This window comes from Pimephales promelas, chromosome 8 (genome assembly GCF_988280905.1).
Source record: "Pimephales promelas chromosome 8, fPimPro1.hap1.1, whole genome shotgun sequence".
Taxonomy (NCBI): domain Eukaryota; kingdom Metazoa; phylum Chordata; class Actinopteri; order Cypriniformes; family Leuciscidae; genus Pimephales; species Pimephales promelas.
Genome location: NC_142776.1, coordinates 1,193,944 through 1,262,508, shown reverse-complemented (window position 1 = coordinate 1,262,508; position 68,565 = coordinate 1,193,944). Strand labels below are relative to the sequence as shown.

Here is a 68,565-nt window from a genome sequence, read left to right as displayed (position 1 = left end):
ATTAACAAGCAATAATGTAAAACATAATTAATATCAATCATTTAAACAAAAACCATTAACAGACACCCACAAAACTAAGTAAAAATAAAGAAATAAACATAATAATATACACATATAGAAAAGGAGCTACATCGAGTGGATCGTTTCTGTGACCATTTGAGTAAATATTTTCCTGCATGGCCATATAATTTCAATTTATTACAAATTGCAGAAAAAAAAAACTGAAATTTCCTACACTTACAATATTTTATATGTATTTTCCCATAAAGCAGGTTCTTAAAAAGATGTGTTTGGCAATGAAGCAGGTGTCAACAGAATGACTTGTGTATTAATTTATGTATTTATATCTGTGTATGCTTTCAGATTATCAGCTGAGGACAAACAACTAATGGGCACTGCAGAAACATGAGAGTTTGTTGTTGTTTTTTTAAGAAAAAGACGTTTATGTAAAGTTTTAGTCGATTTTATCCTGTCAGAATTTCATTAGAAGCTGAATGTAAACATACCAAGCATTTCAGGCACACGAATGTATTTTCTCAAGTGCTTTTGGCACCAAATCATGGAATATGTTGTCTTTTTGCAATAAATTAAATATATTTGTCTTGCAATTATTGATATACTGTGTTAACTGTTGTGTTGTTCCTCATGACACATTACTGGGTCTTGTGTAGACTCTGCCACGAAGGCCCGCTCTTTTTTACAAACACACACACACACACAGACACTCAGCGAATGAACGCAAGTTTACAAACAATTCTTCTCAAATTGCCCGCCTTCTGCGCTCTTGATTTTCATTGGCCGCTGGCGCAGTTACCACGGCGATACTGTAGCAACGCCTATCGGCACTCCTCCCTTTTGTCCAATTATGGCAGCCGCGTTGGCGTGTGTGGTTTCTGATTGGTCAAGGTGTGCTTGACGTCATGCAGCTCTGTTGTCTATGAAGCGCGCAATGTAAAGGCGCAACCGCGAACAGACCATATATATATATATGATTGTTTTGACGTATTTGTGTAAACACAGATAAACAGCCAACGGTCACTAATCCACAAACAGCAACGAAGAGGTAAGCGCCTTTAAAAGGTTCTCATACGTTCATTTTGACGTTTCTTGATACCATTTAATCAATTCTTCAGAGAGATTCGCGTTAATGTTCCGCATTACGGAATTATTTTCTCGCGTTTGTCTCAGATCTGCTCTTATGTTACCGGTTCGTGTCCGCGCAGGTGTGTCAGATGATGGTTCTGGACGGGTTAGGGATCTGCGGGAAGAGTCTCAGCACGGCTGCGGCTCAGGGGAATGTGGACTCGGTTCGGCGGATTCTCCAGGATCACCGGGTCGAACCGGACACGCTCAATGAGTTCGGGAAAACCGCACTACAGGTGATTTACTCATTTAAAACACATTATTATTACACACAGAGCTACGTTAACGTTATTTGTTTCGCTTTCCTTTCCGCCTCTACCATCTGACTGCGATGATGTCATAAAGACCGCTGTCAATCATCTGTTATTTACTTTTCTGCTGAGCAATATGATCGAAATAATGCGGAAAGTACATCCAAAAATTAAAACTAAAGAATACAAACAGGAACTGAATAGCTAATCATTAAACAGAGGAATTGTAAAGCTGGCTTATAGGTTTTTGTCCTTGCTTTTATCCAAAAATGAAAATGATCCTATAATTTGACCTGTAAAGCCATACTTGGTGTATATGATTTTCTATCAGCCGAACACAATTTGAATTATATAAGATAATATCCTGGCTCTTTCAAGCTTTATAATGTGGATGTTGTATTTTGAGATGTAAATTATATCTCACATAATGAGATGTGTGTTTTGCTGTAGGTGATGATGATGGGCTGCACCAGTGTGGCATGTGTGTTACTGGACCATGGTGCTGACCCAAACGTCCAGGACCGCTGCGGCGTGACTCCGGCGCACGATGCGGCCCGCACGGGGTTCCTGGACACAGTGCGAGTTCTGGTGGACTACGGCGCCTCAGTCAATGTTCCCGACCACAGCGGTGCGTTACCCATCCACATCGCCATCCGCGAGAGCAACTGGGACGTGGTGGAGTTTCTGGCCCCGCTGTCGAACCTGGGCCACCAGGACAACACAGGGTCCAAACCGCTGGACGTGGCCCGGGATGCCTGCGCTCCGGAGATCGTGGAGCTGTTAGAGCACCTGATGGCGAGCAGTTCGAATTGAAGAACTATACATTACCATTTTGTAATTTATAGTAATATGTTGGATGTTGATATATATTTCCATAGTTGGTAGTTGAACTCGTAATATTAGCTGGAATGTGTAGCGCCAGTTTTGCACAGAGCAAATCCCTGCACTGAATTCAAGGAGAGCCACTCTCCTTCAGTCATGTCTGGGTTTGCCAGGCACACATGTAAATAACTTCATTTTGGTATTTTGCTAAATATTTCTGTGCAGAAACTTGAATTGTTAATATTTTTATTCCTGTAAATTCATTCCCTGCCATCCGTGCACTGATGAATTCACGTTTTGTGTGCAAGTTTGGTTGGAGTGTTAACATCATCTGTAAATAACATTGTATGAAATGATTTTACTTATTTATTGAAGAGTTGTATATTAACGTTATGTTTACTGTGGTATTTCAAATGTTATTTATTAAGGTGTTTAATAAACTGAAAACTCACTTTGAACTTGTCTGAATTGTTAGTCATGTCTATAGCTACTGAGATGATCATATTTTTCCTAATCAAGAACATTCACACAAAAAACAAACGTAAGTAGATTAAAGTCACCCTGTGGTGAAAATCGCGTTCTGACGTCACAAACCACCTCGTAACCAATCAGATCAAGGTGTGATCGTCAAGCAGTGGATCGCTGAGTGAGTGAGTGGAGGTGGGGCTCATTTGCATATTCATAGAACTATGAGGCAAGGGTGTCGAGTTACATTCAAGATATTGTCATTTTTTCAAGGACATTTTTTGTCATTTTGGTGATCAAAGATGAGTTTTAACGGAAAAAATTGACTAAGGGGATTTTAAAACAACATTGTCATGTTGTTCGGTCATGTTACGTGACTTTATTTTAGGACTCATTAGAGCAGTTCTGAAACAATCATTTGTATATTATCACTAAATATACAATACAATCATATGACGAGTTTCTATTGAGTGTCGCCTTTCATATCACATGTGAAGGTGCGTCTAGTGTCTGTATGTGCTCAAGGTGACCCTGTGCGGACACAGTTACCCAACGCAGGAATGTGTGCGACTGTACAAGGCAAACATTGTGCTTTCACAGAGCTTTGCTTTCAACAGACAGTCTGTTTCTCTAGGGGGTTTACAACTCGGAGAGGAGGACACAAACACAATGGCGGTTTTGTTTGCTCACTGGAATCGAGCCAAAATCTCAGGAAACTTCTAACATTCAGCAGCAAAGCTTTCACTGTATCTGACGCACAATATTTGTCATTTTAATGAGCAATTCTCTCTTATGCATCAATTACCGCTTGACATCTGATACGGAAAAGACCAGTAGATGATTAAACAAATTGTTATATGCTTGACTTCATCAATCGTGCCAACAATCAGAGCTGTCACTCATAAAACAAGATTGTTTGAGAACACAGAACAAAGTCCACATACTAGCGTATGTGAGTAAATCACCCTCTGAAATAACTAACTTTAAAAACCAACTTAACACTTGGAGGCCTGATGACCTGAACTTAATTTTCTTGTAGACTGAAATGACTTTAGTTCATTAGTTCACATGCAGAGTCAATGAACATTAACCAGACATTTGACCTGCTACACAGTGAATATTACAGTTCCTCAGCCTGTACACAAAACCTACTTTTCTCGATACTAAGTGCACTTAATCCAAACTCTGTGCAGTTCATCTTCTAAAATACACTACAATCACTTCTTCATTTCTCAAATCAACACTTTCTACAACCAAAACATTCATCACACACAACAAAAGACTTTATTACTTGTACACAATGACCTTCAAGACACCAAAGTCGGACTGATTGTGTTTTTTAATTATATTTTGAATTGTTTGCCAAAGAAATTCTTTGCATAACAAGAATGACTTATCTTTATTGTAAAGGAGGAAGTCCAGTGTGCACAAAAATAAAACCTTACAAACTAATTCTGTATAATAAAAAACAAGTGTCTACACATCCATAGAACAAATTCATCTGTACATATACTGAAGAGATATACATCTCCATCACACCGCACGCCCATTTCAGCAGAGACGTCGGCCCAGACATCCACCATTTTGCTACCAAGAAAAGTAATGCAGTCTGTTATAGTGAGATTGTTTTGCTGATTTTATGAATGTTGCTGAATATGCTCATCGAATGAATCTGCATCAAAGAAAAGACTAAATGATCCCCTGAAAACATGTAAAAGAGTATAGAGACTTCTTTTGATTCTCTCCATTCCTCTAAAGACATGAGGATATTTCTTCAAGTTTCTTTAATATTTCTGCCAGTAGAGGGATTCACTGAAGCTTCTGCTGATTGGCTAAAGGTTAGTCTAAAAGAATTTGCATATTCTATCAATTAATTTTTGTGCAAGTAACATTAATTTACGACTATGTCATGATATTGCTTTGGAGGCTCTCGAATGAGCTGACATTGACATCAAAGCTCAGGATAGTCATTAGTCAAGGGATTGGGACTCTTGTGATGTCATAACATCCTTTCATGACATCATTTCCTGTGCTCATGAGTCAGTAGTCACATGACTTTAATAGCTCAGGTGGTTGGCTGAACTGAATGTGAATTCGCAAAGTTTCAAATAGTGTACTTAATGATAAAAGGAGTGTTAGCAGCTTTGACATTACAAACACACACACACACACACACACACACACACCTGTGGAAATTTCCACTTGCTCAGCCACACCTAACATTGAGACACAACACAAAAGAAGGTTTCATTGTTAAGAATTTCATTCCAGTGTGTGTGTGTCTGTTGTTATAAAGAAAAGCTGCATTCATTTCTAATCAGATCTATTCAGGTGTTAACGTTTAAACGCCTGAGTAAACTTAGTTCAATAGAACATTTTGAGCTTGAATAGGCTTCTATTGGAAAAAACTAAAACTAGAAATACAGAAACAATTCAGGCTAAAGGGACACAGCTCTGGGATTATGAGTGTCTCAGCATGAACACCTCGTGACCTCGTGTGTGTTCATGGCTCCCTCGGTGGGGAAGAGCCCACAGCTGCTCAAAACATCAGGAGAAATCCACTAGCACTAATCTCACTTACCTCTCATCTATTCTTATGGCCAGTGCACCATATTATATACCATATTTATATACACCATACCATATTTCTGATAGTGTCAATGTTACAGAGTGCAACAGTGCCCATCTACTTTTCAGTGGCATTGAAAATCAAATTTTGATTTGAAGCTAAAGTTAAAAATTGGACAAAAATGTTTTATTTATAGATGTTGATTGTGCATAGAAAAAACATAGGCCCTACTTTGCTTATTGCAAAATATTATTATACATAAAAGTGCAGTCAATAATTGTATCCCTTAATTTGATCATCAAAATGACATTTGACACAAAATTCTTCATGCCTTAAAATAGCTTGAATGTAACTCGACATCCTTGACTCATTTACTATATGTGGTTCGAAGAATATGCAAATGAGCCCCGCCTCCACTCACTCACAGCAGCTCAGAGATCCACTCGCAGACGATCACACGTTGATCTGATTGATTACACGGTAGTTTGAGATTTAGAAATGGTGTTGACATGAATTTGCATAGTTTGTCTTAAGTATAAAACACCACATAGACAAATAACATTAAAAGCTGGATTTTCACCACAGGGACTTCAAGAATAAATTTCCCTTATCCACTAATCACATACTAATCACCAATCAAACATACTAGTCATTTTTGAGAGATTTTCATGTTGAGAGATTTTCCATTCTGGACATCTACTTTCCTGCAAAGTTCAGGTCCAACTAATCAAACACACCAGCTGATTAGCATATTCATAAACACTTGATAATTAATTAAACACAGGTGTGCTGGAAGTCTGAACTCTCCAGGAACAGGACTGGGCTTCTGTGTCTGTATCTCATCATATATATAAGATGAAAAACAGTATCAACACAGTAGGGAAATATGTCTGAATTCACAGCCTTCCAGCGAGATTCTGAAGTGTGAATATGATGGACACTTTTCAATCCCATGAGGCCCCGGGAGAGGATTTATGAATGGCAGTGAAGCGACGGCAACATGACAAATGGTACGTCTGAATTTCATTCATCCCACACACATTCATACTATATAGAATCTATGTTTTAGCAGTCACAACGCAAGTACTTATTCAAAATAGGTGTCAACTCAAGAGAGAATGTGATTTCAGACGTGATCAAGTCTGTCGAGTCTGTCAGGTGAAAGTTCATTGCTTCACGCTACACATGACTGTCACAGGACCCACCTTGTGTGTGTAGCAGAGTTGTGCTTGTGTACTTATTTGCTGTAAACAGTGAATTTCATTGAGTTTTGATCATTGCTCATATCATCAATGTCATCAACATCTGTAAACCCTAATACGTTGGCAAAACGCCACAAATTTGAAGCAATGAGGCAATCAAAATTAAGTTAGCAGAGCATGTACAACACAAACATGTTAATTGCAATTTAATAAAATGTTAACTCAAACTAGATCCTAATTCAATTTTGTTAACATTTTTACTCTTTTTTTTTTCAACAAGCTGTTAGCTAAACACAATTGCATGTGCTAATATAACTAGCAAATAGATTATCAACAATATTTGCATGTACAAAACAAGTCTTAAACGGCAGTATCCTCGCTCATTGTTTACCTCAATAACCCAACAAGTCCCAACATAAATATAGAGGATTAAACACCAACACATCTCGCATTATATTAATGCAAAACACACAAAATAACACTTTATTTCAACATTTATTCTCCTTATGCAGTCTGACGCAATCCATGCTGGGAACTAAAAACTCTGGTTTCAGTTGAGGTTTGCGAGTATGACAGCGGAAAATACGTTACTGTTTGAAAAGGCGGCAGATTTGAGTTAGTTGTGTAAATATCAGAAATCCCAAGTCTCCCGGAAGTTCCGGGAGTCTCCCGCAGGGCTCCCTGATGACCGCAAATCAGTTCTTCCGGAATCTAGAGCGAGCAGTAGCGCGCGCACAAGAGACAGCGAGAGAACCCTTGCGCATGCGCAGTAATAGTATAACCTGTGGTGGAAAAACGGCTTTAAACCTAATTTTGGGGCAAAGTCATCACACTTTTTCAGTGTTTTTTTTTCATCATATTTTATTAGTTTCTATACAAGCAGGTTTTATGCCCCAGTGAAAGTGCAGTTCTGACTCTCTGCCCATTCATTTAGATAGGAGCCTGGTCTTGTTAGTCTGAAATAGCTGCCCGGCGGAGACGTTAGCCAAGATGGCGGCTGAGTAGCATAAGGACTTTGGTGACACTGAGTAACACTGGGTTTTTGAGTGTCATTGTGTACATAATTACTATTGTGTACTTTATGTTAATTTTTTGGTGCTTCCTTGTCATTTTTGTGCTTTTATTTTTTGTGGAGCATTTTTTATTGTTGCACTTCTGCCATGTCAAGTCATTTTTATTTATATAGCGCTTTTTACAATACAGATTGTATCAAAGCAGCCTCACCGTGATAACATGAAAATAAATCCAAGAAGTTTGTTTCTAGAATAAAATTGCCTCATCGTCCACCTGAAGTAAGGTGAGAGTTGCGCTGACAACTGTGAGTTAATGTACGTTCACACCGCCGCCAACTTGAGCGTCAAAGAAGCTCTGGCCGCCCTGTCAAAGACGCTTGTCAAAAAGTATGGGGAAGCTTGTTGATGCTTTGGACGCTTTGAATACTCTAACGTTCAAAGTGTCATAACATGAAATGTAATAAACAGAAAACAACTTTAGTCTAAGTCCTGTCTATGAAACTGGGCCATTGAGTTCACTTTTTTCTATGAAGTACAAAAATCTTTCAGTCATTTTTGAGCGAAATTAACTCATTTAATTTGACTAATTTCACTTCGGGTTCACAGTGTTTGATTTGTTCAAAGCATACTCCCATTAAAACTAAGAATGTGAGCCAGTGTTGTGATTATCTGTGCTTCAGTCTGTCCTTCACGTCCGAAGGCAGCAGGTCCATCAGACTATCTTCCACTATCAGAGCAGGTAGTTTTAGTAGGAGACAGTCTGCGATTTCTACAGGCAAAGACTCGAGCCTGTTTCCCTTCAGCTCGAGCCGAACCAGCAGAGCCAGATTCCCAATTCGTGGGGACAAGGTGGAAATGCTGTTATTTCCCAACGCTAGGACCTTCAGCCTCTTGCAGGAGAAGAGCTCTTCAGGGAGACTCTCCAGAGAGTTGAAGGCCACCGAGAAGAACTGGAGACACTGCAGGACGCCGATCTCCAAGGGAAGCGATGTCAGCTGGTTGTGCGAGAGATCCAGATGTCGAAGTTTAGTGCAGTAACACAACCGAAGTGGAAGCTTGTGGATCTTATTCCAGCTGACGTCTAGCGTCTCCAGCGCGCGGAGTTTGCTAACGTGTTCGGGGATGTAGGAAATGTCATTATGCCAGAGTTTGAGGGTCGTCAAACGTCGGCAGTGCTGCAAACTCAAGATTTCTTCTACAGTGATGAGCCTGTTCTCTTTAAGGTCCAGCTCTTGGAGATGGGAAAGGCTAAACACCGCGCTTGGGATTCGCTCAAGACAGCAGCCTGTTAGCTCCAAAGTGGCTAGGCTAACCAGCTTCTTTAGGCTGTGGAAAACCTGAAGCCTCGTACCTTCATTGTGAACGCACAATCGCAAAAGGTGATTGGAAACATCCACAATACTTGGTGGTATCTTGATTAGTTTGCTACGTAACGTTAGCACGCGCAGGTTTTTGAGCTCGCGTAAAGTGTCGAGGGAAGGACTACGAGAGAGTTCGCTGCTTAAAGGGCCGCTTAAGTGAAGCTCTTCCAGGTTTTGTAAGGTGTACATCCACGGGGGAACTTGATCCGGGCCTTCAAAGGTCAGACGCAGAACCTTTAGGTGCTCGCGCAGGTGATTAAGCGCCGCTAGCTGAAGCTTAGCCGGACTGTTGATCAACGAGATCTCCTGTAAGGCCGCGAGCTGCGTTACGCTTCCAGGCACCGTGATGTTGCTTATCATTTCCAGTTTGAGCGACTCTACTTCCGAAACCTCGAAGACGGTGTCCGGTAGACCTGGAAGCATGAACAAGTGTAGCTCCAACCTCTCGCTCGCGTTGCGCGACATACGAGCACGGAGTTTACCAGCCGTCCACTCGTTGTTGAGGTTCATCTGCCTTAAACGGCATTCGCTCACCTCAGAGAGGAAGACGGCAAAGCGTTTGGAGTATAATCCGTCGTACTGGTCACTAAGGTGCAGGAGAAACGCAAAGTCATTCTTAACATCCGGGATGTCGTTAATTCCCGTCTCCAAGCGGACCGCCTCAAAGGAATACTCTTTGAGTGGTCGATGAAACAGCCAGTAAAGCGAATAAATGCACAGCAGTCCATAAACCCCGACTAAGCATATGTAGCAATATGCTAATTTGGAAAACAAATGTGCTTTGTTGTAGTTGCAGCAGAACGCCTCAAACCCGGTCAGATCTGGAGGCACCGAACACATCACCACAATCTGGATGTTCGGGACCAAAACGATACTATAAATAGTGATTAAAGCAAATTTAAAGACTTTGAGCACCGTTTGAAGAACGTACATGAGGTAAAGAAGATCCGCTTCTTCAACATGTGTCCGAAACTTCTTGACTCTTTCGAACAAGGCCTTTGCTTGCTCGCCCTCTTTTTTATCCAAGAGCGACGCGGCGGTTTCTGGCGATTTCTGATCCTTCACGGAAGATCGGATTAGAGACACCATGTCGTCGTCGTTTCCCGTGTCTGATTTGGTCATTGTATTCTTTCTCCATACGACCATTCTCTCTTCCCGCCTTTCTTCGGACACTTCGCTGATGGCTCTTGTGGTCCAGGGAGAGTCGAAGCATTTCCCCAGTATGATCACAAACATCTCGATTTTAGACGACGTCCCTGGGAACTTGAACCAGAAGCTGCTGGCCACCATAAAGATCATACTGTGGATGACGACAAGGTAAGGGAAGTATTTGCCATACCAGTGCACGGCACGTTCATAGCAGAAGTGGTTGACGAATTCGTACTGGTGGATATCGAGGCCGTTCTTCCTCCCGAACACCTCCACGATGTTTGGGCTGAGATGTTTGGTGATGGCGAATTCCCACAGGCTCTCGTTCTCCTTGTGCTGCCGTATGTGATTGCAATCCCTGTCTCCGTGAGAGAGACCCGTGAGTCGGTTCGGCAGGCAAGATATCTTGTCTTGTGTCAGCTGAGGAGAGATGAAGATTGTCTTAGGATCAATAATGACGACACATGAAACACTGAAATCAAGAACATTTAACCCTCTGGTGCTCTTCGGTTTTACGTTTATTTTTTACTTCATTGCTACGAAACTTGGTAAAGGTTTTGGCACTTGTTTTATGAACACACAAATAAAATCATGGACAGGATTCGAAAAGGTTAAATGGTCCTGTAAAAAATAGTCACACTTGTATTTCTCGCGTCAAAAATGAATTGGAAATGAATGCGAGACGAGTTTCCTCTAGTGGACGCGTTTGGTACTGCAGCCGAACAAAAAAACGGAAAGCTCATTTTTTTAAAATATCAAGCTCAAATTTGGAAAACAACTTGTTTAGATTTATGGCTTTGATTTTCGAGCAGTTTTAGAGTACGTGATTTTGAAATTGAATAGTATTTTTGTTCATTTTTCATAACAATACACGTAAAATTCCGTTACTTTAAGTTTTTTTCACTTCAGCAATAATCTGCCAAGTGTCGTCTTTGTAAAAGAGATCAAACTTCAGCCTGTTGCTCTAAAGCATTCAAGATTTACCACGGTTTAAGTTGGAAATTTAATTTAATTTGCTCAAAAAGTGAATAAATGGATTATAAATAGAGTTTAAATGTAATTAAGTATTAAAAAAATTGACAAAAATATTAAATAAAAAACATTATCAAACTAAAATTTAGTACATTTATTTCATTGCTAAAAAAAAAAAATGTCGGGCCTTTTTGACCGAAACTCGAATAGCACCAGAGGAATGCAGTTGGTGGCAAATGAAAAGAACAATGGAAAGATCAGGAGCTAAACACACCTCACAGGACTTTATCTAATCAGCTAATGCTCGTCTAATCTTCTCTTTATTGCACACACTGCTGATCAGAAGCTTCGTGCACATTCACGTGCCACCTCTGATTCTTTGTGAGAATCATCTTCCCAAAATGCAGAAAAACTAAAGAATTACCTTTGATAATGAAGTTCCACTACTTTTGTAGAGCAAATCTTATCAGCGCTACCGACTCGTTACCCCATTTAGAATCCAAAATAGTGTGTTTACATGTAGAACGGGGAACATGTTGAGTGTGCAACACCCCTGAAGAGGTTCAACATATTAAACATAACAAAAAAAAGGTGTACTTTTGTGAGGAATAGTTCACCCCAAAATAAGCCGTGTGTCTTCATGTAGCATTTGTGAATGTAACTGATTTGAATAATATAAGTTGTTCCTCACACAAAGCATCATATGACTTCCGAATAAAGTGCACGAGTCACACGGACGATTGTTATTATACTTTTATGATGGTGTTTGTTTTAGAGGCGCAGTAAAATTCACAGTCCACTATCAATGAATGAAAAAGGAAGCTCAAGGATTCTTCAAAACAGTTCCTGTTGTGTTTAAGGCAAGGGAGAAAATCCGACAGAAAATGGCATGAGGGTGACTAAATGATGACCGTTTTCATTTTGATGTGAACTTTCTTTTCAGATCGTGAATAATAGCATAGGCACATAGAGAGTTTGAATCATCAAATCTGAATTCTTAGTAAATCTGACGTAACTAGATCACATGAAAGCTTGCTTCTGCTTTTTGTTGCCTATGGCTTTTGGCTTGCTTAGTTTGGGACATTTAATATTCAACAATATTATTATTCTGCCTGCACTGACACCATTATATGAGAACTGAACTGAGCTGGATGATGTATCTGAATAGATTAATTCAATTAATAACTTTTTTGCAACAAAAATGAACCATCACTGGACTGTGACGCTATTTTCTTCTGGAAACGATCTTTGTTGCATTATTTTCCTGTTATCTCTAAAGCTGCTTTGTGTTGTAAAAGCATTGTATAATAAAGGTGATTTGACTTATAGCCTATTTTAATTTAAGATACGGAATAAAAAAGCTAACTGCAACTTTTTATCTCACAATTCAGACTTAATAACTTGCAAGTTGATCTCACGGTTTCAAGTCTAGTCCCAGATATTTCACGTTTATAAAAGCTACTTAAACATTCTAATTAAGGCCTAATGCTGTCTTAATCTAAGCCCTGTCAATGAAACCAGGCCTAAATCTCTCAATCCACAAGCTAGAATTTTGAGAACCTTTTTATTGCAAGAAATAAAGTCAGAATTTATACCGGTTTCACAGACAAGGCTTAAGCTTGTCGCAGACTAAAATGCATTATTGAGCTGCTGAACTGAAAGAAACTTTCACTGACAGATCTTAAAATATATCATTTAAAATATTTTTTTCTTTCCCAATGCATGTTTTTTAAAAGTTGATTTAAAATCTAAGCCCTGTCTGTGAAACCTAGCGATAAAGTTCATATCTCTCAATTTTGTGAATTATTTTCAGAACACCAATTACTTTTTATTTTTTATTGCAAGAAATGAAGTCAGAACTGTGAAATTTAAGGTCATATCTCGCAATTTTGACTTATTATCAGAATTAGTAAAAAATAGTAGAACTCTGAATTGCACGAAAAATGGCAGAATTGTGAGATAAAAAGTTGCAATTACTTTTTATTTTTTATTGCAATAAATAAAGCCAGAACTGTGGAATTTAAAGTTCATATCTCGCAATTTTGACTCGTTTTCAGAAAAAGATTCAGATCTCGGAACTGCAAGATTTCTTTTTTTTTTCTTTTTTAAGGTTGCAAATAGTTTTTAAATGTTTACTCCGTGGCAGAATCGAGCGTCCATGATATCATGTTGTGAGCTGAAGATGTGTACCTGAACCGTGCAGCCAAACACGCCGATCATGAGCATAGCGATGCCCAGATACTCCGACAGGACGTCCCACCAGGGCTTCAGGACCCGGAACTGCGGGTTCTGCTCCGACACGATGTTCCTGAACTCGTTTACAGGGATCATCTTCACAGCTCTGAATGCTAGCAACAGCAACAATAAGGGTTACACTTTACTAAAAATGATCTTAGATCATATTAATTTCAACATTTACTAAAGGTTGTAGGCCTATTTGTTAACATTAGTTAATGCACTGTGAACTAACACAGCTGTATTAACTAATATTAACAAAGATGAATAAATACTGGAACAAATGTTTTGCTCATTTTTAGTTCATGCATCAACTAATAAACCTTACTGTAAGTAAAGTGTTACCAAAATACGACTGATAGGCTACTTCAAATAATGAAGTTCTCAGTCACGTATATACAGTAGGCCTATAATTAATATTTGTTACTGATAGGACCATTTTCAAGCACTATTTCTGTCATCTCAGAATACGAGCATTCTTTTGTCAAATCAACTTAAATAATTTATTTAGTTGAGAACTTATTATTTTGAGTTTCTGATGATTAAATTAATTTCCTTCATTGTATTAACTCACTTTTTCCAGTTCAATCAACTTAAAATTTTAAGGCAACCAGCTTACTTGCATTTTAAGTTAAACCAACAATATTTTCTTTACAGTGCAGGATAAAACAGCTGATGTCCGGAGAGAACTCATGTTCAGCTTCTATTCTGGGTAGTTTCGTTTACAAATTTGTAAATAATAATTAAAAAAACACGATATGGCGTAAGAAAAGCGAAACTCACCTGCGCGTACGAAGCGAAGCGCGTGTGTTTCTCAGCACATGCACGAGCGCGTCTCATCTCTCGGGGTTTGAAACACACTCTCTGTCCTTCATGTAAAGGACTCTCAGCACACACACTTTCTCTTCACACTCCCTGTCCTTCATCTAAGGACTCTCAGCAGCACCGGTTTCTCTTCAGGGTTTGTTTGAGGGCGTTCAAGCGTTTAAGCGCCTCCCAGCACGAGTTTCATCATGAGAACTCAATGAGTCAGAGATGAGACAGCCTGTCAACAGTAACGCTCATTATACACAGCCCTGCAACATAATTCATAATCCAGCATTCATATTTCAGCGTCACTTTTTCGTCTGACTGACGTTCCGTTGTGAAATGTTTACAGCGCGCGCGAACAGTCATCAGATAAACAAGCTATAGTTTTGGCGCCAAATTTCCACTCTAATTAAGTGAAATATCATGACAACCCTCTCGTGAGGACATTTATATAATGTATATGCTACTCTGCGTGCAATAGACATAGATAATATCGTTTTGTTTTTTATTTAGACATTTTAATAACAATAATTTGTCTTTATTACTAATTATTACACTGTTTTTATTTTTGAATTGTCTTTTTTATGCTTTTTATTGACAAAGCTGTTTAGACTTGCACTCTAGTTTCTAATGTTTTAGTAATGTTTTTATCTTGGGTTTTGCTTAGTTTCGATCCTTCATGTAAAAATGTGTATGAAATGACAATAAGATTGGACCTTAAATCATTTTAACATTTTAATCCGAGGATATATCTTCTCCATTCAAAATATTTCAGTTTAAACCTGCTTAAAATTAAGTGTCACTTTTTTTTAAAACCAAAGCATGTAACGCGCGTGCACGTAACTCGGTGTTTTGTCGCCACCGCGCGACTGAAACCAATCAACACAAGCCAGTGCAAGAAACATATGCTTTTATTATACAATGTTTGTACAAGGTATTCGATGAGGTAAAAATTACAAAGCACACTTTAAATAATCTTTTATATTTTATTTTGAGTGATTTAAAGAAACAAAAGCATCCCTTTTAAAACGAAAAGCTTAATTTGTAAAAACAAACCCCAGTTCAGGAGCCAGCATTATCCAATAGCAAAGGGACAATAATTCAAAATAAATAAAATAAAATAAAAAAACAGACTTCATGCAATATACCAATGTACAAAATCCCTGGAAAAGCAGCTTAAGTTGTTTTTTACAAATACATTGTGTCATCAGCCTGTGAAAATCAGCTTTCATTTGAGCAAAAACAACGTTGGCATCTAATGCCTTTGTAGGCTGGAATACAGTTAGATAAATCTGGAAACGTTCCACATCTCATTTTATTAGTAAAAACTTTGTATGCGTGTACATCTCTAAATACAAAATCATCCAGACAGCTTAATCAGTCACGTCACACTGAGTGTCAGGGTGTGTTTTGGCCATCTCCGTTCTCACGGCTCGAACCCCAGACATACTGACGCGGGTCATGGCACTTTATTGGGCTCAGGAGGAGGTAGACGTCCACACGACTGAACGCTTTTACAAAACATCCGCGATAGAAGTGTCTGCTGCGCGATTAACCTCGCAAAAGCAGAACTAATCAGGCAGGAGTCTCGAAGTGTGTGACGTTCAGAGATCTCCTGCTGCACTGAGACTGAAGATCATCCACAACAACAGATTTACTGTGCGCTAATGACATTGGCAGAGAGAGAGAGAGTGTAAAAGAAAGAGAGGGAGAGTGAGTGAGCGAGAGAGCTAGTGTTTCTGACACGGGCTCAGGCCCTTCTGGCACGGCTCCATGGTCACGGCGACTCCGACGCCGCTACGACCTGACGTCATGTTGGTGACCTCAGTCCACGAGTCTGTTTCTGGGTCGAAACTCTCCACGCTGTCCAGGAATGTGTTCCCATCATACCCTCCTAGAGAGAGAGAAACAGGGTTACATGCATTCAGTACTCATCCAAACAGATTAGCATTTATAGTCCTTCACACACACGTAAGTGTAACCAGCTCAAGTGTAACATTAGCCCTTCACACACACCGGTGTGTGATCTGTTGCCGGGAATTCACCGTGTGAACAGGACCTGTTAAAACATCGATTTGGGCCAATCAAACTGTTTACTAACGTCTTAAAGCGGAGTGACACCGAAACTAAAGCGCGTCTCCTTGTCCGGGGCGAATGAAGAGAACAACTAGCGATACTGACATGCGTGATCAAATAACTAGCCTTCAAACTCCCGGTTAATGACATCATCACAGCGCTTACCGGTATTTTGGAGCTGATGAACGGAAAAAAAAAACGGTAAAAAGCCAGATCGCCATTGCGTGTGTAAAACGGCACATCTGTGTATTTACCGGTAAAGTTGTTGATGTAAAAACGTAAATAACTGGTTTTCAACACTGATAATAATGAGATGTGACACTGAAGAATGGAGTAATGATGCTGAAAATACAGGAATAAATTACATTTAACTGTATATTCACATAGAGAACTGAGTAATATTTCCCAAAACTGTTTTTATTGTTGTATTTTTAATCAAATATATGCAGCCTTGCTGAGCAGAATGACTTTTTTTTTTTTAAACAAAAAAAAATCTTATCGATCCAAAGCTTTTGACTGGTAGTGTATATATTGACATATTTATACCAGAGCCCGTCTAACGGAGAGCCTTGGCACTTCCTATTAGTGTATCATCTTGGTTGCAGTTCCATTAGAATTCCACTGGGGGTGATCACGGGCGAGAGCAGAATGAATGGGAGTCTATGGGGCTAAACGGCTAAATGTGTTTCTTTCACCTGCTTGTCGTTAAATTAACATAGATTTTATTGTTGATTCCGCAAGTTCAATATAGATTATAGGCCAAAAGTCGAATGAACGAGTACTTAAGTCCTTTTGATTTCTTACGTTAGGCCGTTGTTGGCCAGAACACGCTAGCATTCTGCTATTGTGTGACGTCATCACAGTTTTGAACGGATTTTAAGAACAGATAAGTGAACTTAAAAATGCAATTTTCAGCTGAGTGTATTATTTTAGCCCTCCCTTTTGAATGCAACTTTCAAATTACTTGACAAAAAATTACATCCTAAAAAAATACGTGGATTTTTTTTGGGTGAAACCCCATTGACTCCCATTCATTCTGCACTCGACCGTGAGCGCCCCCGCATGGACAGAGACGCATTACTGCAGCCAGTCCAGAACCCGTAAGTAACCAGCCAGTGCCAATTCTCTTCAATTAGACATTCTCTGTTTATACCAAGTTTTAGAAATATGGTAAATGTGCTCATATTGGCTTTGACGCGCTCCAGCTGATCGATCTCTCACAATAACCCCAGAAACATGTCTTTAGATTGAGCTACTTCTCTGCGCTTGCTACGCCGAGGTCATGGGTTCGATTCCCAGGGACAGCAAGAACTGATAAGAATTTAAATTACGTCGCTTTGGATAAAAGCATCTGCCGAACGCATTAATGTTCATGTAAGCATGAGCTCGTACCCAGCACGTAAATGCGCCCGTGGTGCGCCGTCACTCCCAGCGCGCTGCGTCTGTGCCTCATGGAGGATGTGAAGCTCCAGCTGTCCGTCTCCACGTCGTAGCGCTCCACCGTGTTCAGCTGATTCGTGCCGTCGTATCCGCCCATCACGTAGATGAAGTTCCCCAGCGCACACACACCTGAACACACCGCACAGCACAGATTTTTTGTTCACGTAGACATGCAGTTTGAACAATCATAAACAGGATTAATGATCCGTGTGTGTGTGATCACTAACGTTTAACAGCATGGTGTCAGCAAAACCAAGAAAACAATTTTAACAATTTCAATTTTGATTCTGTCTTTCGATTCTAAATCATTACATCTTAAAGACATCATCTAAACGTTTATTTGACATCTGACAGGAAATGTCCTATTGACGTATTGCAGATGAGCAAAAACTCTAAAAAATACGTCTTCCAGATGTAAACACACAAATGAAAATAGACGTCTCTGTGACGTACGTGTGCTATCAGGCTTTCAATCATCTTCGGGACACAAATGAAGTGAATTTTAATTAAATTTATGTCCCTCCATTAATAGTCTGTTCACTCAAAATGTTCATAAAATGACTGTAATGGCTCTTGTGGAAGCTCAAAAGTGCAACAATGAACCTTATTGGTTCTTCCTTTTGCGCTACGTGTTTGTACCGACACGAGGGAATGTAAATAATGGCCCTTTAGATTTGTAGGTGAGCATCAGATCAGACTGACGTGGACGTCTGTGTGTGCCTGAGCTCTCACCCGCGCCGCTGCGGACGGTGTTCATGGACGCCACGCTCCTCCACTCGTCTTTCTCGGGGTTGTAGCATTCGGTCGAGCTCAGCCGGTGCGTCCCATCGAAGCCGCCCACCGCGTACAGCAGACGGTTGATCACGGCCACGCCCACACCGATGCGCCGCGTTAGCATGGGCGCTACCAGCTGCCAGCAGTCTCGCTCGGGGTCGTACCTGGAACACCGGAGCAAACATGCATTCATACTAGAGCTGCACAAAATATCAAATTTATATATACGGCGATACGCATATCGCAACGGCTTGCAATAACGAAGTCATGAACTAAAGAGTGAAGTAAATCACTCGCTGACTAAATGACTATTGTAGCTTTAATAAGAATCAGCATTTAAAGCTGCAGTCCGCAACTTTTCCTCTTTGTCGCCATCTCTGTTCGAAATCTGCAATCGCAGTTATTCGTGGAATTATCATCTTTAGGTGGGTTGTAAATCGGCATGAAACCGCACGAATTTCCCGCGTGCGATTAAAATCATTATTACAAGCTAACCGTTTTAAATCCAGCTATGGCAAGCAGATCGTTTTGACCACTGGCAGAATATGCTTTTTTTTTAAATAATTATTTTTGATTATTTTTTAACTTAACTTTCATACAATGAAATCAAGTGATGCTCATTTCGGTTAATTTTCGTTTCCGCTCGTTATCCGAGTATTAACCGTTAACTGATAAGAAAATAGCCTATTGAATTAAATAAAAATAAAATTGAGTGTCTATCTGACCCGTTAAAATACTAAACAATTTTTCAGAGCATGCAAACAGCACAACAGATCAACAACATTATTTTACAGAATAAAATAATATGAATAAAAAAAACATAAAATAGGACTACCCTAAATCATTTTTTTAAACTTAAATTATTAAATTAAGATGACAAAAAGAAAACACTGAATCCGTTTGAAGCTTTGAAAAACCGTCAATATTTTTTACGCCACACTAAGTTTTTTTTCATCAAATAAAAATAGCAGGCCTACAATCCACACATTGTCTAGTTTTACTAGTCTAGTTTGTAAACGCCCCGTGAGTTAACAAATATAGGCTATATTGTTTTTTTTTAACCATGCAGTAAACTAAAAAAAAAACAAAACTTTTTACTGTTAAACCATTTACCAATTTAGTTTTCACTAGGCATGCTCATATAAAATTTTGATTAAGCAAAGTTTTGTTTTTACATTTCTTGTTAAATATCCCTAATGTAGGATAACCTGAACCCAGTGCTTTACACTGATGTTAATAATACTTCTCAAGCTACAGTAAAACACTGCTGAAAAAATAATGTGAAACACGTATATAATTTTAAAGATAATTTCCGTTTATTTTTCTTCATTTTAATCGATTCTCATTTCGATTGAGCCAAGAATCAATCTTTAAGTCTTTGTTTTCAGTTGATTGATGCATGAACTAAACTTGTCTTGTGCTTTGTTACTTTTGATATGAAACCGCCTCAGCCTTCAAATTTGGTGCATTTTATTATAAACTTATTATAAACAATGAATGTGGCTTAGTGTGGTGACCGATCGCCGAAGCGCCTCAGATGAACCGATCACCTCTTTCTCTTCACTGCCAGTCACAGCAGCAAATACACACGAATGAACATCAGAAGCAATCCAGAACAATTTACTGAAATGAATCATGTCTCATGTAATCGCTCAATCAGTGTTTCATCCACGGAAAGACGTCAATAAAACAGCTTGAGAACAATAACATCACATTTACCACAGAAATGACCATAAACTCATCAGTCAGCAAGAAAAATCAACTCTAGAAAGAAGCATTTTGATAAATACATGAGGTATATATTAGATATTCATTATATTTTTACTTAACGAGTTCTTTAATGTTTAACATTTGAATAAATCCATCATAAAAACAAGTTATGACAGCCACCATTTAAATGTTTATATTAAAAATATATATATTTTAATGTTACTATTATGAAAACTTAACAATTATTAGTAATTTAAATTTTTGTATACAAATCGGTAAAATATTACAGATTAAAATGAACTAATGTGCCAACTGACAGGGTTCCCTGGATAGTTTACAGCATTAGTTCAGAGATATTTTTATATTGTGTTCAGATATTATATTTTATTGTTCTGTACCTGATATTTGTCCAAATTAATCGATATTTAAAGGAATTGGCACAATCAACATATTACACACATTATTTATCACTAGAGCGCAATAAAGCTCAAAGCGAGTGTGTTTATTATAATTTGAGCTTTTGGTTATTAATGGCGGTGGATCAGCAAGTCAGATCACAACTTGAGGAAGTAAAACACACCAGATTAACCTGGAACAGACAGACCGAGTGCCTTTCATAACTCCAGTGACTCACTCCAAAGTTCACAGTGTTTAAATATCTATTAATAGTTAGTTCCACTTCCTTTAACTCACAGAATAATGTTTGTCACCTGTTATTCATCACTAATCTCCGTAAACATAGAGGAAGTGTCATAACGGCCCATTGTTATGTGGATGCAGAAGGGTTTCAGGGGTTTTCTTCCTGATTGTTTTTTTTTTTTGCACAGCCCTAGTGTCTAGAGACTTTAGTGTGGAAGAGATTAGGGCTGTCAAATAAAAAAAATAAATCAAATAAAAAAAATTTAAAAAAGTCATAAAAATTAGTATTTCGAATATTCGTCGAATAAAAAAAACATGCATATTTGAATGTAAAAACCGTGCATTTTAATTTTTGATGTGTCAAGAAGACATGATGATGATGTAACTGACACGGTTCAGTACTTATCCAGCGCTGCGTTGTTAATTAGAAAAATGGTGGAAAAAGGCTCCCTCTGACAAACACTCTCAGTTGGTGGACACACTTGACCAAACCTGCACATCGGTCAGAGCTGATTGTGTGTGTGTGTGTGTGTGTGTGTTTATGTTCAGTTAGATCAAGATCAAGCTGAGTGTCTGTGTTTTGGATGCACAATATGTAGAAGTGGATTGTTTCTGAATGGCAGTTTGCATTTGTGTGTATTCATGTAGTAACGTTACATTACGCTGTGTGTAAGTGTGTTTTCTCAGGTTACACGGTTTTATGCACTACTGTAATCTAATATTCCTGGCATGCGCATTAAGGAAATTATTTAACAATTGTTTCAAAAGTTAATGCACTTTAAAAAAAAGTGAACGTCATTTCAATAAAAGATGCGATGTATAATTAGGTTGATATTTGCTTGTTGCGCCCTCTTGTGGACATAGGAGACAATACAGTACTATTACTATTGCCTTCATAATTCGAATTTTATTAGAATTTTGCTAATATTTAAGAAATAAATTCGAATTTAGGAATTCAGACATTTTGACAGCCCAATATTTTGATATTTCTTGGAGTATCCCAATAATATGGTATTGTGAGTTCAGTTTCAATCTGTATTGAATCGTGACACGAGGGTCTCGTTACAGCCAAAGAGATTTTGGTTTAGTGTGGAAGAGATAAAAGATAAAACGCATCAAAAAAATCTCACCTCTCCACGCTGTTGTGATGTAGGCATCCGTGCGAGCCGCCCACCGCGTAGATCATCCCGTCGATCACGCCGACACCGATACGGTTGCGCGGGACGCTCATGGGCGCGCACGGCAGCCAGCAGTTATTCATCGGGTTGTAGCAGTCCAGCGTGTTTGAGTCCATGTTTCCATCCGGAGCGTTATTCCTCCCGCCCACCGCGTACAGGAGACCGCTAATAACACACGCGGCTAGCCCACTGCGCGGCGTCTGCAGGTCCGCTAGCCGCAGCCACGCGCCCGTACAGGTGTTAAACGCCTCCAGGTAGCTGAGCGACTGCCGGAAGTATCCGCCCGCCGTGTAGATGAGCTGCGGGACTTTGGGAGTCCGACAGGGAATGAGTTTGGTGGGTTTGTGCAGCGTGAGATCCTGGAAGATCTGGGACAGGTAGTCTTTGCTCTGCGCGTCCCACTCGAAGTGCTCGAGCTGCCGGCGCAGGAAGTTCGGCGTGAGCGAGTGGCAGCGGACGGCCTGGAGAAGCGCCTGAACGTACGGACGCCGGTTCTCGCGGTCGTACTGAACCCACTCCACGCACGCGTGAAACACCTCGGACTCGCAGCGCACGTTCAGCTCGTCGCGGCTGATTAGCGTCACTAGCTGACAGTGAGTGAGGTTGAAGAACTCCTCCTGCGTCGCCACCTGAGAGAGCGAGAGAGAGAGGCACGTTTAATCTCATCCAGTATCAAATGCCTGTAAAGCACATTCACACCAAGGAGGATAAATATAATTAAGATATAGTTTAAAAAAAAAGAAGAAAGAAACGAGTCGTAGGTTTCAGAATGATTTTTTTTTTTAGTGCTGGGCAACGATTAACCGCAATTAATCACATCCAAAATAAAAATATTTAAGAAATATTTGCATGTATATACTACAGGAATTTATACTATATATATATATATATAAATAACACATTTTTCTTTAATATATACATGCATATATGCGTTTTCTACTGTGTGGGCCTCGAGTGAGTTCACGTAATGTAACAGCACAGCGCTTCTTTGTTGTACGTCAACGCAGGCTCACTATTGGCCAGCATCACACACATGACCAGCGTCGGCCAATAGTGAGCCTGACATAGAACACAAAAGGAAATGAATAGTTGAACAAAGTCGTTATATTGGGGGGGTTTTCGCACAGAAAGTATTCGCATCACTTGATAATCCACTGAGGTCACTCAACAATGTCTTTAATAACTTTCTGGTCCGGCAAGTTTCAATTACAATAGAAGCCTATGGAGGAGTGATTTAATCACAAATATCTTAATTTGTGTTCTGAAGATGAACGAAAGTCTTACAGGGTTGAACAACGTGAAGTTTTAATTTTTGTGTGAACTATCCCTTTAACATGTGCCCTCCCCATCATCACACAGGTTTACTCAGAGGTCACTGACCTGACTGAAGTTCATGTAGATGTACTCTCTGGCCTTCTGATGAAGCTCTGTGCAGCCGATCTGCTCGGCGAAGTTGGCGATGCCGATAGCGTTGCTCGGGTCGAGCTGCGTCACGAGGAAATCACAGCAGGCCTTCACCACGCTGTCGATCTGGTACATGACGGCCCCGTTCATCACGTGAATCACACACTTCTCCCCCACAGAGATGCTCGCCGTGTACGCAAACTCGATGAGCCGGCCCATGACCTGTGTCGGACAAGTGGACAAACGCGTTTCGTCACTATGTTGTTCTTCGTGTAAAGAAGCTGCTTAAGTCAGCGAATAAAACACTGACACAATGATGAACAAGTTACAATAATATTCGCAATAACATATCGTTTTACCGAACAATTAAGTAAACCTAATTTCTTAATTTATCTTTGTAGAGAAACCTCATTGGTTAACTGCCTACTCTGCTGTCTCAGACGTCGACATCACTTCCGGACACTGTGATTTCTGTTGGTTGCAATGCGCAACCTCACCACTAGATGCTGGTCAAATTTACACACTGCACCTTTAATGTCAGAACACAATTCATGATCGCAACATCTTACCTTTGGGTGGATCCCCTCGATGGGCACCACCTCCATCCCACACTCCTTCAGCCCATTGGTGAACATGGCACGAAACACCGGCGACGATGACGCCAACACCACCTTATGAGCCACGAAGTCCACGGCCTGGAGCTCGTTGTACTTGACCCTCAGCGTGACGTCGCACAGCTGGCGCTCCATCCGCAGCTCGTTCATGATGGCGAAGGCGGCCGCCGTGTGGCTCTCCAGCGTGTAGCTAAACACACGGTGGCCGTTTCGCTCCGACGGCGTGACCTCCGCCTTGCACTCCGTCATCCCGGACGCCGCGTACATCGTCACCGGCCGCGGCCCGGCACTAGCATCCTCGCTCGCCAGCGCAGGTTCAGCGGCGGCAGACGGCAGACGGATGAGTTTTACACGCTCTTACGGGTCGCTCAGGTGAAACGTGCTGTTATACAGGCCTATAATCTACTGATGGTTTGGGTCTGTGACACTTCTCCATTTCATACGCAATCTGTTTGATTCGACTGGGGGAATTTGTGAAGCAGGAAAAGCACAAGAAGAATTCAACCGGTTTGTTGCTCACATAGTAGTGTCTCTTCCTCAAGCCGAAGGAGACCTTTTTATTGGATGTGAAGTGAAACTGGTTTTCCGTGCAGGTTCGGGTACAAGGTGAAGAGAAACGAGTCGAAAACTGAACGCCGGACGTTCTTTGACTGAAGGATCTTGCAGACTTTGTGACAGAATGAGTTCTGGGAAAACTGTCACACGCGTGTCATTTCAGGAGTTTTATGGTGTTTTCACTGATGACTGGGAGTCCTGAGATGAAGAAAAAACATAAGAAACACAGCACAATCATAATCACAACTATAGCAGTAAATCAAACTCAACTCAACATATTGAGGAACAAAAGAACAATCTCACTGAGGAGAATGTGTCCTTAAATCAAACAATAATTACTGATTAGTATTCCATTAACGTTAAACATAACATTAAAAAGAAGATTTCACAACCTGTGCATTTTGACATCCATCTAATTTGATCCAACACGCCGCAGTTTTATTGGATGTACAACTTCTGATTTGAACAACTAGAGAAGTAGAGAGGGGTTTCTTCTCCCGTTAAAAAGTTAACAAATCTATTCATATTGCTGTATTACAGACGCACAATTAATTACACTATTTAAATATCAACACGGTTTGTGTCTGCTGTCAGTGACCCATCAGAAGAGACTCAAACAATCAAGACTTAGATAAGATTTGGTTTAGTAGGACTGCATTATATAATGAATGCTCTCACAGATGGTTAAAGAAATGTGTGTGTGATGGCACTGCATAACAGATCTGGTGCATGAATGGGAAACTTTACCAAACAGCAGTGAAGGTTTAAGAAATCAGGACAGATTAAACAAATGTTTATAGTTATGAGTGTTTACAGTGAAAAAGTGTTTAATCATTTAACACGTATTTAATTTAATAATTCTAATATAATCATTTAATATTCCAGTTTTATAAAGGTGAACCTAAAATCATATTTTACTGAAAAGCTATCTTACATACTTTTTAGTAAAAATAAAAATCGCAAAGCGCCACTTTAAGTTTGAAATGTCAACATGTAAACAGTGATGGGCCCGAAATCCCCGGGCTGGATTTCAAATTCTATCCGCCCTCCAGCAGCTCAAGCCCGGTCACACACAGCAGAAGCGCCGAGACTCGACTCGAGAAATTAATTCAAATCTCTGAAATGTACTTAAACATAAGACGCTCTGTGGATGCTTGAACCATTCTGAGCAAAATGTCTTGTATGCTTAAATTATCAATCAAAACACTAGTTTGATAAATATTCGGCGATAAACTATTGTACTGTAACGGTAAATGTTATTATTATAGCTCAAGCTTTATAACATCACACTGCGAACGCCTTATCTCTCAAGATTATTAAACTTCATAATGATTTTATCCTCATATATTACGAAACAAGCTATAATCACCATAATCATAAATACTGTCAATCAGTAAATTGAATAAATAAACACGCAATAGGAGCGTTAATGCTGTTAACATCGACATGAAATAAAATAAAAACAGTACAAATCTCAGCAGAAAACCAAACACAGTAAACAAAGTCTGTCCTTAAAACACTCACAGCTCATCGGAAACGGCTCTCGGTGACAGTGTGTGTTACAGTGTGTTATTTTGTACTTCAGCGCGCGCGTGTGTGTGTGTGTGTGTGTTCCGTACTCTCAGAAAGGGAAACTCAGCGTGACTAAGCACAGCTGAGGAACGCGCGCTCCCGAACCCCCGTTCACGCGCAAACAGACGCCAATCAATCGTGTGATCAATCATATTTACTATACATGATCTTCTGCCCAAGATAATAATGATGTATACGTAAAAATTATGTGACAATTATGAAATTATTAGAATTATGAAAATCTTACCTGTATTACATAAAATGATATTTTATACCCAGATAAAGGCAGCTAAAATGCGTTGTCTGCTCTTGATTTTGAAACATCACACAATCATCATCGTAATCATCATTGTTATTGTGCAATGCAATTCATCGTGCAAAGCCATCAGGTTCATCACATGGGTTCATCAGGTTGTCGTGCGTGATGACGCAGTTCAGAGCGCGAGCACTAGATGTCGCTACACGTCAACAAAAACTGCGCGCGCAGCTCGACTGTGTGATGATTGCAATCAAGACTTTTCTGTTGTATATAAACAGGCCTGATTTCACAGACAGACAGACAGACAGTGATTATATTAATTAGGACATTTAAGTAGCTTTTATAAACGTGCCTTCCAAAAAAGCTACTGATATTTTAAGATAATATACTTTCATCTCAAACATTTAGTCTGTACTTAAGCCTGGTCTGTAAAACCAGGCAAATGATTCTTTATCAACTATGTGTTACAGTGTTGTTATATATGTGTGTTATATTCAGCATGTTATAAACATCCTCTGTGCTTTACCATAGTCTTTTATTCAAGAAACTCTGAGACTGCAGATTTATATAGCCAGATGAAAACATGAAAATAAAAACAGCTTTTTTAAATTTTTACAATCGCTTGAACACATTTTTCAATAGGTAAGTCACTTTTCCACACTCTTCACTCGGTGATCAGCATCTGTCCATGTGGGATAAACTGAGGATCATTTATTATTTGGCACAAAATGCATTTAATGACATCTTTCAAATTACATTAAATAATTTCTCACTTAAACACAAACACGACCAGCAACACTTTATGAATGACAAGAACAGTTTGCACATGTTTGCATTCTCATTTCAAAACTGTTACACTTATGTTTACAATTTAACAAAACACAATATAGTATCATATTGAATTATGGATAAAAAGAAACATCAAATACTGCGAAAGTGATGAGATGAAGCTGAACATCAAGTGTCAGTCTTTTCATCTCATCCGTGCAGAAGAGGAAAATGTAATAATGTTGTACTGTAGACGTGTGACACACACTGCAGTGAATTATACGCAGATTAGAGTCATTCTCGTTTTGTAAAGAAGTTTTGCTAAAGTAGGCTCCTGATGTGTGTGTTGGTCTGTGTTTTATGAGTGATAAAGTGTGTTAGTGTGAAACCTCTGCTGGTGTTCAGGAAGAATGAGTTGATTTGAGACGTAAATGAAGTGTTTTGATAGTTTTAGTGTGTTTGTGTGTGAAATGCCCTGCTGCGTGTCTGAGATTTCAGCAGAACTGAGGGAAGAGTGTAGAAAGGTTTTAAGTTTCAACGACGAAGGGCTTTTGACCCATGGCCATAGTTTCATATCTAAAAATATAATATGTATTAGTTTCAGTTGGTTTATGTGCTTGTTTGCATGTGTATGTGTGTGTGCATACTTGATACCCATGTCGTGGGCTATATGGCTTTGTAAGAGGAGCTCAAGGCTTGTGGTTTTAGTGAGTATGGCTCTGAAGCGCGCGCACGCGCGCGCGTGTGTGTGTGTGTGTGTGTGTGTTTGTGTTTACGGTAAAGAGGGCAAAACTGAGCTCAGTTGTGTTTCCATGTTACTGTGCAAATATACCAGCCCCTCTGCAAACTCCTACAGATCTGAACCCACAGCAAGCCGACATGCATCACCAGCTTCTGTGTGTGTGTGCGTGTGTGTGTGTGTGTGTCATCCAGTGCGGTTTAACATCTCACATGCTGACAGGACGGAAGAGCGCTGGACTCGATAAACGTGTTAATCCATACGAAAGCTGTTGGATGGATGATATATTGTGTAATTTAAAGCATGTAATTTACGTGACTAAAGCATCTTCACTGTGAATCGCTCAATCAGCTGTAACACAGAACAGAGCCGAACAGAAACAGCTCAATCAACTAGAGATTACATCTCTGAAGGTTATCAAGAGTCATTTAATGCAGAATTACCACTGTATGAGTTTTACTGATTAAAGGAAAGGGAAGTGTTGTCAGGCGCTCCACACTGCAGCCTTTAATGGATAATTAATATATAGGCTAGATTTAGTTATAACTTATAGCCTAAGTATATATGAATTATTATAATTATTAGTGAATTATTATAGGCTAATTATTAACATAATTACCCATAATTATTTACAGGGTCTCCATGTAAGAAGTTTGATATGCTTTTTTATAGCCAATAGCCTCGCACACATACAGTCTATACTGGTAAATATGCGATAGAGATCATGTGTGAACTTTTCAAACATTATTAGTAAGTGAAGTTGTAGCATCACTAGTAAATTACTGATATGATGCCGCAACATGTGTGTTAAAGATCACTGCCGATGACTGACATTACAGAGTTTACTAGTGTTTTAGTGCTGATGTGAACGTCTTTTACCGGGAAAAAGCCAGATCGGCGCTGCTTGTGTGAACGGCATATTTGTGTATAAAGTCATAGCAAATTTTACGTTAATTAAACGGAATTACTGTGTGAAAGGGGCTAATGTTAACAGCTGGTCACGAAACTTAAAAAACTAGATTGTTGTCTTTAATAGCCGCGTAGAGTAGACCGATTTTTTTTTAAATTTTTTTTGTGAAGGACTCGGGATGTTTTTCCCGGGAAAATCTAAGTGATGTGACGGTTACGGGAGAGCTTCTCTTGACACATGAAATGAATAAATGATACAATGTTCAGGATGATGCATAATGAGCGATGCAGGTGTCATGCAGAGAATGTGATTTATTAGTCTCACAAAGTCAGATCTATATAGTTTTAAATATAGCTTACTTTATAATCAAACTATCATAACAGTGAAAATCTCAGATCTGCAGCAAACATCCACATCTCTCTATGATCAGATGATTTCTGAACTGCTGTTTCTCACCACTGACATTTTGTTATTGAGAGGAAAGTTTAAGGCACAAATTTACATATTCATCTATCCATCGCTTTCAGCCGTGGACGCCGTCGGGATGTTCGGTAACAGTATATTGCAGGTATAATGTATACTAACTTCTTTTTTACTTCCAAGCAAAGAATGATAAAGAGCTTCGCCATGAGTCAGGTTCAGTCTCAGTCTCAGTCTGTGAGCACGGGCAACAAATTGCTTTCTGTAGTTCACTTGACGGCCATCAGGGTTTTTAAATTTTGCATAGAACCTTAAAAGGGGTGGTGTATTTCCCTTTTCACACGATGTAAAATAAGTCTCTGATCTCCCCAGAGTGTGTGTGAAGTTTTAACTCGAAATCCGTGTTTGCATCTGTCCTGTTAAATGCAAATGAGCTGCTGCTCTCGGCACAGGGGGCGGAGCTTCAAGAGCTTGTGTGGTAGCAGCTCTGATTACCTCACAAACATATGCACACTGAAAATCTCTAAAACTTTTAGGATTTTATGTTCAAACCGGAGCTGCACAAAGATGGAGAGACTCAAGAACTGACAACTTAGCAACAGGATGCTTAGTTGATGCATTTATGTAGCTGATGTGAAGTTAACTATCTTTGATTAACATATTCTGTCACGATAATCTATAAATGTCTGTTCTGTTATGCGCGTTCGTGACTTCACGTAATACGCAATTACATTGAAAAGGTCTCAGAACAGAGCGAGGCGAGCATTTGTGCTTATAAAACTTAAACTTTTGTATGTATTTTTGAAATGAGCGATCGTTTCGCTTGATAAAACCCTTATTCATCGTCTGGAGTCGTTTAAAGCCCTTTGAACAGTTTGCACTGAAACTCTCATTTGGAAATTGAACCGTTTGGACCCCATTGAAGTCCATTATATGGAGAAAATCCTGGAATGTTTTCATCAAAAACCTTCATTTCTTTTCGACTGAAGAAAGAAAGACATGGACATCTTGGATGACATGGGGGCGAGTAAATTATCAGCAAAGTTTTTTTTTTAAGTGAAGTACCTTAGAGTTTTATATCCCCACTGAACCTGATAGCTGTGACTGTTTAGAAAGAAAGTGTTGATCTGAAAGAACAGATGTGTGTTCAGGGTAATGACATATAGATGATTGGCAACCTCACCTTGTTTATACACACACACATGATTTCTCTCTTTAATGTGACCGTCAAACTTCATAATCTGTGAACAGTATGTGAACATGCTACATTGTTTATTTAAAAAAATATTTAATGTAAAATAAGAAAAAAATTTACTTGGTAAAAAAAAGCTTAAAAAACATATATACTGTGCAAAATAATATGTACAAAAAAATCTTAAATGCTTTTGTGTTAAGAGATGCTTACAGTTCAACATTAAATAAGAGCATTTGTGTTGAAGTGGAATATTTACAGTGAGTTTCCTCGTGTTTGTATATTTTACATTATCAGAATCTACAGTATGTGGTTTTATATCACAACAGGCCATTCGCTGTGGAGCGCAGTTTGCAGAAAACATGTGAAGTCTTCGCATGCACTGCAGATCTCGTGATACAGCTCGATGAACTGATAGATATGTCTGTCATAAACACAAAACGCAAAGATTGCTGCTGGGCTATGAAGTCTCGGTGCTCTTTGGATGTGAGCCAAGGCACTCGAGAGTTTAGAAAGAATATAAAAGAGCCATGGCCATGATTAACTAAAGGCTTTTATATTTATTTCTAAACTCTCATATATTTTTTGAAGTATGTCAGCATATTTTTGTAATCGTGACTGCAAATGTCAAAGGCCGTGTGGTCCAATGTTGAAATGCTGGAAAACACCTGAGAGAGACCTCTTTCAGCCCACAACTTCATTTACATAATGCAAGAAAAGGGGAATATTGCCAAAGTCCGATTGTTGTGTTTGAAATGCTCAGTTTCTTTCCAGCTGTGGTTTGTGGCTGTGATTTATTACATGTCTTTAATTCGGTTTGGTTCGTCATGATTCAATCCAGAGCCTGAATGTGCTTGGGTTTGTAACATAGTCCTCATAGTTCTTTTAGCACTGAAGATGTCATGGCCAAGAACACTTTTTACACTGTCCTAACAAGACAAGGAGTGACAAGATTCCAGCCAATCAGAAGAGAGTGTGGGTGGAGTCTCTGCAAATGCACTGTACTCGCAGCCAAATCAACAGCCAATCAGAAGAGAGTGTGGGTGGAGTCTCTGCAAATGCACTGTACTCGCAGCCAAATCAACAGCCAATTAGAAGAGAGTGTGGGCGGAGTCTCTGCAAATGCACTGTACTCGCAACCAAATCAACAGCCAATCAGAAGAGAGTGTGGGCGGAGTCTCTGCAAATGCACTATACTCGCAACCAAACCAACAGCCAATTAGAAGAGAGTGTGGGCGGAGTCTCTGCAGATGCACTGTACTCGCAAACCAAATAAATTCAACATCACAGTCAATCAGAGGAGAGTGTGGGCGGAGTCTCTGGAAATGCGAAATGCATAAGTACATCAAATTCATAAATATTACACAATTTTAACATTAATAAAAATACATACTGAGTGACAAATAATCTTTGCCATAGAATACTCTTATTCGTTCACATTGAGTTCAGTTCGTTCCTTTCATTTTCAAGATCAGAGGTGAGTTATCCGTTGTCGCTCTCAACAGGGCTATAAAGGTCAAGCAAAACGATATTCAAACTCGCATTAGATGCTTTTAACATTACATGAAGCATATAATTACTACCTGAGATCATCATTGTCTTGTTTTTCCAGCCACAAAATCGCCACTTCTAAACTAGAATAGTCACGTATTGTCATTGTGGCTGATTAGGAAAACTCTGATTAGCATGGAAAAGATGTCTTTCGGCTCAGGACACGGCGTTACGCGACGACGGATAACTTGAGCTTCGGGTAGATGGTTTTGACGTTTACGGTTGTGGCATTTCCCGATGAAACGGTCGTCTCCTGCCCGTGACGGTGCGCGTCAGTCTTAGTGAAGCTGATCTTAATGCCGATATTCCTCAATGTCCCGTCTTTGGTGGTCAGACAGCGTTTGAAGAGCAGCTTCAGGATGGCCCGGCGTATGTCTCTGCTAGTCATCGTGTAGATAATCGGGTTGATGAAGGAGTTAATCATGGCCACGCCCAAGAAGTATTCAGCTTTGAGTAGCACCGGACACTCTTTCGCGGGACACACGAAGTCCAGGAGCAGAAGCACGAACAGAGGCATCCAGCACATAATAAACACCCCCACTACAATGGTGACCGTCTTTAGCAACGCCATGTATTTCCGCGAGCGAAGCCCGTAGGCTTTGCGCGGCACGTCGCTCGGGTTGTGCGTGTTGGACTTTACGAAGTGAAAGATCCGTGCGTACAGGGCGACGATGGCCAGAAGGACGGCCATGAACACAAACACACTGAAGAAGATGTAGTTTTTAGCGTAGAGCGGAAGCACGGTTGAGCACGAGGCCAGGTCATCCAAACAGTTCCATCCCATAATGGGAAGGGTGCCTAGCAACACCGACAGCGCCCAGCTAACCGCGATCAGCACGAACATGCGGTTGCGCTTTGCGCGGTAATAAGGCTTCGTGTTTAGCATGGTGAAGTAGCGCTCGATGGCGATAGCTAGCAAGCTGATGACAGACGCCGTTAGCGTGATAAACACAAGGCCTTCTCTTATAAACCAGAGCAGTGGCGTCAGACTCAGCGTGTTCGGCCCAGACAGCAGGATATTTAGCATGTAAGTGAATCCGGCTAGCAGGTCTGAGAGCGTCAGGTTCCCCAGCAGATAATACATGGGCATCTGGAACTTCTTGTTCTTCCAGATGGCCATGAGGACGATGATGTTCTCCACTATGATGAGGAGGCAGATGAAGAGGAAGACGATGGCGTCCGGTTTAAATCTATCTTTGTTGTTTAGTTTTCCCGAGTGGTTATAGTGGCGCCGGAGGACTTCGTTGCTCTGGTAGCTGTGGTAGGCGCTGACGAAAGCGTATGAGGACGAGTTGGACGTCCCTGCGCTGGATGACACATCCATGGGTCACGTCTTCTAGATGCTAGTCTTCCTCAGCTCATCACTTTCATCATTGCAGGGTTAAAACACGTAACGCGAGTCGAGTTTTACTCAGGCGGGCTGTGCTGTTGAACACGGAGTGGCCAGTAGGGGGTGCAGGTGATCAGATCGGCCATCACTGTAGTCCTGAAGAGCATTAAACATCATTAGCTTGAAACAAACCAAACACTGCAATGGCACCATCATCTCACTTTCTTTTTTGTTTTGTCATCCAAACTTTAGAGGTGTCGTTCACTTTTAAAAAAACTTTTGCTGATAGTTTACTCATCCCCATGTCATCCAAGATGTCCACGTCTTTCTTTCTTCAGTCGAAAAGAAATTAAGGTTTTTGATGAAAACATTCCAGGATTTTCTCCATGTAATGGACTTCAATGGGGTCCAAACGGTTCAAGGTCCAAAAGACAGTTTCAGTGCAAACTGTTCAAAGGGCTTTAAACGATTCCAGACGATGAATAAGGGTCTTATCTAGGACTATCATTTTGATGAACGAGTTCGAACAGGAGAGTCACGAACGCTCATCACAGAACAGAGCATTTGTGCTTATAAAACTTAAATTTTTTATTTATTTTTTAAATGGCCGATCGTTTCGCTTGATAAGACCCTTATTCATCGTCTGGAATCGTTTTAAGCCCTTTGAACAGTTTGCACTGAAACTGTCTTTTGGACCTTGAACTGTTTGGTTCCCATTGAAGTCCATTATATGGAGAAAAATCCTGGAATATTTTCATCAAAAGCCTTAATTTCTTTTCGACTGAAGAAAGAAAGGCATGGACATCTTGGATGACATGGGGGAGAGTAAATTATCAGCAAAAATGTTTTAAAAGTGAACTACTCCTTTAAGTCCCGGTTCCACAGATAGGGATTAAATTAAGCCAGGATTAGGCCTTAGTTTAATTAGATAATTTAAAGTGCCTTAGGAAACAACATTACTAGTGCGCATCTTGCTTCCAGTTAAAACAGCTTGATTCCCAACTTAATTTCACTCAACATTTCTTGCTACTAAACCCTTCATCATTTACTGTTTTTCCTAAATAACCCCTTTTTATATCACGATTTGCTTATGACTATTTCCAACACTTAATGTAAAGCTGAATTGACCTGTGTTTGTTTTTCTTTTGTAATTATTTTTATTATGAATACTATGTAAAAGAGATCTAAACTATTTTAAATTATAATATTGCTGTAAAATGTAATATGCTGCCATAATTTGTTACATCTCAATAAATAAATAAAAACACCCCATACAAACATGCATTTTAGTCTGCTTTAACTGGCTTAAGCCTTGTCTGTGAAACTAGGGTTAATATCTTAGTAACTTCCCATTCGGTCAAAAGCTACTAAATATTTAATAGAGATTAGATTCATTCGTGATTCATTTCAATGACCCTAAATCTTTAGTTTGTTATAGTTGTTCAGTCTCAGGGGTGTGTGTGTGAGTAATGTGGAGCCGAGGAACACATGTTAGCGTTTACCTGTATCATGTTACTTTAGAGATGCGTATGTGAAAGATTGATGCTTGTTTGGCAACTCAACTTATCGTATGTTCATTAAAACGACAAGGTCTGTTGATTTACATTTGTATAATGATGCCCATCAGGACGCGTCAAATTAAAGATAATCAGTCCATTGAAATATGCAGATTTGATTCAGTAACATTTTACAATAATGTTAATGAGTTACACTTTGTTTGATGGTCCACTTTACACTGTAAAAAAAGTCCTGCCTTCATTTTTTTTTAAATAAAAAGTACAATCAACTTGCATTTTTCAGTCATTTCAACTTAAATGACATCAAACTGACTTTAAAAAAAAGTAAGTTTAATCTTATAAAAAAGTTGAAAATTGCATATCTTATTTTGATGAGTTTGATGAGCAATTTAAAAACAATTTTTAATAATTTATTGATAATCGTTATAATTTATTGATAATCTTTTTTTTTTTAAAGTGGCATTATAAGTTACTTTGATACATGATAGGGTTCGGGTTATAAGTTGACATATAGTTACTTATGTCTAAAGTGGACCATTGAAATAAAGTGTTACCAGTTTTTAATAGTTAACATCAATACGAGCATGACATTTGTTATGTTATTTATTAATCTTAAATGTTAATAAAAATTCAGCTGTTCATATGTCAGCTCAGGTCCATTAAATAATATAAACTTTTAGCAAAATATTATTAAATGTTGAAAATAGCCTGATCCCAGATAAATATATCCTTTAAAAGTCATTTTAGTTGATGTTAACAAATGTTATCAAATGTATAACTTATTTTTAATTTTTCACTTTCCATGTAAATCTTTCTAAATCTGCTGCAATTGTTTATTTCCTTTGTTATATTACATTTTCTGTACATTGAGTTACCTTGTTTTAAATTTTACATGGATGTCAGATGTTTTTAGTAAAAGCAAAGACACATAGAGACTGATCATATTGATCGTATACTGTATTTCCCCTGTCAAATAAAACAGTAAAATAATACACAAACTGGATTGAATAATTCCAGACAGAAACTTTCTCACGCTCTCACACACATATTGCACTCATTCATCTTCTCTCACGGAGTTCCTGACCCTCATTATTCATAGTACTTAATAGTATTATTTGTCACAAAGGCAAGAAATCGCTTACCGTTTCTAGATGTGTGAACGTGAAGCTTCAGTGGCACGAAGAACTTCAGTGCAAAAAAGAAACACGACTCAACATGAAACTACAGATGAGCTGCACGTTACTGAGACTCTCTCTCTCTCTCTCTCTCTCTCTCTCTCTCTCCTCCCTCAGAGTCAGACCTTCAGTGGTTGATGAGGGTTTCACACTTTTTATGTTTGTTGGTTTCCGTGAGTCATAATATAATTTTGACATGGATCTTTCTGTAAAAGTTACAATAATGTGCAGTGCACTGATAAACGCGAATGCGATTATCCGAGTCAGCGACGCCACCGCTAATGACACTCACAACAAACCGAACGTTCCGTAAAGAACCTTAAATTCCGTTCCACAGAAGGTTCTTTATTAGTGCGAAAAGGTTCTCAAAATGGTTCTTCTATGTCATATTCGTCCGTAAACCCCCTTTAAACCTCAATCTGTGAGATTGTTGATGACTGTAACTTAGCGTGTGGCTGAAAGGACTCGACTGCGCCGATTGAAGGCTCGTCGGAATGAAATGATCGTTGGATCTGACTCGAGTTTGGACTTGTTTTCTCGTGTTCATGCCTCAGGTATCAGAGTACTGTCACTCACTGCATCTCTGCTTCCTGTTCACACACCTGCGCATTTGTGTGTGTGTGTGTTTGAACTGTGTCACAGTGTCGTGAGGGAACCTCCCGTGTCAGCCCTCGTATAAAACAAACACACACACACACACACACACACACACACACACACACACACACACACACACACACACACACACACACACACACACACACACACACACACACACACGAGTATATTTGTGTTTAAACTTTATGGCAGACGTTACAGGGCAAACAGAGATAATCGGATCCGGTTTGAATGTGTTAAGCAATTATTTGTTATTATGTTCATGAAGATAAAGGGATCCTGAACGGCAAATTCTTTATTCATAAATGTCGATTATCCAAATGGAAGTTTCGTTTTTAGTATTTGGTCAGAGTTTTTTTGTTTAAAGTTCATCCATCCACTGATGGTTAGATGCAGCTGATAAAGAGTTCAGAGGTCAGACAGGGCGTCACATTGTGAACATGAAAATAATGCAAAATGAAGAAAGGAAAAAACACAAGATATCTTTCATTAAAAGAAATTACATTTGATTTTAAAGGTCGGACCTAGTACTAGAAAAGACTTCTTCTTCTCGTAAATGCATGGCTCTAATGTGGTTGCAGAACTTCATTAATATATTGTGGTAAACGAGGAGGTTGTTTCCTGTAATTCTGCAGTTGTTGGCATGTGTTTCCAAATAGGTGGTTTTACTAATTCAGATGATATTATTTTGCATTTGTGTATTTATTTGATAGGGCCAATGCATGTTAATGAACTTTAGTATAAAATACAAAATGTAAACAAGCAACATTGCTAATTAACATCCGCAACACAAAGACACATACTCAAACTCTAAAAAATGCTGGGTTGTTTTAATCCAACTTTGGGTCAAACATGAACAAACCCAGACGTTGGGTTAAATTTTTACATTACATTTTTAACCCAACATTTGGGTTTGTCCATATTTGACCCAAAATTGGGTTAAACAACCCACCATTATTTAATACCACCCACCAAATACCCCAGACACATTATTTCAAATTCTAAGTTACTGATTCGTCATAAGACACTTGTATAACACTTTAATTTAGGGTACAATTCTCACTATTAACTAGCTGTTTATTCTCATGCACATTACTAGGATGTTGACTGTTTATAAAGCACATACTAATAATGTCTCATTCTGCATGATCATATTCAAATCCTAAACATACTACCTTACTAACTATTAATAAGCAGTAATTAGGAGTTAATTAAGGCAAAAGTCATTTATAGTGAGAATAAGATAACTAAAGTATGACTGACATTTTTAAAGGTGAAAAGGAGAACATTGTCTTATTGACCACGGTAAACTTTTTTAATATTTACTTCCTATTACAGACAATACTTTCTGTTCAAAAGATGTTGGCCTATATGTAACCTCACAATGATGGGCCTTTAATATGTAAACCAACCTCGGTTTAGCGAACTCATTTACCGGAGGTGGTGCCAGTCCATATCAGACCTTATAAATAAAACAAGCATATTTGACGTTTTTTAACATCAGTTGTGTAACATGAACACTTTTATCGTCTTCTATTAACCTAAAGGTTGTGCCACCTATGAATAACCAACCATTAAAACAATTGTAAAAACGTGAAAAAATAATTGAATGTAAACACAACCTGGCAGCACCGGCTAAAGATAGCATTTTACATGACTTTTAAACGTTAAACTATAATCCAAGGTAACCCCAAGAAATGTAAACTCTTCAACATTTCCAATCTCCTCCCTCTCAGGAATACATTTGACTGTTTCATCTCTACTAATTGTTTTGCAAACATCATACACAGTTTTTTTATTTAGTATTCAATAATAAATCTGATTAAATAAGCCAATCCTGAACATTTAGAACATCATAGTAGAAGCTTCTTTAAAATGATTAGCATGGGTTAAAAATACTAAATCATCTGCATAAATCTGAATATTTACATATTAACCTGCTCCAGGTAAAACATTATATAAAGGGAAAACAAAATTGGTCCCAAGACGGAGCCTTGTGGAACCCCAAGTGTGGTAAAAAGGATTATTACCGCCAAAACACTCATTTTTTCCTATTTAAAAGATGATATTGAATGACTAAAGGTCATGTGCATCACCAACGGTTAGATGCCGTGGGTAAAGGGCATCCCGCTTGACCTTTGAGGTCACATAAGTGCAACTTAAACATTCAGATTTTAAAGAAAGGAGCTTCTAGAAAACACTTGTAAATGCATCGGCTCTGCTGTGGTGTCAGTCGTGGTAAACGTCATTTCCTATGTTTCTTCAGAATCACGTGAGTTTACTTATTCAGACATTTCTGTTTGCTCTTAACAAACCCTTGAATGCTGTGTGTGAGTGGGACGTTGGTTTGTGATGGGTTCGGTGCATGTGTGATATTCTCATGCCAAACACATTTGATGAAACTCACGTTGTTTCTAGGTTCCCTTTATCTTTTTCTCCGTACTATTAACAGCTCATTTCATGGATCGTGTGTTAGTGTGTGTGTGTGACGTATAGCTGTTGTGTCCGTGTGATTGGTTGTTCGTTTTCTGTTCACAGCTAACAAAAATATGTTCCAAGGTTTTGCTAATGTTCACATTATGTTATGAAAATTTTATTTTTGAATGTATTTATTTTTTTTAAAGTTATTCTGTTTTCATCATTTAACATGTTACTTTTCTATGTTCTCTAAATGCTCCGAAACAAGTAGCAACGTTTAGAAAACTTCCAAGCAATCCGTTTCATAAGCGATGCATAAATAAGGTTTTGTGATAACTGAATGAATGTTCATTAATGTCACTGGAAGAAGTGTTCATAGCTTTGAGAAAACTGGTCAGACGCTCCGCTAACTTCGCTGTTCGCTTTGACCTTTAGCTCAGAAGAGTTTCATTCGTCTGTGAATCTGTGTGTCTAAACCAACGCAACGCTTCTGCGTGTGTGTCTGTATAAAACCTCAACACAAGAAACCTGAAAACATGAAAGTCATGTGAGCAGAGACACACACTCGCCTGCTTATCTGTCTGTCTGTCTGATTGTTGTAGTATCTGAACATCTCTTGTTTTTCTTTCTGTTTAGGTCGTTTTAAGGTTTATGAGACTAAACAAACCCACCGTGTTCCTCTGCCTGAACACAAGCAAAACAAACACACACACACAGAAAATAACACGTCAAACAATTACTGAATGAATGTATGAAAGCTCTAGGGTTTGTGAAGGTCATCATTATGAAGAGCCTCATGTAAAGCAGTGTGTGATATCTGTGTTTTCAGTTAGCTCAGTGTGTGTGTGTGTGTGTGTGTGTGTGTGTGTTATCAGATAACCGAGCGCCCGTGAGGATTCGTTCAACGGCCCGTGTGCGGTGAGAGACTCGGCTGATATCTGAATCTGACACACTCTTCGTCTGTCACTCTAGCAGATGAAATATAGTGAAGGTTTCCTGTTCAAACACACACACACACACACACAACCCCTAAACCTACCCGTCACAGAACACTATGCATTTTTATAACACTGTTAAAAGCCATTTTAAATACAGGGACTCATATTTAAAACTCATATATCATATTAGGAGTCAGGAAATGTCCTCATAAATCACACTCGCGTTGTAATACCAGTGTGTATACAAATGTCTGGTAACACTTTAGAATACGGTTCCTTCGTTAATGAATAACTACACAAGAACTAATGAGTAACACAATATTAACAATCTAGTAACTATTATTAACTAACAAGAAACTCTGATTAACGAACTAGTAAGTAATAGCGCACAGACGAAAGTGGTAGTTCACTATTAAGTAATCAATAACTACTATTTTTTAATACTTCCCAGAGAACTACTGAAAAAGTTTATTAACAATCTTGTGACTACTATTAACTAAAAGAAACTCTTATTAACGAATTAGTGAGTAATAGCTCACAGATGAAAGTGTTACTAGATACTTCTGTGGGAATTACTAATTATTTGGATTCGTATTATAAAGTGAAGATCATTGGAACTAACTAGTAATGACTCAAGTGTTACTACATGATCTAGTCATGATTTGTGCAAATGTTTGAGATTTTTGGTGAACTTTAGTAACTTTTAGAAAATGTCTTTACTAACACTTGAGTAATTACTAGTTAGTTCCAATGATCTTCACTTTATAATACGAATCCAAATAATTAGTAATTTAGTAACACTTTCATCTGTGAGCTATTACTTACTAATTCGTTAATAAGAGTTTCTTTTAGTTAATAGTAGTCACAAGATTGTTAATAAACTTTTTCAGTAGTTCTCTGGGAAGTATTAAAAAATAGTAGTTATTGATTACTTAATAGTGAACTACCACTTTCGTCTGTGCGCTATTACTTACTAGTTCGTTAATCAGAGTTTCTTGTTAGTTAATAATAGTTACTAGATTGTTAATATTGTGTTACTCATTAGTTCTTGTGTAGTTATTCATTAACGAAGGAACCGTATTCTAAAGTGTTACCAAATGTCTCACACACACACACACACACACACACACACACACACACACACACACACACACACACACACACACACACACACACACAAAGGCCTGATTATGATAACTTCCACATGTGGCAGGAAATATTTCCTTATTTTTGTAATTACTTTAGTGTGTTTTGGTTTGTGAATGGCTGAGGTCATCGCTGTGATTGACAGCTATTTATGTTGCATTTTTATTTATTTGGACACAGTTTTATTTTTGCAATCTTTTGATGGGTTGTTGATTCCTCAACTAAAGATGCTTTTATATTAATCTCCGCCGAAACACACTTTTTTTTGGACAGGCGATCACTCAGACATGAAGTTTCTTGTTTGATAATATTCTAATATTCTATAAACTTCATTGCGAAGATAAACAACATTAGACCAGGAAAGCGAGAGCCGTTTTTGCGAATATCAGCACGATTGCAAGAGTGACACTGATTTTATACAAAAACAAGAAGTTAATATTAAACGAGTTACATGTGTCCGCCTCTGTATTGCCATCGAAAATTGGCTGAGCGAATGATTCAATTACACATCCATAAAAGAATCGCTCACTGGATCTTTCCTTAATGAATCAGTCCGTTTGAACAAATCAAATGATTCAAGAGTCAACGTGACGATACGATTCCTTTACAGTAGAACAAAAAGTTTCTGTGTGAGAGAGAGCGTGTGTGTGTGTGAGATTGCAGACAGTGATGTCATGCTGCATGCACACGTTCACTGAGCTTTATTAGGGTGATGCACACACACATAATTGCAGGCTGAATGTCTCTTCGATTACTCGCGTCTGTCTGATCGTCTCACTCTTGTTTGTCTGTGGATCACAGCAGAGAGAGAGAGAGAGAGAGAGAGAGAGAGAGAGAGAGAGAGAATAAATCTAGGGATAAAATTAACATTAATATAAATTTGTCATTTGAGGCATAACATAATATTTACATTTTAAAATGTTATGTAAATGCACAAATTAACACTCACTAAGTTAATTTTAGTTGGATTCTCCAGGCTTTCGGCATCCACAATTTTGTGTTTAATTCAGGGCTTCATGGATTCTCAAAGAAAAAAAAAAAATAATAAAAAAAATATTAGCTTCAGTTTTAAAATATAAGCGAAAATGAACACTCTTTTTTAAAGTCCCCGTGAAATCAAAATTGAACCTATTTACTTTGTTAGCGCATATTACTAGTCTTGTGGTGAACAATTAATCCGTGCAAAAATATATTTAAAAAATATTTTACCTTGGTAATCTTTAATCAAAATCTGAAAAGTTACTTCCGGTCTGGAACGGTTTATTTTTCTGATGACGTAGGTTTCACAGTTTGGGTGGGGAAACGCTTAACCACTCCCCTCAAACCGTTAGTTTGCTATGAGCGAGAGATGGAGAGGAGGAGCGCTAGAGTAAAACCCTGCCCTCTGTTCAATATTCCGTTTCACTTGGAAATACGTCACAGCACTGGAGAAAAATCGTTTGCAACTTCCGGTTCACGGGGACTTTAAATTTGGCGCTACGATGCAGCGTTTGCACGTCATTAAAAAAACAACATCGGCGTACTTCTACGGCAACCGCAGGGTGCAAAAAAATAACACATGCAAGAAATTACAGAGAAATTAGAAATTACTGCACACGCATACAAATATGTATTGTGGCAAGTGGCAACATCGAATTAATGAATGCATTCCCTCGTTCTGTGATCGGCCCGGGGCCCATCTGCACGTGCGCGCACACGCTCGACCCGCAGCGTCATCATCTCATCTGAAGATATTCATCATAAAACGTCCAGACACAACAGCAGGTTCTCCTCATGATTCAGATGTGTTCTCACAGAGGACGTTCTGGCAAGGTTCTCTCACAGTTATGAGCAATAAACGTTCCTTCAGTCACATTAAATATTAATTAAACATATTTGCAGAATTGTATAGTTACAGGTCTGCTAGGTTCCTGCACTACTTCCCATCAAAGCATTTTTAAAACAAAAAAGCTGGAGGAAAAATTCAGAAATAATTCTACTAACTTAAAGGGAACATTTGCAAAACGTTTGGTTACACATGTAACATCTTATATGTTGTTTACTGTTCCATTCAGGTCTGTTAATAAAAAGCTTTAAAATTACTACTTTTATAGTACATTGAAAAATTGAATGTGGTAAAAACATAATATACCAGCAGAACGATGTGTGTGTGTCAGTGTGAGACAGAGAGAGAGAGAGAGAGAGTGTGTGTGTGTGTGTGTGTGTGTGTGAGACATTTGTATACACAGACTGGTATTACAACGCGAGTGTGATTTATGAGGACATTTCCTGACTCCTAATATGATATATGAGTTTTAAATATGAGTCCCTGTATTTAAAATGGCTCTAAAAACAAACTTAACAGTGTTAAATGCATAGTGTTCTGTGACGGGTAGGTTTAGGGGTCGTGTTTGTGTGTGTGAGAAGGAATTGCAACAATGTTCTTTTAGCTAAAAGAAAACACTTTTACATTTACTCATTTAGCAGATGTTTTTTATCTAAAGTGACTCACAAATGAGGAACAGTATTTAAATATCAAAAGACAACCACATTATCACAATCATTGAACTGATATATGTGTAAGTGTGTGTGTGTGTGTGTGTGTGTGTGTGAGAGAGAGAGAGACGCTGATGACGCTTGAGTGCACACAAACACACACACAAACACACACCACAATAAAGCTGCATTATAGGAGGGAAATCCCTCACTGTTTGATTTTGTTCCAGGAAGGCACAAATGTGTGTTAAATTAGGTCGAGCTCTGATGCTGATCTCTACCGTACTGTATATGACAGAACACATACTCTCTCTCTCTCTCTCTCTCAGTCTCTCTCTCTCTCACACACACACAGCCGAGCCTCTGAACACTGATGTCCAAAACTCAACTCTCACACTCATAAGAGCCTTAAAAACGGACTAAATAGAGTTTAGTGTGTGTGCTTGACGCCATCTCTATATGATATCTATGGTCGACACGTTTCACACACTCTCACGCCACACATCCAGCAGCTCCATACGATGCTAGCAGGCTAACGGCGCGCGCGGTGACATCAGAGGCGAGACTTTCTCTCTCTCTCTGTGTGTGTGTGTGTGTGTGTTTGTGAGTGTGTGTGTGTGAGAGCCGCGGTCCTCAGGAGTCTCTCTCTGTGTGTGTGTGTGTGTGTCTCGCAGGAGCCCCAGCAGACGGACATCTGAGCTGGAGTTTCAGACGTCATGCTGTGACGGACCGTCACGCTAATCGCAGTGAGATGTTAGTTTACATGACACCACAAACCTCTTCACTCCCGCCTGCATGTATTTATGATTATTTTCCAATAATTATGGTTATTTTTACCGCATTCACGATGAACTGACATGCAGTCTGTGTGACTGGACACTGTTTTAATCTACTCATGCTAAATCCAAATCACATTTCTATGATTAAAAAACGCTGGGTTGTTTTAACGCAATTTTGGGTAAAATATGGACAAACCCAGCCATTGGGTTACATTTTTAAATGATAATTTTAACCCAATAGTTGGGTTTGTCCATATTTTACCCAAAATTGGGTTTAAAACAACCCAGCATTTTTTAGAGTGTGGTTAAATGCGCTTAATGACATCAGTTTGATTGAAGTATTGTGTTTACATGAGGTAAAGTTTAATCACAAATTTGCCGTATTCACATTATGGACATTCATTTTAGCTGTAGATTCTCAGTCACTCACTCTCTCTCACACACACACACACACACACACACACACACACATGTTACTAGTCTTTTGTGTCAACAGTCTCATTGCTACTCTTGTGTTTTGTTTTGTTCTCTAGTTTCATGGTGTTTGACTTTTTTTGTAGGAGTTACTATCAGGGGTCAAAGGTCAGGAGTCCTTTGACAGCTCCAGTTTGATAAACACACCAGTACGTCTGAAACCAGAACCTCACCGACACCAATGCCAACAAATCAGCCCTGACACACACACACACACACCCATGCCAGTTAATCAACTGGTTTAGTTCAGTTAGTTAATTGATGAATCTGAACATAGTGTTTTCAAAATAAATAAATAAATATGAGAAGAGTTCTTTAAACGGGACAGTTAATTAATAACAAATTGATAATGAAAGTTCAAAACTGAAAGTTGGTGTTTATTAATACTTTCACACTCATTTGGGAACTCGCCTGTGTCGAACTCCAGCTGTCAATCACTGATGGTGAAAGTAAACATAAGATATGGCATTACAGTCAGGAGCAAAGAGTTTTTGTTTTAATATCAAATTTATAAATTTCAAGTTAGTTTTAGTTAGTTTCATTAATGGTTTTGTTATTTTAGTTTGGTTTTTATTTTGGTGAACACATTTCTAGGCTATTTATTTATTTTTTTATATATATATTTACTTTCAGTGTTAGTTAACAGAACACTTCCAGTTAAAGACTTTTAATTTCAGCAAAGTTTAATGTTTGCAGTTTACAGTTAACTCGTGTGCAAACCTCTTCATAATAAAAATAAACAAATTGTATTGACATTGAACACAGAACCAAACAATTGCAGCTTAAAAGCAATAATAGTAAAAAATTATATTAAAGATGAAATCATTATAAAAGAAATCATTATATTTCCTTTATGGTTATTTTTATGATTAATCCTTTCAAATTAATCAGTATTGATCCATTTATGCTTTTTATCTATTATATCTTTCCATAAACTCACAGTTATACTCATATTCATGACATTTAGTTTACTTTTAATCTGAAAATGTTCATCTATTTGGGCAAGACATGATCAGTGTGGTCTTGTCTAATATATGTGGTATCTTGTTTCACATGAGATTGTAATCTTACCTAGAATTAATGTACAGCTGTTTTTGCCTACACATGGTGGAAATATTGAAAAATAAAGTTGCGCAGTGGAAATGGAATAATATGATTTTCCAGTACAGTACGAGAGCTTATTAACTACCAAAACGATTATATTTTTGCTGATTATTATTTTATTTCAGCTAATTTTTCAGTAACTGTTGTAAGTTTAGCTTAGTTTTAGTTTTTTCATTTATGATCTGATCACTGATCATCATAATCAACATAAAGCCAATATGGTTGTTTAATCATCCTCTGCTCTGGTGAGATATGGATTTTATTAGCAGTTGATTTCCTCTAAGGGTGTAAGTCATTTGTAGTTGTGTTTCTGCTCATCACTTCTTGATTTTCCTCTTATCTTCCGTGATTCAGCTTGTTAACCACATGGTGTCGTCACTAATGCACAGTCATCATCACTTAAAGTGTGAAATTACTTTATTTTCACTTACTTCACAAAACATACATGCCATGCTAGTGACCACCAGTGAGTTTATGCTTAAAACAAGAAAAACATTTTTTTTGTAACAATTTTTTTTACGTTTATTTTTCATGATCCCATTTGCAAATATTTTATCTTGTTTTAACTCACTTAATTTTTTTTTCTCATAATAAAAGACTTGACATTAATAATGTGATTTCGCATCTAATTTATCTTGATTTAAGAAAGTTTATATATTTATTTACTGGAAAACAAGACATAAACACTAAGTAAGGACATTATATTTTGCAGTGAGAGGACGAATGAGTGCTGGATTGTGCATCTCTATTTTTCCCTTATTCATTGGAATGCTTATTTCTATAATGGAAAAAACAACATTTGAATATTTTGTGACATTGTGACATTTTTCTCACAATTTCCTAGTTTACTTCTCACAATTTCTTAGAAAAAAAAACAGAATTGTGAAATAAAAACCAAAGGCCATGTGCCCCATTTGACCAATGGATGCCCTGAGCAATTCTATTACGTTCTATTTTTTTTTCTACTGTACATTCTGTAAAGTAATGACTTTTAGATAATACTTCAATAATTTCAGTAATCACAAGAATGCACACATTCAACACTCAAACAAAAACTTACAGTAAAAGAAAAATGAATTAAACAATAGTTTTGTCTGCAGGTATAACAGTAATATGCAGTTTTCATAATGCCATCAACTGATATTTGACATTCATTGCACTATGATTGACTTTGTTAATGTTGGATAGAAAACTAGTGCTAATGTTTTGACAGAATTATTCATTTTTGAATCGGGTTTGCTGTGTTTTGATATAAAGAAAAGAGTTTTTTAGCATTTTTAAATGTAGAGTTTTTGTATTTTTGGCCAGAAAATTAACTATTTGGCCAATTGTATGATGTACGTATGTAGGTGTGTTGCTGAGTTTTAGTTTAGTACTTTAATTATTGATAAACGCAATTGTGAAATTGTGAGTGTTAGCACAAAAACGTTATTTATACGTCGTTATTCGGATGGTTTCAGATGGATGTTCGTCTAACATTTCTTGAAATGTTACTACATCGATGCGTCCGAAATCTGTCAAGAAACTACATTTGAATTTGAGCTTACGTCGCGATCGTATGAATTGGCATTGGTGTTGGTTCTGGTTTCAGATGTACAACTGGTGTCTTTATCAAACTGGAGCTGTCACAGGACTCCTGACCTTTGACCCCTGATAGTAACTCCTACAAAACTGTCTTACCATGAAACTAGACATACATCCGCCATGTTGTCATTATCATGTGACCTTCCAGCGTCAGTTGCGTCGCTATCCTTTCCCGTGGCCTCATGGGATAATAAAGAGTCCATCATATTCACTCTTCAGAATCTCGCCGGAGGTAGTTAACGTTTCGCAGACTGTTTTAGTCGGACAACTGTTGAAGTCGGACATGTTGGCATATTGGTTTTTGCACACTATATGTGTGTGATTTCGGATGCAACGCTTGTTTCATAACGTTCAGAGAACACTCAAAAGGAACGTTTCTCAAATTGGAACGTTTGCATAACCAAGAAAAAACATTTTTAAAACATTTAAAATCTAAACGTTTTGAACATTTAGAAAACATCCAGGATTAACATTTTCATATTTTAAAGGCAATGTTAGCTAAATGTGCTAAGAACATATTTTTGTTTGCTGGGTAGATATTTGTTATGGAAAACAAGACAAAAATAGCTTACTGAGTAAACATTTTATACGTCATTACGTCATTACGCCATTGCACATGCGCAGAACTTCAGTTTCAGTTTTCAAACGGGATTTTCTTGTCCTATTGAACGGATTAGAAACGGATTAAAGCACCTCTCAATCGGAATGAAATTTAAAACGGATCTGGCCAATTCGTCCCGACTGACAAGATTAGGCTACATGTGAATCCGGACTGGACTAGTGTGATTATAAATTGATCATGTGGGTCCATGTAGTTGGGTTCAGCAGATTAGATGATGTTTGATCATGATCTGTCCGGGCACGTCTGGAATGTCTTTGGGATTTCCCTGTAAGCAGAAAAAGGCCTATCACAGGTCTGTTATTATCAGTGTGATGTCTGTGAATGTTTGCAATGACATAGCCTGAAATTACACTTGGTTTTGCAGATGCTTTAAAACGGCTCCATCTAGTGGAGCCAGATAAAGCTCACTAATATTTCACGCATAAAACATGCATGAAACCTATAATTAGCTTGTCAAAACATTTGGTTTCAACTATCCTTTTGGTGACAGCATGGTGCAATAATTGGTTGGCTATACTGCTTTTATTATCGCTTGATACAAATTTTACAATTCCAATGCAATTCTTGTGGTTTTATTCTGATTTTGATTCTATTTGGATACATATTATACGTATGGCTACAGTATGTTAATTTTTCTCAAGAAAGAAAAAACTGGCATTATTATAGGTCAAAAATAACAACTCAGATTAAAGGCCTGATGCGGTTTTTATTACAACAACTTTATAATATTTTAATTATATAAGTAAACAATATAATAAATATGTAATATAGTGCACATATTTAGCAAAATACTCATACTAATACTATATTATTAAAATACTATTTTTTTTATAGCCAACTTGCGTGCTATGGTCATTAAATGGCTTTCCTGAGGTAAATGTATCGTCACAGCTAGACTTCCTTCCGCGGTTGAAAAACACTAATTGGTCGATATTACAGTATATGAGGCATAAGCTATTACTTTTCGGTAAGTTACTGTATCATTTTAAACACACACATATTGTTCATTTGTGTTTATTTACTGTTAACTAGGCTAGTAAAAGTAAAGAGCGATGATCTGTTCACATATCATATGAACTGAGGCGCTACAGCGATACACGTCATAAAAGCGCCAAAACGGTATTTGTAATAAAATGGCCGTTTGGCGTGAACGCGCGACAGGGTCAATTGTGTGAAATAACGGCAGGCCTATATAAAAGGCAATTCAGAAACATTTCACAAAATCCAAACCAAAAAAACAAGCTCAGCCAAATGTGTGGTAGGCATATGTAATGTATATTTAAATAGTTAAGGCCGTTTAGTAAAATTAATTAATTTTAGTGTTGTGTAGGCTTCATGAAAATCTGTTTCCTGCTCTTTCATTCATATATCCGGTGTTTGGCGCCCTCTGGCGGATGATGCTGTAAGAACACTAGAGTAACTACTGTAAAAAAAATATATTTTCAAGATTTGTTATCACATTTTTTTTTCTTTTGTCAAATCAACTTAAATAATTTATTTAGTTGAGATAACTTATTATTTTGAGTTTCTTATAATTAAATTAAACTCATTGTATTAACTCACTTTTTCCAGTTCAATCAACAATTTAAGGCAACCAGGTTACTTACTTTTTTAAGTTAAACCAACAATATTTTTTACAGTGTGTTTTATTAACAAAGAAAACAGAGAAAATCTTAGTATTTCATGTTAAAAATTAAATAAAGACATCAATAAGTTAAACAAAAAAAATATTTTATTGCATTGCAAATATTTTAATGTATTTTATTAGCATTTTATTAACATTTAAATTTATTTCTTTAACAGACGCTTTTATCTAAAGAGATTTATAGACTTAGGCCTAAATGAGGAACATCGGAAACAATTTGTCATAAAACTCAACATTTATAGTAAAAGATAAGTACACAGAGAAGATGAAGAAAAGAAGAGAGTGAAAAAATATTATCTTATAAAAGGAATTATTTAGAAATTATTTAAGAGACTCACTAAACCAAAGAAACCCAGTTACATTTACAAAAAGCATTGAAAGATTTGTCAAATGTTTTTCTATGTATGTTAAATAATAAATGATCAGTCGAAATGTATAATTCTGCAGATAATTTAAACAGAATTAGTAGCTAGTAAAGGACTATAAAACACCAAATAGGCTAATTCTTTAGAAAACCCAAAAGAGAAATAAAAAGATGATCTATTGTTTGATAAATTACTGAACAATTTTTTGGTAACACTTTATTTTACAGTGTCCTTGTTACGCACGTTACATGTAGTTAACTTATAAAATATAAATAACTTATTAAATAAATAAATAAGTTATTTATTTGCAATTAAATAAATGAATAAGTTATTTATTTGTGTATTTCCAAAAAATATCGCAACTTCATCACCCCGCGTCATCACGCCTCGTCTGCTATTGGCCAGCTCATGTCACGTGATCAAAACAGTGTCATGGCGGCGTCCGCAGCGGTCCGGGCGGGCGTGAGTTTCACTCAGCGGTTCGTGCGAGTTTCTCCGGACTGCAGCATTTGCCCGCTTCACCGGTTAAAGATGTGTACGGGAGCCGTTGTTGGACGAGCTGTCGACAGGTTCTCCGCTCCCAACAGGCGCCTACAGACCAGCATCGGTGCGTCCTTCACACACACTCACTTCAGCCGCTGATGGCGTACTCGGAGTTTGCGTAACTGTGTTTGTTTGTGTGCGTCAGGTGTGTGTCAGAGTGAAGCCAGCAGCTCACCCGAGGAGGACACACTCGAGCATGTGTGAGTTTACAGACCCTGCTGTGTGTCGAGACTCTCGACCTGTGTTGCTGGCCTGACTGTGTGTGTTTGGTCCTTTCCTCTAGTGTTAATGTTGTGTACATCGACCGGTCCGGGCAGAGGATTCCAGTCAAGGCGAAGGTTGGCGATAATGTTCTGTATCTGGCGCACAAGCACGGCATTGATCTGGAAGGTGAGTTCAGACACCTTCACTGTGTCTTTGAGGATCATATTCATAAAATGCAAGAGCGTAGGTTTGATTTTGACATTGGTTTGCATTTGTGATAGACTTTTGGCCGCATGTCATCTAAAAAGCCTTTATTTTAGGGCTGTCAAACGATTAATCGCGATTCATCGCATCCAAAATAAAAGTTTGTGTTTACATAATATATGTTGGTGCACTGTGTATAATTATTTTGTATATATATATATAAATACACACACATGCATGTATATTTAAGAAAAAAATATTATTTATGTATAAAATATTTATATATAATCTAAATTATATAAATCTATACACACTATATACATGAAAATATTTCTTAAATATATACAAGCATGTGTGTGTATTTATTTATATATATATAAAATAATTATATACAGTGCACCCACATATATTATGTAAACACAAACTTTTATTTTGGATGCGATTAAACGCGATTAATCGTTTGACAGCCCTACTTTATTTATAGTTTAAAATCCTTTTAAATTGCTTATGAATCTTCCATTATGCAATATTTACACTAAATACTGGTTTCAGTTTTTTTGTTAACTTCCAGGGTTCATACAAGATGCTTGAAATCCCTTGAAAACCCATATTCCTATATTCAATACATCCCATATTTATGAGAAGGTACTTGAAAAGTGTGTGAGTTATTGAAAGACAATTTTTGTGAAATTAGTGTTTGATTTTATTGATAAAACCATTTTCACACAAATTGAAACCTGCAGCCCATGTGATATAGTTATAGAGCCATTTTTCATGGCTATGAGTGTGATATTGCTCAAAAATATCCAAGTATATGATACAGCTTTCATTCATCAGATCAATCATATATTCATGAGGGAAGAAAGTAATATTTTTATTTTTGTCACTCATGTGTTTTGCATGTGCTGTACTTTATTTGTACCATTTTGTTTCATAATAATGAAGATATTGTTTGACTGTGTGTGTTCTCAGGCGCCTGTGAAGCGTCTCTGGCCTGCTCGACGTGTCACGTGTACGTGAACAGCGAATACTGCGATAAACTTCCAGATCCTGATGAAAGGCAAGTAAAACACAACGCCTAATGCTAGAGCTGCACGATTAATCGTTAAAGATTGCAGTCTCTATTCAAACACCAATGCAATCTTCTTCCTATATAACAATTATTCGGCTCTATTACATAATTCAAATAATCACAGAAATACTGGATTTATGAGTTTATAGTTTGCGTATAAACACGGACGTCTACTGTAGCGATCAAAATTGAGTAAATCAGCTTTTGAAAGTAACTTGACGTATCGTTACACCAGTAGGTGGCGACAAGTGACTGTTAAAAATGAATGTATTTGTCAAGTGAAGTCTTTGAGTGAGTCATTGAATCTTTTATTCAAGAGATTCGTTTAAAAAACGCGATTCATCCAGTGATAAAACAAGTGATGTCTTTGAGTGAGTCATTAAATCATTCATTCAAGAGATTCGTTTAAAAAAGCTGATTCATCCAGAAATTAAACAAGTGTTTATGAGTGAGTCATTGAATCATTCATTCAAGAGATAAATTTAAAAATGCTGATTCATCCAGTGATAAAACAAGTGAATTGTTTATGAGTGAGTCATTGAATCATTCATTCAAGAGATTCAAAAAACGCTGATTCATCCAGTGAAGTCTTTATGGGTGAGTCATTAATTCAAACCAATTTTCAATACAAAATAAAAAAAATCTAATTAATTTGATTTTTATAAAATAGACTGCAGAGATCAACATCTTGTCAGAACCTCTAGTAATATTACAGGGTGTTTTGTTTTTATGTCTATTTGGACTCGTGGGAGAATCATGTTCTCTATTTCAAACACAAAAATCATGATTTAGAATCGTTACGTAATGCGTAACACCATCACTCATGTAACGAGCGTCGTGTGTGTGTGTGTGTGTGTGTTCCCCTCAGGGAGGACGATATGCTGGACATGGCCCCGCTGCTGCAGGAGAACTCGCGGCTCGGCTGCCAGATCGTCCTCACGCCGGAGCTGGACGGCATCGAGCTCACGCTGCCCAAGGTCACCAGGAACTTCTACGTGGACGGACACGTGCCCAAACCCCACTGAGCGCCGGGTCCCGACGGAGAGGTCCAGCGAGGCCAGGGGTACAGATCGCAAAGCACTGTGGGATACCGACACCGAGGCTGTTCGTAAGCGGCCCGTGTGGAGAATCTGTCGAACGCTGGCGCTCTGCTGACGTCGGGTGTTACACAAGGACTCGGTGTGTGTGTTCATTATTCTTCAGTCTGATTTACTTTATAGATGGGATATTTTTGGCTTAGATACACCGAACACTTCAACACCCAAGACCGGTTTCTGTTGTATGATTAAAATTAGCCCATTTCAAGATTGTTTTTTGCCATTGGGACAGTTTTATGATGATTACGCTCATGTTTCCCATGACTCTCGATGGCTTACTGTACTGCAGGAATTAATTACTATTTCCAAATTTTATTGTTATCCACATTGCCGTTCACAAGTGTGGGGTCTTGAAGACTTTTAACGTTTGTGAAAGATGTTTCTTCAAAAATACTGTGAAATATTACTACAGTGTATATCAGCAGATGTGTGTGTGTGATTTATTCCTGAATTTATCATCATTACTCCAGTCTTCAGTGTCACATGACCCTTCAGAAATCACTCTAATATGAGGATCTGGTGATCAAGAAACACTTTGGTTATTATCAGTGTTGAACACAGTTCATATTTCTTCATATTTTTATGGAAACTGTTAGATTTTTTTAACAGCATTTATTTGGAATAGAAGTCTTTTGTAACATTATAAATGTCTTTACTTGTCAATTATGATAAAAAATAATGCATCCTTGATGAATAAAATATTCATTTGTTAATAAAAGTTGATGTGGGGTCTATTTAAAAAAAATCTGTTTACATGGCTGTTTACACAAAAATAAGTAGCAAAAAAAACAAGTAGTAGTTATCATATTAGAGTGATTTCTGAAGGATCATGTGACACTGAAGACTGGAGTAATGATGCTGTAAATCACAGGAATAAATTACACTTTACTGTATATTCACATAGAAAACAGCTGTTTTACACTGGAATAATATTTCACAATTTTTGCTTTTTTTTTTTTTTTTTTTGATTAAATGAACACAGCCTTGTAGAAAATACAAATACTTTTTACAAACTTTTGATGGTAGTGTAAGTAAAAAAGGCAATTTAAAATGAATAAATTAAAAGCTTTGCAATACATTTTAAAAACAGGCGTTATTTTATTCATGCAAAATATTACTTATTTTTTTCCAGGGTGAATTATGACATGTTTCTTGAGGTTCACCAAAGAATACAGAAGTGTTCCACATTACAAATGAACTCTGTTTTTTTTTTATAAATATTAACATGCTCCAACTCTTATGTGTGTAAGTGTAGAGAAATAAGCACACACACACACACACCTGTCAAATACCACACACATTTCTCTGCTCAGGTCATTGTGCGCACAGATGAAATTATTTATCAGCCTTACGAAACCACAAATCTGTTCAGGCTTTGTACAATAATAAAAATTATGCTTGATTTTTTGATGTATGAAATAAACAGTTATGTGTCATATTACATATGTTTTGGAGCCTTATCAACTTATTCACAATGAATCCGAGATCCACTTTACACAGTGTTCTTTAGTGAAAACTCACTTTAAAATGTTACATGAACTTTTTAAAAAAACAAACAAATAAACATTTTTTGTGGTATTATTTATATTTGTTCATGTTAGTTCACAACTAATGGTAACAAATACAACGTTGGATTTGCATAATGTTGAAATTAACATTGACTAAGATTAATAAATGGGTGGAATGTTAATTTTTGGTGCATGTTTGCAAATAAGGGCAGGTGAGATCCGGAACACCTGCTCATCATCGCGTCACGTGACCGTCGGAATTACAAGCGGGATGATCCCGATCCTCTCAGTTCTGATACAGAGTCACAGCGGTAAGTTTGTTTACATTTGTACCCACACACACACACACACACACCACCTGAACATTTTGCGTTGCTGAATCATGTTAAACTGCTGAGGAATGTGAGCGCGCGCCGTGCGCGGGAGTTTCACTGTTACTTTGTAGCGACTCCTGAGAGAAACTCTGATCTGTTACATTGTAAGTTATGACGGTTTTTTTTTTACTAATTTTAGTCTGTGTCTGAAATCTTCGAGTGCAGAACTAAACTGAGGGAATTTATCTTCAGTTTCCAATATATTTTATTGTTGTCAGTTTTGCATCAGTTCAGATGTGAATGTGATTGATTAAACCCCGTTATTCAAGAGTGCCATTACAGTGAGTCTATCAAATATATATCATATCTATTACATAACCCAGTTTATGGATAATTCTGTATGACAGTGTTTTCTGTGTTTTGACGTCTTGAATTTTCTCCATAATCTTTACTATAAGAACTGGAATATAGTGAATTCAGGTTTATTGGGACACTTTTTGACGTTTAGATGACTGGGAAAAAGTCTCAAAGGTTTTTTGTTTTTGTTTTTTTATTAGAAACTAATAGTTTTATTCAGCAAGGAAACATTAAACTGATCATAATAAGTGACAGTAAAGACATGTATTATGTTACAAAAGATTCTATTTCAAATAAATGCTTTTCGTTTAAACATTCTATTCAGAAAAAAATCCTGAGAAATAAAATGTATCTTAGTTTTCACAGAAATATGAACTGTTGTCAACACTGATAATAATCATAAATGTGTCTTGATTATCAGATCATCATATTAGAGTGATTTCTGAAGGATCATGGAGTAGGCCTAATGATGCTGAAAATACAGGAATAAATTACACTTTACTGTATATTCACATAGAAAACAGCCGTTTTGAATTCTAATAATATTTTAACAACATTACTGTATTTTTATTTACAGAAACACATCTTTGTTGAGCAGAAGAGACATTTGATTTGTGCTTAAAGGGATATTGCAACCAAAAATAAATAATTGTATCTTCATTCAGTCATTTACACACACTCAAGTTGTTCCAAACCTGTATGACTTCCAGTCAATGGGGTCCATCTTCAAAATATCGTCTTTTGTGTTCAGCAGAACAACCTTTTCATTTTTGGGTGCATTAATATTCCATATCTTAAAGCTTCAGAAATACCTGTGACTCAGTTTTCGTCCCTCTGTGTTCCAGCCGGCCAATGAGGGGTCATGAGCTCTCACGCACGACCTCCCCGTGACCCTGCAGAAGATGCTCCGGTCCCGCCGTCCACGATCCTCCTCCTGCTCCAGGAGGCCTCGTACCTCGACCCGCCCGCGGGCGATGGGATCAGCAGTTCGGGAGAGAGTCCGGACGCCAGCTCCGGCCCGAAAGAACCCGGTGAACAAAACAATATTTACACCACAGCAGCGTTTTGGGGGCCCGAAAATGCAAACTTTTGAAACTGGGTTTCAAAGTGCGAGTTTTTGAAAACGATACTTTTTATTTTCTGTATAAACTACAAAAACACATTTTTTAATGCATTTTTATCAACACTGTTTTAGACGAACGACAAACTCAAACGTCAGAAATAAAACATTCCATGAACAATGTATAATGTTACTGGAAGAATGTTTGCTTATAACATATAACATTTTTTTATAACAGTAGAAAAATATATTTTTGTTAGCTGACGACTTAAAGCAATAATTCGTTAAATAATGAAGCAGCGCGATTCACTTCTCTCTTCTGCAAGAATATTACAAGATTGAAAAATATTAAGAATTTAAAGGACAGCTAAAAGAAAAGGTCTTGCTATTACACACTGTATAAAAATATTGCTGGTTTAACTTAAAAAAAGTAAGTAACCTGGTTGCCTTAATTTTAATTTCAAAGAAATGGAAAAAGTGAGTTAATACAATGAAGGATAATGATTTAATCTTCAGAAACTCAAAATGATATGTTATCTGAACTAAATAAATTATTTAAGTTGATTTGACAAAAGAAAAAATGTTGTGATTACTAATCACGAAAAGATTTTTTTTACAGTGCAGTGCAAGTAAAAATTGTTAGTTTGTTGAAGTTAGTTTATAGTTGATAAAGGTATAGAGAGAATTGAACATTTAAGCTCACATGTAGTCATTTTAGTGCTAAATGTGTTGATTCTAAAGCGTATTTATATTATTTTAATATATTTATTCATTTCAACTATGCGTAAAAATAATTGATAAACTAAAATTGATTAATAATTGCATATCTAAATCATACAAAATTATAATTCTATTATACATATTCTATATTTAAATTGGAGTAGAAACAGGTGGAGGGACTTTATCGCATCAGACATGTGACACTTTGCTCACAGCTGATTGGTCCAAGTTCGGTTTGGAACCGTGAGCGTCACCTGACCAGGTTAGCCGCGGAGCGTGAGTTACTATTATGATGAACACGCTAAAAGCCATACCGCTTTCATGGTGCCTAAACCCAGGGTTGCCGCAAACTAAACTGAAACACACCTACGGGCCCCTGATCCTGATCACCCGTCGGGGTTTATTGTTTATAACAACCGGCTGGATATACATTATCTATGGAAGCTTGTTTCCGCCACTGAATAAAAAAATAAAAAAAATAATTGTGACTTTTTATCTCACAATTGCGAGATATGAAGTCAGAATTGTAAGAAATGAAGTCGCAATTGTGTGTTATGAAGTCAGAATTGCGAGATATAAAGTCAGAATTGCGAGACATAAAGTCGCAATTTTGAGAAAAAAAGACAGCAGTGCGACTTTTTATCTCACAATTCTGACTTTTTCTCGCAATTGCGAGTTTACATCTCGCAATTCTGACTTTATAACACATAACTGCGAGTTTATATGTCGAAATTCTGACATCTTTTCTCAGAAATGTGAGATATAAACTCGCAATTGCGAGTTATAAGGCCAATTCTAAGAAAAAAACAACTCCCCCCCCCCCCCTCAGAATAGTTTAAATCTCACAATTTTGACTTTATATCTCGCATTTCTTTATAACACGCCATTGCGACTTTATATCTAGCTATTATTACTTTATATCTCGCAATTCTGACTTTTTAACATGCAATTGCGACTTTATAATCATGCAATTCTGACCTTATGTCTCGTAATTCTGACTTTATAACACACAATTGCAAATTTATATCACACAATTCGGACTTTATATCTCGCAATTCTAACTTTATATCTCGCAATTCTGACTTTATATCTCGCAATTCTAAGAAATAAAGTCCGAATTGTGAGATAAAAAGTTGCAATTAACTTTTTTATTTTTCATTCTGTGGTGGAAACAAGCTTCCATAAATATCCCTTAATTAGCTAATGGACCTCATTATAAAGTGTTACCCTCTCCTTCCACTAGGGGACTCCGAGTTCATGGGCTCTTTCTCTATAGTGCGCGAGTCTGACGGCAGCAGCGCATGGGAAGTGATGCGTCTGATCAACCAGCAGTGCGAGCGGCTCCTGCAGTCCGAAGGCCCGGTGGATCTCGACCCGTCAGACGCCGTTATAGAGTCCAAACCTCCCGAGTGTCCGGCTGTGTCCGCCGGCAGCAACGCGTGTTTCTCAGTCTACAGCTCCGAGCCCGCGACGCATGTGGAGGAAACTAAAAGCGGCGAAGATCTCGCTGAGCTTATAAAGACTAGCATGAGTGACGTCAGTGAGAAGTGTTTGACGGAAAACATGGATGTCGAGTCCAGAGACGAGGGCTTTTCGGATCCGGGAGAATCTGTTGTCCGGTTCACAGGAAGTGATTCTCCTCTTGACTTCACTTCCTGTTTAGTGTCTGATGCTGAGAGTGGATGGCTCCCTCTGAACGCCTCTTCTTTTGACCTCAACAATAATCTCCCGGCTCCGGATAAAGAGATTCACGGCACGCAGGAGGTTCAGACGGCATCATGGGACGCCCACAGACGCACGCGGAGGAAACAGCCTCGACCCGCCCGCAGCCCCGACCCGCAGGACCCGGATGTGCAGGGCGTCACGTTCAGCATGTGTCCCGAGCTGGACATCGACACGGATCAGAGCAGACTCATCATCACCTCCAACTACAGGTGAGCTGCACCATTCTGGGGAAATCGAGAATCACAATTTTTTGTTAAAAATCGAGATCACGATTCTGAATAGACTACTAAACAAAATAAGATGTCATTTCCTAGAGGTTCTGACAAAGTGTTAATAAAGAGCCTAAGTCCCTCCCCTCCGCTTCCGGCTTATGGGACCTTATTATGAGATGGTCCTCGCTGCAGAACACGAAATCCAGGGGGAGATCCAGATCCAACGCATCCCACCTTACATATACCTTACATATACCCATCTCTGCCCCCTGATCACAAACCCCACCCCTAATCCTACCCATCTCCACCCACTGATCCCTAACCCCACCCCTAATCCTACCCATCTCCGCCCCCTGGTTCCTAACCCCACCCCTAATCCTACCCATCTCCACCCCCTGATCCCTAATCCTACCCATCTCCGCCCCCTGATCCCTAACCCCACCCCTAATCCTACCCATCTCCACCCCCTGATCCCAAACCCCACCCCTAATCCTACCCATCTCCACCCCCTGATCCCTAACCCCACCCCTAATCCTACCCATCTCCACTCCTGATCCCTAACCCCACCCCTAATCCTACCCATCTCCACCCCCTGATCCCTAATCCTACCCATCTCCGCCCCCTGATCCCTAACCCCACCCCTAATCCTACCCATCTCCACCCCCTGATCCCAAACCCCACCCCTAATCCTACCCATCTCCACCCCCTGATCCCTAACCCCACCCCTAATCCTACCCATCTCCACCCCCTGATCCCTAACCCCACCCCTAATCCTACCCATCTCCACTCCTGATCCCTAACCCCACCCCTATTCCTACCCATCTCCGCCCCTGATCCCTAACCCCATAATAGTGTTTCTGTAAGCTGAGCGTGATGTTGTGTTGTCCTCTGCCCAGCGAGGAGATCAGACGCTTGAGACGGAGCCGGAGCAGCCGCTGCCGATCTCTACACACCGGCCAGAGGAGCAGCTCCGAAGAGGAGAGCGACTCCTGCCAGTCCAGTCAGTACCACACACACACACACAGATTAGTCTGTCAGTACCAGACACATCCACCAGAGGGTCCCACACACACACACACACACACACACACACACACACAGATTAGGCAAGGCAAGTTTATTTATATAGCACATTTCATACACAGTGGCAATTCAAAGTGCTTTACATGGAAGAAATTAAAATAATCCAAAGAAGTCAGAATAATTAAAACAGTTTAGAATAAAAAAACAAAACAAAATCATAATAATAAAAATAAATTACAGTGTCGAAAATAAAATGTATCAATCAATATAAATAAAAACAGTTAAGAGTAAAAAAAAATACCCCTATCTGAGGTGGAAGAGATTGAGCTGGTTTACGGTGCAACTGGACCTCTAATACCCATACTAATCAAACTTGTTGCAAGATGTCAAGTCTCCTTTATTTAAATAGGTCTTTTTACAGCACAGTGTTTCAAAGCAGCTCAATGAGCCACGGCTTGCTGTTCTGGTGTGTGTGTCCCTCAGGGAGTAAGGTGTGTGCGTCGTGCTGTACGAGGAAGACTCCTCTCTGGAGAGACGCTGAAGACGGGACGCCCCTCTGTAACGCCTGTGGGATCCGGTGAGGAAACTCTCGCGCACGCACTATATTCTTTATAGTGGAAAAAGGTTCTTTAGATTATTAAAATATTCTTCACTCTAAGAAAAAAAAATGTTATTTTAAGCACTGATCACTGAAAGGTTCTTTTGGGAGTCAAATGTTTCCTCTATGGCCAAACCACCCAAATGTTCAGAGGTAAAAATGACTCGTGGAAGCCGATTCATGTCAATGTGTAATTTTGCATGTCTAAAGTTGGTTACACTTTATTTTAAGGTGTCCTCGTTACGTCTATTTACCGTAAAATAACAGTAAATTATGCATAATTACATGCAAATAACCCTAAACAAGTAAGTACATGTAGTTACTTATTATTACTCAGTACTTAGTATGAGACATTAAAATAAAGTGTTCTGAATAATGTTAATTAAGTACATGCACATATTATAGGGTAAGGGTTTGGATTATACATCATTTATAGTGATCACTAGAGTAAGTGTGTGACACTGTAAAATAAAGCATTACATGAAAGCCTATTGACCTGTTCGTTTTGATGAGTAGTAAGTATTTTTCTAAATAAGGGCTGATTTGTTTCTCACACTTTTTGGTTTTTGCAGATATAAGAAGTATCGTGTGCGCTGTCAGCAGTGCTGGAACATCCCCAAGAAGGAGGCGAACAGCTCGCAGTGTCAGAAGTGTGGAGACGTCCTGAAGCTGAAGGGCTGGTAGGACTTTCATTACTGCAGATCCGAGCTTCTCTGAGAGATGAACGTGTGTGTGTGTGTGTGTGTGCATGCGACCCAAACTGAATCTCAGGGCCTGTGATTGTGAACGGACTGATTTCACCTCGAGCTGTTTGGTTTCGTGCTGTACATGACCCTTGATTGTTCACTGTTTTTTGTTTTGTTTGTGACATCATATTTATTAATGAATTATTTATTGATTGTTTTTTCTTTGGTCACCGTCAAATCTCTGATTTGTTTTCCACTAGCTTACTATCACATGTGTTTGTGTTCAGAGGTTGTTCTGTGCAGGAATAAAATATATGAAATTGTATTTATTATAGTGCTCTATTGTCAGTGTTTTCTTTAACATTACATAGATGCTTTATTATCTAATTAATGAGACGGTTTTGACATTAATCAATTCATGTGATGACGATGCATGTAGATTAATATTACAGTCAGGGTCACTCTTTCCTGCAGTATTATATCGAGTGAAACACATCAGGAGTAGGAACACATGTGGGCGGGGCTTGATTGTGTCTGTGGGGAATTGATTGGATGGTTGTGGTTTGCTATTGGCTGATCTCATGTGAGTGACAGGTTATAGCCCCGCCCATGCTGGAAGAAGTTATTCTGATTCAAGATTATTAAAACAATAATGATGTGCACCCATAAATCATTTACAATAAACATGTTTCATAAAAAATAAAAATAAAAGAATTGTCTATTTTGATGATTAAAGTTTCCTCACCGATGATGATAGGGTCAGCCGGTTTGTGTGTGTTGAGTTGGGTTTGTGAGCATTACTCATCACAACATTCTGCTGTAAATAGGACTAATCGACTCTGGGATATGATGGGAATTAAGTATTTCATTAATTTAATTTATTATTATTATTTTTTTATCCAGAACTCTTCATGCCAAAAAAGGCTCTATATAAGGAGAAATGTCTTAAATGATTGCATGCATAATGCAATTTTTTTATTAGTGTCAAAAATTGTCAGAATCTAGAAATAAAGGCCATTTCGACCCTGATTTTAGCCTCTGATTTAAACACTCTGTCAGAAGGGGTGTGTCTTCAATGTAAACGCCCACTCCTGTGATTGGCTAATATCTTTGCATATGAAATGAGCATTACATGTGGAACTGTCTCAAAATCTTTTACTAAATTTTTACAATTACCGTGTTGCAATTAAATTTTTTTTATTAGTGTTAACGTATGTTTACGGGATGTTAAAATGAAAAAAATGGGATGAGTAAAAGTGAAGTAAAACAAAATTGATTGATTCTATTCTTCAAATGATCCCTCAAAGTGCCTGACGAAACCCTATAAGGTTTTATATAGAACCCAGGGGTAATTTTCTAATGTTTCCTGAAGTGCACTGGTATTGTTAGTATGATTTTCATATAAAAAAATGTCAGAATTTAGAAATAAAGGCCATTTCGACCCTGATTTTATCCTCTTGATTTGAACACTCTGTCAGAAGGGGTGTGTCTTCAATGTCAACGCCCACTCTTGTGATTGGCTATTATCTTTGCATATGAAATGAGTATTACATGTGGAACTGTCTCAAAATCTTTTACTAAATTTTTACTAGTACAGCTCCAAGATTGACTAATCGTGAAGTGTTGATTATGGCGTCATATTTAGATCTACTCCTGTCGCATGAACGCTTGCAGAAACGACATTCACATAGTTGAAATAAATAGCACATTCCTACACTCTTAGAAGAAAAGGTTCTATATAGAACCTTAAAAGGTTCTATCAGTGCTACGTATTTGGAACCCCTAAAAGGTTCTATACACTCTTAAAAAAGGGTTCCTGGGTTCTATATAGAACCCTGGGGTTCCATACTTGGCCAATAGAACCTTTTACCAAAAAAAAAAAATGGTTCTATATAGAACCATTTTGGAGTTCCATATATGAAGCGGGGAATGGAACCATTTCTGGTTCTAAATAGAACCATTTCTTCTAAGAGTGTAGCATTAGGATACTTTGAAAAGTAAAGTTATTTTAGTGCAGTGATCCTGTGTCGCTCTTCTCTCCTAGTACTGACTGACGTGTGTGTGTGTGTGTGTGTGTGAGTGTGTCTTCTGAGCTTGATTTCAATAAAGCTGTTTTTAGACTAATGAAGTCTGAAGTGTACAGGATGTTTTTACAGTGCTATGACCTCTTGTATGGCAAAAGATCAAGGAGAATTTGATTTCTCAGTTCATGACCCCTTTACAAGTGTGCTTGTTCCTTTGCTCTTTGCCAGTTTATGATGCTCAGGTCCCAGATCAGAACTGCAGTGGTTGTGTTTCGCCATGATCTGTGTTCTTCTGTTTGTGTAGATTAGGTTTAAGTGTCGGGGGCTGTGACGGGGAGATGCTGATTGAAATAGAAATTTCCCTTCTATATTTTTTCTATGCTATGCTTTTATTTTTTTGCTCGCTCCCAGATTTCTCCCAGAAACATTACAAGACGGACAGCGAGAATGATGGGTCATGACTGACATCTTTCATTATCATTAAAACCCGAGAAAACATTCAGTACATTCAAATATCAAAGAGCATCAATGAATCATGCGACGTACTCACTCCTGACGTTTATCTGAAACAAATGTTTGTTTATATGCATGATGTCAGAAAACTGGTTTGTTTCAGTAAATGCTCTGAAAGTGTGAACTGTGTTGAGTTCAGTCAAACACACTGAACATATTCAATCAAGAACAATCCGACTCCTCATAAAATCATTGTGTGCTGATTAACAGTCTTTAATAATTTTTGAGATTTCCTTTCATGTCGTGTATAATGCAGCTGTCTGCAAATGTAGAAGCTCTACGAAGTTTCAAATTTTAGATAAATTAGTTTTTTTCTGAAAGCTATTCTGAAATGAAACGAGTCGTCAGTAAATCAATATCACTTCCTGCATAGGCTCACAACTCATTTGCATAATGCGCTTGATTGGCTGAACAGCATCTCTTAGCTCCGCCCTCAATCACTGTAGTGTATCTGAGACTGGAAGAGTTTGGCTCGTGTTGTTCGTGTCGAGAAGACGCTGTTTGAGATTGATACGGTAAAACACACGCCATCGTTAGTGTTCGTATCACTGTGATCAAGAGCTGAGATTCAGATATGATAATGAGCGTTTGCTTTCTGACCAATCAGAGCAGAGCAGCTCTCAGAGAGGCGGAGCTTAGAGAGACTGAAGCGTTTCAGACACTGAGAGAAAAGAGCTTTGACCTTTGCATGTATACCCACTGTAGGAGACGCCAAAACACAATTAGGAACCTTTAAAAAATAGCATAATAGGGGCGCTTTAAATTACCCCGTCTTTATCTACACATGTACATTTGAACTCCTGTTGTCCGCTAAAGCTTTTATGAATTTGGCCCCGTCCCATCGGCTCCACCTCGTTAATCGGAAACCCGGCGGCCCCTTCACAGCGTATTAAGAAATGAGTTATGAATAATGAGCGTCCGTGCCCTCACACCTGTGACCGCGGCAGATATATCCTGTTTGGAAAATGGCCGACGGTCTCGCCAAACACTCCCGCCCCGAGCGCTCCAACAGGAAGTGTGGACAGGAAGCAGCTGTCACTGACTTCCTGCCTCCGCTGCTCCAGGTGCATCCTGGGTACTCGGTGCTCAGCAGTGCAGACACAGGCTTTATCTGTACAAGTCCGTTCGTTTTCAGCGAGCGCTGACCGATGGAGTGCAATGTAATGATTTACAGTCAAACATTAATGTCCATCACATTATCACCGTTTATTTGCTATAGTTTATAAAATGGTAATAAATTATGAGCAGAAGTCAGTGGATATGTGACTGGTTTTGTCCGTCCTTCTGTTGGACTCTCACACATGAGTTATGTTGACTGTCAGCTGTTAAATTGAACTACACAATTAGATAATACCAGTTTAGCTCAACCAGTGACCAAGCAATGATTCATGTTGTTCAGTGTGTGTGTAAAAAGAGCATTAGCAATTTCAGAAAACACACTTCAGCAGAACATCATCAGCTCAAAGTGTTGAAATAATTTGTGATCCCAAATGTTTATAAATGTTACTGGTAGTCACTGTATGAAGAATTTTTGGGTATAATATCTCACAATTTACTTTATTTAACTTTCCTCTCATACTTAAATTAACTATAGTGTCCTGCACTGCACCCACTACTAAAAAACTATCAAAATGATTTCTGGTGTCTGATTAATGTATACTTGATGTGTTGAGTATTAATTTTGCAATTGTTTTTTTCCCCTCAGAATTGAGAGAATTTAAAAAGGGAAAAAATAATCAGACACTCACAATTAAAGATAATTGCGACTGACTTTTTCTCGCAATTGCAAGTATGTTTCATAATCTGCAAGAGTATAAATTGCAATTTTCTTCAGAGTTGTGATTTAAAAGTCTCAATTACCCTTTTTGTTTTTAGAAACAAAGTTCTGTACTCGTGACATTTCAACTGTAAATCATATTTTATAACAATAACGTTGATTAGATTTCCTTGTTTCGGAATGCTCGGGTTTTGTGGGTGGTTGCCGGGGTGTTGCTATGGGTTTGCCAGCTGGTTTCTAGGGTGTTGCTATGGGGTTGCCAGCTGGTTTCTAGGGTTTTGCTATGGTGTTGCTATGGGGTTGCCAGCTGGTTACTAGGCTGTTGCTATGGGGTTGCTAGCTGGTTTCTAGGATGTTACTATGGGGTTGCCAGCTGGTTACTAGGGTGTTTCTATGGGGTTGCCAGCTGGTTACTAGGGTGTTGCTATGGGGTTTCCAGCTGGTTTCTAGGTTGATGCTAAGGGGTTGCCAGCTTTTTAATAGGGTGTTACTATGGGGTTGCCAACTGGTTTCTAGGGTGTTGCTATGCGGTTGCCAGCTAGTTTCTAGGGTGTTGCTATGGGGTTGGCAGCTGGTTACTAGGGTGTTGCTATGGAGTTGCCAGCTGGTTACTAGGTGTTGCTATGGGGTTGCCAGCGGGTTTCTAGGGTGTTGCTATGTGGTTGCCAGCTGGTTACTAGGGTGTTGCTATGGGGTTGCCAGCTGGTTTCTAGGGTGTTGCTATGGGGTTGCCAGCTGGTTACTAGGGTGTTGCTTGTATAACTGTGCTCGTAAAGTCTGATTCTCTAGCCTTTTCACACAAGAGTAGCCACGCGTGAAGGACATATTTAATTTTAGAGTGAATCTTATTGAGAGTCAGTCCTGAATCTTATCAAACCGTAATGTTTCTGATGTGTTTCATTGTCATCAATCATTTCATGTTTTGTGATTTCATCCGGTCGGATAATATCAGACGTTTGATATTTTTGAGCCGATATTTTGATACTTTTCCTGCGCAACGAGCTGTGAGAAATTTTCATTTGTAAACATTTTCAAAGTTGGCAAGTGTGTGATGCATAGTGTTTTATAATCTGATCCCAGCGTTTAGTACGTGAAGCGTGAAGTTTTCATCACTACAACAGCACTAGAAATACACTGTCAAAAATAATGCTGTACAAAAACGGTAAACTACTGGCAGCTGTGGTTGCCAGCATCATATCGTAAAAATGCGGTGTGTTACTGTTTTTGAAATTAACAGCTAAATACCGTATTGTCAGCTACAGTATAAAACTTGAATTTAACAGCTATATGCTCTTAACACAAAAACAGTAACACACCGAATAGTTACGGTATGATGCTGGCAACTACAGCTGCAGTAGTTTACTGTTTATTACAGGATTATTTTTTACAGTGTAGTAATGAGAGACTCTATAAACAGCTCTAATTAGGGGGAACGACTGACTTCATCTGAGCACTGATGACACACACACACACACACACTGTTTTATTGCTCTAAACAATTAAGCCTCACTGATCTGTATCTCTGTCACACAATAGTGTTTACATGGATGGAGGAAATGTGTGTTAAGCCCAAGTGTGAGTTAGCAAGAAAAGTTTATATATTGCACAAGAAGTGTCTCTCTCTCTCTCTCTCGCCCTCTCTGTAACCCTCGGTCTGCTTGTCAGATCGTTTACACAGATGAAAAGTGAATATCTTTGAAATGTAAACACACACACACACACACACAGTCATTTATTGCTGCTTTGTTGTTGAGTTTGTTTAGACAGAGGGACAATACGGGCGACTCCTGATTCAAACAATTGCTGCGATTTCTTCCCCTCATGAGGAAACACTTGCTGCTATAATTACCATCAGTTTCACTTTCACACACAGAGGCTCATTGAGACGCATTCAACTGCTTTACCGTCACATATTCTGTCTTTCTGAACACATTTACCAAATCAGTGTTCATGTTCGTCATTCATTGTGTAAACTAGTTGAGTCTGTCATTTACACATGGACCGGGGCTAGTTGTCACACTCGATCCTAGAGAATTAGTCAATTACAGGCCGATCTCGAATCTACCTTTTCCGTCAAAGATACTAGAAAAGGCAGTATCCTCACAACTATGTTCCTTTTAGGAAGAAGGGTAATCTGTGAGGATTTCCAGTCAGCACCATAGTACCGAGACAGCTCTCATCAAAGTCACAAATGATCTGCTCTTATCATCCAATCGTGGTTGTATCTCGCTATTAGTGTTACTCGACCTCATGCTGCATTTGATACCAACGACCACAACATTCTTTTATATAGACTTGGAAATTATGTTGGGATTAGTGGAATTGCATTAGCATGGTTTAAATCATACCTGACCGTTATCAGTGTGTAGCAGTAAATGTTCAGTATGGCGTACCACAAGGCTCAGTACTAGGACCGCTGCTGTTCACTCTGTACATGCTACCCACACACACACACACACACACACACACTCAGTACTTGCTATCATTTGGAGATATTAGAAAGCATGGCATTAGTTTTCACTGTTATGCTGATGAGACTCGGCTCTATATTTATTTGCGCCCTGACAAACTTACCAATTCACAAAATTAACGGAATTCATAAAACTGGATGACTAGTAATTTCCTGCTACTTAATTCTGAAAAAACAGAGATCCTAATAATTGGACCCAAAACCTCTGCACATATTAACCTAGAATGCCGTCTTACACTTGACGGCTGCTTCGTCGGTCGGGAACCTGGGTGTGCTCTTTGATGACATTTGAAAGTCACGTGTCTAGTATCTGTAAAACCGCATTCTTCCATCTTAATTATATATCTAAACTACATCATATGCTCTCAGTGACGAATGCGGAACAGTTAGTTCATGCGTTCATGACATCAAGGCTAGATTATTGTAATGCTATTATGGGTGGTCGCCCTGCACGCTTAATAAACAAACTCCAGCA

General features: G+C 38.4%; 7 protein-coding genes across 10 annotated transcripts in view; 4 read left to right on the top strand and 3 right to left on the bottom strand.

The window, feature by feature from the left end:
* Nucleotides 1-428, top strand: part of ap1m2 (adaptor related protein complex 1 subunit mu 2) — a 9,750-nt gene extending 9,322 nt beyond the window's left edge. The window contains exon 12 of the mRNA XM_039656565.2: nt 364-428. Coding sequence (XP_039512499.1) covers nt 364-389 — 26 coding nt within the window. The 3' untranslated portion in view covers nt 390-428. The remainder of the gene's footprint in view (nt 1-363) is intronic.
* A 498-nt stretch (nt 429-926) lies between these two features.
* On the top strand, nt 927-2,674 carry cdkn2d (cyclin dependent kinase inhibitor 2D). 2 transcript variants are annotated; one of them, XM_039656566.2, is made up of 3 exons: nt 927-1,063; nt 1,224-1,379; nt 1,845-2,674. In XM_039656566.2, the coding sequence occupies exons 2-3, from the start codon at nt 1,233-1,235 to the stop codon at nt 2,205-2,207; spliced, it is 510 nt and encodes a 169-aa protein (XP_039512500.1). In that variant the 5' UTR covers nt 927-1,063; nt 1,224-1,232; the 3' UTR covers nt 2,208-2,674. The 2 variants fall into 2 exon arrangements, with proteins under 2 accessions (XP_039512500.1, XP_039512502.1); XM_039656568.2 differs by having other exon boundaries at nt 944-1,063; nt 1,189-1,379.
* Nucleotides 2,675-8,030: 5,356 nt separating this feature from the next.
* On the bottom strand, nt 8,031-14,137 carry LOC120467983 (volume-regulated anion channel subunit LRRC8E). Its single transcript, XM_039656621.2, has 3 exons — nt 13,966-14,137; nt 13,138-13,295; nt 8,031-10,395 (listed from the first exon to the last, which is right to left on the bottom strand). The coding sequence occupies exons 2-3, from the start codon at nt 13,276-13,278 to the stop codon at nt 8,131-8,133; spliced, it is 2,406 nt and encodes an 801-aa protein (XP_039512555.2). The 5' UTR covers nt 13,279-13,295; nt 13,966-14,137; the 3' UTR covers nt 8,031-8,130.
* A 748-nt stretch (nt 14,138-14,885) lies between these two features.
* Nucleotides 14,886-26,354, bottom strand: keap1b (kelch-like ECH-associated protein 1b). Of its 2 annotated transcripts, none has more exons than XM_089133692.1 (7): nt 26,202-26,354; nt 23,783-24,580; nt 23,190-23,435; nt 21,762-22,438; nt 18,241-18,446; nt 17,461-17,637; nt 14,886-15,886 (listed from the first exon to the last, which is right to left on the bottom strand). In XM_089133692.1, the coding sequence occupies exons 2-7, from the start codon at nt 24,092-24,094 to the stop codon at nt 15,723-15,725; spliced, it is 1,782 nt and encodes a 593-aa protein (XP_088989818.1). In that variant the 5' UTR covers nt 24,095-24,580; nt 26,202-26,354; the 3' UTR covers nt 14,886-15,722. The 2 variants fall into 2 exon arrangements, with proteins under 2 accessions (XP_088989818.1, XP_088989817.1); XM_089133691.1 differs by lacking the exon at nt 26,202-26,354 and adding an exon at nt 25,907-26,037.
* Nucleotides 26,355-30,337: 3,983 nt separating this feature from the next.
* s1pr5b (sphingosine-1-phosphate receptor 5b) lies at nt 30,338-36,387 on the bottom strand. Its single transcript, XM_039656466.2, has 2 exons — nt 35,783-36,387; nt 30,338-33,279 (listed from the first exon to the last, which is right to left on the bottom strand). The coding sequence occupies exon 2, from the start codon at nt 33,115-33,117 to the stop codon at nt 31,963-31,965; it is 1,155 nt and encodes a 384-aa protein (XP_039512400.2). The 5' UTR covers nt 33,118-33,279; nt 35,783-36,387; the 3' UTR covers nt 30,338-31,962.
* A 13,997-nt stretch (nt 36,388-50,384) lies between these two features.
* Nucleotides 50,385-53,256, top strand: fdx2 (ferredoxin 2). Its single transcript, XM_039656543.2, has 5 exons — nt 50,385-50,590; nt 50,672-50,726; nt 50,810-50,916; nt 51,907-51,994; nt 52,875-53,256. The coding sequence occupies exons 1-5, from the start codon at nt 50,392-50,394 to the stop codon at nt 53,029-53,031; spliced, it is 606 nt and encodes a 201-aa protein (XP_039512477.2). The 5' UTR covers nt 50,385-50,391; the 3' UTR covers nt 53,032-53,256.
* Nucleotides 53,257-54,829: 1,573 nt separating this feature from the next.
* On the top strand, nt 54,830-61,636 carry zglp1 (zinc finger GATA like protein 1). 2 transcript variants are annotated; one of them, XM_039656547.2, is made up of 6 exons: nt 54,830-54,922; nt 56,128-56,313; nt 58,306-58,996; nt 59,896-59,999; nt 60,506-60,599; nt 61,193-61,636. In XM_039656547.2, exons 2-6 carry the CDS (start codon nt 56,145-56,147, stop codon nt 61,302-61,304), a joined length of 1,170 nt encoding a protein of 389 aa, XP_039512481.2. In that variant the 5' UTR covers nt 54,830-54,922; nt 56,128-56,144; the 3' UTR covers nt 61,305-61,636. The 2 variants fall into 2 exon arrangements, with proteins under 2 accessions (XP_039512481.2, XP_088989815.1); XM_089133689.1 differs by lacking the exon at nt 54,830-54,922 and adding an exon at nt 54,936-55,089.
* Nucleotides 61,637-68,565: the final 6,929 nt, after the last annotated feature.

Excerpts from the sequence above, each read along its gene's own strand:
- fdx2 (XM_039656543.2), top strand. The coding sequence starts at position 50,392 with ATGTCACGTGATCAAAACAGTGTCATGGCGGCGTCCGCAGCGGTCCGG. Across the intron at positions 50,727-50,809 it reads GAGGACACACTCGAGCATGT|TGTTAATGTTGTGTACATCG; the intron begins GTGAGTTTACAG and ends CCTTTCCTCTAG. Across the intron at positions 50,917-51,906 it reads GCACGGCATTGATCTGGAAG|GCGCCTGTGAAGCGTCTCTG; the intron begins GTGAGTTCAGAC and ends GTGTGTTCTCAG.
- zglp1 (XM_039656547.2), top strand. The coding sequence starts at position 56,145 with ATGAGCTCTCACGCACGACCTCCCCGTGACCCTGCAGAAGATGCTCCG. Across the intron at positions 56,314-58,305 it reads CTCCGGCCCGAAAGAACCCG|GGGACTCCGAGTTCATGGGC; the intron begins GTGAACAAAACA and ends TCCTTCCACTAG. Across the intron at positions 60,600-61,192 it reads TGTAACGCCTGTGGGATCCG|ATATAAGAAGTATCGTGTGC; the intron begins GTGAGGAAACTC and ends TGGTTTTTGCAG.
- cdkn2d (XM_039656566.2), top strand. The coding sequence starts at position 1,233 with ATGATGGTTCTGGACGGGTTAGGGATCTGCGGGAAGAGTCTCAGCACG. Across the intron at positions 1,380-1,844 it reads TCGGGAAAACCGCACTACAG|GTGATGATGATGGGCTGCAC; the intron begins GTGATTTACTCA and ends GTTTTGCTGTAG.
- LOC120467983 (XM_039656621.2), bottom strand. The coding sequence starts at position 13,278 with ATGATCCCTGTAAACGAGTTCAGGAACATCGTGTCGGAGCAGAACCCG. Across the intron at positions 10,396-13,137 it reads TGTTTGGCTGCACGGTTCAG|CTGACACAAGACAAGATATC; the intron begins GTACACATCTTC and ends ATCTCTCCTCAG.
- keap1b (XM_089133692.1), bottom strand. The coding sequence starts at position 24,094 with ATGTACGCGGCGTCCGGGATGACGGAGTGCAAGGCGGAGGTCACGCCG. Across the intron at positions 17,638-18,240 it reads CACCGTCCGCAGCGGCGCGG|GTGTGTGTGCGCTGGGGAAC; the intron begins GTGAGAGCTCAG and ends CGGTGTGTTCAG. Across the intron at positions 15,887-17,460 it reads CGGGCGCATTTACGTGCTGG|GAGGGTATGATGGGAACACA; the intron begins GTACGAGCTCAT and ends CTCTCTCTCTAG.
- s1pr5b (XM_039656466.2), bottom strand. The coding sequence starts at position 33,117 with ATGGATGTGTCATCCAGCGCAGGGACGTCCAACTCGTCCTCATACGCT.